This window comes from Panicum virgatum, chromosome 3N, assembly GCF_016808335.1.
Source record: "Panicum virgatum strain AP13 chromosome 3N, P.virgatum_v5, whole genome shotgun sequence".
NCBI classification, from domain to species: domain Eukaryota; kingdom Viridiplantae; phylum Streptophyta; class Magnoliopsida; order Poales; family Poaceae; genus Panicum; species Panicum virgatum.
The window spans coordinates 60917219-60988733 of NC_053147.1; the positions used below are offsets into that span (position 1 = coordinate 60917219).

Consider the following 71515-nt stretch of genomic DNA (forward strand, 5'->3'; position numbering starts at 1 on the left):
TTTATGAGCGGTTCAAGAATAAGGATCTGATGAATTTGTTCAAGCGATTGTGCACTCAGAATCAGCAGAGGAAGTTTGATGCTTTGTGGGGTATAATTGATGACATGAGTGCTGAATTGCTTAAGAGCCAGGCCTCATCATCCAGTAGGAGACGTTCTACAGATTCATTAGTTGGACATGCTAAGCCATTTTCACAGTGGATTGATGGTGCGCCTAAAGAGAAGTGATCACTTCTGTATGACACAGATGGGAGACGTTATGGGATCGAGACGACCAACCATGCTGAATGTTACAATATGGTAGTGCGTCGTGTTCGTGGATTTCCTCTTGTTGGCATTGTTAAGTTCATCATGTATGGATGCATAAGGTATTTTCGGGAGTGATACGCATCAGCCGCTCCCTTACTTAGTGATCCAGGAGTGCATTTTTGCAGAAGGGTCAATGAGTACATGGAGAAAAAAATTGAAAAGGCTCGATTTCACTCAGTCATATCGATGGGCACAAAGGAGCAAAGATTTGAGGTATCATGCAGGGACAGGACCGGACAGGGTGTCCGCAGACAAAGGGTAATTCAAGAAGTTTTGATAACCATTGACGGGAGGGTGTTCTGCCGATGTCAGAAGCCAAAGGTGCATCACTTACCATGCTCCCATGTCATCGCGGCTTGTTCTGTATCTGGGTTAGATGCTGCGTCATATGTTTCTCAATATTTCACAAAAGAAGCCGCAGCACAGACTTGGTGTCATGAGATATACGGCATCGGTATTCTAGGCCTATTCACTCAAAAAAATCCCCATCCAATTCTCATCCCTGATGCAGCTACGAAGCGGGGCATAGGCCGACGGCAGACACGTCGTATCCGGAACGAAATGGACGAGTCCGAGGCTGGAAAGAAGAAAAAACATTGCAACTTGTGTGGAGCGGACGGTCACACTTATAAGAAGTGCCCACAACTTTCAGTACCTAATGCTGCTGCCGAGGCTGGACCTTCCGGGAATCCGACGGATGGATCGGCTCCACCTACAAGAATTCGCCGCATCTAGTTGTGCATTTATTTGTGTGTACGAAATTAAGTATATTGTGTATGTACTATGCCTAAATGTCTTGTTTAACTAGTTGGAAGTGCGTATTTCTATAGAATTTGGTTGTAATGAACGTAACCTTTAATGTAATATCTTATGTGGTATCTTGTTTAACGTTATATTTATATTTCGTTCATTGTATCAAATTGGTTAGCCCCAAATGCTTGGACACATGGTTTATCGCCACCTATAGCACAAGCCACCACATAATGTGACACATAGAAGGAAGCTAAATGAGTACACATCCATGATACTGAAGAATCCAAATTATTTCAGTACAATTTACTTCACAATCTAGACCGATGAACAATATATGTTACACATTATTTCATGAAATCATCTAGGTAGTCACGCACAGGGGGAGGAACATCATCTGTTGGAGGCCATGGTTTGGGGGGCATGAAGTCATCTAAGTCGTCATCCCAGTTAACAGAACTTGGTGCTGGAGGTGGTGCAGTTTGACTTGGCGAACCTCTTGACTTTCCCTTTCTCTCTTTTATGGTTCTACTTTCATGTACAGGGGGAGGAACATCAGGTGTTCGAGGCCATGATTTGGGGGGCATGAAGTCATCCATATCGTCATCCCAGTTAACACAACTAGGTGCTCGAGGTGGTGCAGCACGACTTGACGAACCTCCGGTCACGTGTTCTTGCGGAGGCCGAGAACTATGACCCGAAGATCTTTTCCACCTCCTTCGTCTAGTTTGCGGCATAACTCCACCAAAGATACATACCAACTTTATTCTCACGGGCATATTTGGCAGCCAATATCATCCCTGAGATTCCACGATCTCCAAATCCTCCAGGTATTAGAACGCATGCTGAATCCTGATGTTTTCAGCATTCACGAATATTAACTTTTAAAATTGAGTTTATAAAAAATTAAAATAGGAAAGAGATACAATGGGCATACTCACTTTAAGAGTTTCCCAGGCTTTTGCATGGGCATCTGGTGCCTATAAAAAAAAACTGTCATCATGTGATACAACATACAAACAAAGAATGAACAGAAAATATAATAGGAGGAAATGTGTAGCTACAAATGTGAAACCAAAAGTGCAACAACCATGAATCCATGATACAGAAACTTTGACAGGCCAGCAAAGATACAAATGCGATGTTGTACTGAGATACTTATCAGCATGCAAAAAAATGAATCACTGATTCATCATGTGCTAAGTACCTGCCCTAATCTTACTGAACACATGGTTAGAAGCTTACATCTATTGCAGTTGCATCTTCAAGATCTGAAGCTGCAATCCACTGGATAGATGGCTTCAATGAACAGGCAACACTGGCATGTAGGAGAGCCTGGAACAAATTTAGACATGCAAAAACGAATTAGAAATGACATTTTCATAATAGTAAGCTAAATTGAATCAACAGTAAAACACAATAATGTGGCAGCTAAAAACCTCAGTTGTTTAACTATTAGAGACAATTCCCTCAGTTGTTTAACTATTAGAGAACAATTGTCTCTACTCCAGGAAATCATGGAAACAACGGTAACTATAATAATTATTGCACCACATAAAATATAAGTAAAAGCTTGTGTTTGCGGACATTTCACCATTGGCAAGCTACTTTTTTTTTAAAAAAAAGTAGAACTTTTCATATTATAATAATATCAAGCTACAGTTGTGTGTATATATGGACCAACCTTCACCACTGATAGATAAGAATCTGTCAAGTTAGTATACTTCCCAACCAAAGCAATTTTAACCTGCATAAAATTGAAATTCATTCAGACTTATTCTGCATCAATAAAAGAGCCAATCGACAATCAAATACTGTGTGACAATACTAACAGAGTTCTTAAGGTTGTCATATGACTCAACCATCTCTGTCCAATCTCGTAACTCAAGTGGTCCAGCAGACCTATGAAATAAAAGCCAAGATGATATACCTCCCAGACATACTAACCATAACATCATACACAAAAATTAGTAATGCCATTACAGTAAATATGATGTAACCATATCAAGTCAACCACCACATATGCCTGAGTAAGCCTTTCCACATTAATTAACGATGACCTCAAATATAGGTCCAATATTGGAAGTTAAGCCAATAATCGATCAATAGTGGTAATATACAATTCCTCAACAGTACGAGTCACTGGCTCACTGCCACCTAGCACCATCTAAGTGGGTGCCTAGGTGCTAGGTACAAGCCTCCCATCCAGTGGCGGAGCCAGGAATTTGCGGCTGGGTATGCCAAACATAAAAAAACATTTGAAGCTAATACGCAATATAATGGACAATTAAGTTATCATGGCCATAACAAATCCATAATAATAACCAGTGGGCAGCCTCCTTCATGCTGGAGCTGAGGCGCTGGCGCTGGGGCGGCGAGGTGCCTGCGCTCTGCCACTGCCGGAGTTGCCGTTGCCGAGATGGGGAGGTCGGGAGGAGGGAGCCGAACTGTCGAACGCCAGTTTGGGGGACAGGCAGAGGGCCGAGAGCCGAGGGCCGGAGGCGCACTAGAGTGGACGCGGAGCCGGGGCTTGGGGCGAGCCACAAGAAGAGAGACAGAGAGAGCAATTCTTTTGTATTTTGGGCTTTCTTACTAGGTTTTGTTGAATTGGGACCATAAGTTGTATATGTTACTCTCTCTGTCCTAAAATAAGTGTAGTTTTTGGCTTTCAAATTTTGTCCCACAAAGAGTATAGTTTTAGTTTGTTATGAGATCCATTTAATTAAGCAATACCAAGTACCAAGAAAGTATTGCATAGGAAAACGTATAGAGCCAATCAAATATTCAGTAGATATTACTTTTCTAGTTCCAATGTGTATGTATTCATTGAGGATCCAGAAAACCAAATAAATAATACGATTTTCAATCACAATTGGTAGAAGTAATTAGGGGTAACAAAATTATTTCTTCGAATGAGCAATGTGTCTGAAATTTTCTAAAACTACACTCTTTGCAGTATGAAAGGAGTAGTATACATATATAAATATGTATTAGTATTTTTCTCCAAATCTTGGGTATGCCTAGGCATACAGGGGCATACCCCTGGCGCCGCCACTGCTCCCATCTAACACCTATTTGCCATTTATGACTGTCTAGGCACAGCCTCCTTAATATGCATTGATTAGCACTCATTTCAAGTAATTGTCTGACTCACCCTGCAAGGTTTAGCTGTTTGATTATAGCTTCATGAGCCTTTTGATTCTGCAAAATAACACTCGTCAAAATTTGTGTTGCGAGCAACACTAAATGCAAACAATACATACTTAATATATTTATAGCAAAGGTCAAGGCTCCAGTGAAAATTACTCACTCTAAGAATAAGCGGGACATGCCATAAATTTGGAACATCATGGATGTTAAGTATGTTCTCAACCTACAGGAATGAAGGCAGAGTGTAAATCAGAAAACAATGTGGATAAATGGCATTTTTCCAGACTTAACAATGAAACATACCGGGACATGGCAGAATTGTGAAAGCTTCTCTTTAACAGATCCTACTAGTGGCTGAAAAAGCAGACCAATAAAGCTCAGATCGGAAAGGAACACTTAAAATCCAATTGGACAATAGAAGAAAATGGTTGCACCGCTAAAGACATGAACACGAAAGGTATACACACAAAGCCAAGGAAGATTAGGATGACCTAATAGTTGCTTAAACAAAATTCATTATGAGGAAACAAAATACTCGACTCCGTCTTGACCTGGCGTAAAAACACCGGTATCAGTGGTTCTTCGATTGGGTCGACTCTGCTCGTATGTCATTGTGTGGAAGCGATATCCGTTCACGTCATAAACGTTAAACGACTTAACCCTGTAGCTAAAACCATCGGCAATCTGTCTCAACTCGGCACTCATGGACGAATCAGTTTGGCCCTGCAAGCGTATGCAGGATAGTTTGTCATATAGTTCGAGGACAATGAAATGGAATAGAACTATGAATTCAAGACTACCTTCTATTGAAACCAATAAATGAAATCGGGTTGTGAATTTCCCGCGCCATTTTTAAGAAGGCTCTCCATTTCCATCGGGGTTGGAGCTCTTGAGCGACGCCAAAATAGTTGTTGAAATTCCCTATATCAAAAATGACAAAAGGGGTTGGATGCTAAGTAGTGGAAACTTGTGAAACGGAAACTCGTGAATTGGGCACAATGTTGAGTACTTACACAATATACGGCTCCACCTCGGAAAGGTTGGTCAACACGTATAGCATGATACGGCGCCACTCTTCATGGTTCAAGGTCTTGTACCTCGCATTACTTGCACATCCAAGTTGTCCTCGGAAGATGCTGAGACTCGATTCATTATCGCCAGCATTGTAACGAGGTGGTGGATTATGCACGCTGGGAAGATTGTCACCATAGTATTTGGTTGTGAAGTTTGACACCTCCTACAAAATATATGACTCTGCAATAGAAGCTTCAATTTTACATTTATTTTCGCATTTCGTTCGAAGGACCTTCTGACATCTCTCAATTGGATAGCACCAACGGTACTGCACAGGCCCCCCATCCGTGCCTCGTACGGAAGATGTAGAAGCAAATGCTGCATCGGATTGAAGAAGGCAGGTGGAAAGATCTTCTCCAGCTTACATAACAAGACAGGGCCCACTTTTTCCATGTCCGAAATGACGACCCGAGATAACTCCTTAGCACACAGCTGGCGGAAGAAATTGCTCAACTCTGCCAACACTCGCCATATATTATCAGGGAGATAGCCTCGAACCATCACAGGAAGAAGCCGCTCAATCCATATGTGGTAGTCATGACTCTTCAGCCCATTGATTCGCATCGTAGTCAAATTAACTCCCCTCCTCAGATTCGCTGCATACCCATCAGGAAATTGTAACTTTTGGATCCACTCGAGTGCTTCCTTTTTTTGGGGCCTCGTTAGGACGAAATCCGCCGGAGTCTTCCTCCATTGTCTCCCTGGTCTCGGAGTCTTCATTTTGTATCTTGGTCTATCGCACAACGTTGCCAGATCCACTCGAGCCTTGACGTTGTCTTTCGTCTTATCAAGAATGTCCATGACACTTCCAAAAAGAGCCTCGCCCTAATTCTTTTCAGTGTGCATGGCATCAATATTATGTGGAAGGAGGAGATCATTAATATAGGGAAGCCTCCACAAGCCAGAGACCTGAGTCCAGGAATGTTCTTCGCCATATCCCACAAAACCACCTGCATCATTGACCTGGAGAGCATCTATCTGAGCATGAAGCACAGCACCCGTCAGCATCTGCGGTGTAGATTGTGTAACTACGACACCTTTCGTGAAGTTCTTAATGTCTCTTCTAAATGGATGGTCAGCAGGAAAGAATTGTCGATGTTTGTCAAACAACGAATACTTGCCCCCCTTTCTCAACCAAATAAACTGCAGAGTTGCCTTGCATGTTGGGCATGGGAACTTTCCATGAGTACACCACCCGCAGAAAATGCCATACGCTGGGAGGTCATGCAGAGAGTAGTGGTACCACACATACATTCTGAAGTTTGTCTTTGTCGCTCGGTCGTACGTCAACACCCCCTCCTCCCATGCTTTGATCAACTCATCGATTAGAGGCTCCATGTAAACACTCATTTTATTTCCTGGGTGCTCAGGAATAATCAACGACACAAATATGGTTTGTCGTTGAAAGAGAACGCCGTGGGGGGGATTCAAGGGAATAACGAACACGGGCCAACATGAGTACGATGCGGCCATCATACCATAAGGATTGAACCCATCGGTTGCCAGCGCAACACGTACATTACGAGCTTCTTTAGCTTTCTCATGATGAATCTCATCAAAATGAGTCCATGACTCACCGTCAGAGGGATGCACCATCTTATCTGGGTTGTATCGAACACCTTTTTTGTGCCATGTCATCTGTTTCGCGGTTTCCTCGGTCATATAGAGTCTTTGGATCCTCTGAATGAATGGAAGGTAACGTACGATTTTCACAGGAATCATGAGCTGCGTCTTAGGCTGACCGTCACCAGCATCCACCTCTAGGAATCTTGAGGCTTTGCATTTTGGACAGTAAGTTTCAGCGTCGTGCTCATTCCTAAATAAGATGCACCCATTAGGACAAGAATGTATCTGCTCATATGGCATCTTCAGTGCACTAAGGATTTTCGTCGCCTGATACATTGTCTTGGGCAGAATGTGATCTTCCGGAAGCATGCTCCCAAAAACGGTCAACATACTATCAAAGGCGTCTCGGCTCAGGCCAAACTGGGACTTTATGGCCATAAGGCGTCTAATGCCGTCAAGCTGAGAAACATTTGTTTGGCCGTGAAGAGGTTTCTGTGCCGCCTCCAACATCTCGTAAAACGCCTTTGTACTTGCCTCTGGATCCTCCTCCTGCGGTCCTTCACCGAAATGTGCCTCCTCATAGTCGTCTAACATGTCTCCAATCCCACCAGCAGCATCACATTCATCGATGCATTGCCTCACGACCTCGTCCCTCATACGATGGGCTTCACCGTGAAAGATCCACCGGGTATAATCTGGCGTAAATCCATAATTGACAAGATGTTCGCCCATGACCTTCTTTGTCTTTCGTTTCTGGTTTCCACAACTCTTGCAGGGACACCACATGAATCTCGACCCTTCAGCTTGCGCCCATGCCCCTTCCAAGAACTCGTTAGTCTTCTCAATCCATTCATTGGTCATGCTAGCTCGAGTTACCCGGCCGGTGTACATCCACTCACGGTCATCCATCTTCCAAGATATCAGCGACTACTATCAAATTTAAATGCATTTAGAAGTTCGGCTTAGACTCTAGTAGGTAAAGATAGGTCCTAATCCCACCCGACCATACGTACATTTAGAAGTTCGGCTTAGACTCTAGTAGGTAAAGATAGGTCCTAATCCCACCCGACCATATGTAGATGAGATCAGTTTCCATGATCCCCTCCAATCCGAGACAGAATTTCGGCAGCACCTCCCCGCTGTTCTCGAGATACACGTCCCGGAAGGGAGATTGTGTATCCGGAGAACAATGGAGAGATGTTGCCAAGATTCTGTCTCGGATGGGAGCGGACCATGGAAACTAACCCCATCTACGCATCATCGGGCTGTCCAAATAACATGGACAATTCGAAACAGATACGGCCATAGATATGTAAAAATCTGCATATTTCGAACCGTATCTGTTTCGAACGGGAGACGCCTAACCGGGTTACGTGAACTACGAACAGAATATGAAAACAAAGTCTTGTACACGTGCTCACCTACGGGCTCGACGGTCGGTGCTGCTCGACGACGGCTTGCGGCCAAGTGAACGAGTCGACGACGGTGAATCAACCTCCCTTGTCAACAAAAGAAAAAAGGGTGTCAGTGTATTTGATAAGCATGAAACTGGTCAATTTCAGAAGCATGTATGCTGTGCATCAGTTTAAAGAAAAATAATCAACATTTAAAAGGCTAGGCGCAGTGTATGTTGTTAGAATAGTAAACCGTGCATTCTTCTTTAAACCAACATTTAAAAGAAGTTTATTCACATAAAGACAGCGAAGGCAACAGTTAAACTAGAATAGAGATTTAGATTGGCTAGGTTAACCTGGTATTTAGAAGAAAAAAAAGCTCTGATTATAATTTTTCCATTTTCTTGTTGGCTCTGGAAATGCTAGCTTGATGAAAATAAAGGAAAAGGTGTTGCACACTTGCACATATCCACTGCAGAGAGTCATCACTTATATGCTTTTTCTATAATAACATAATAAATAAATATTTGTTGCAGTTGCAAAATATGATGAATAGATTCAAGAGACATGTTTGGTTAAAATGGGTCCAGTATTGAGCACCCATATATAATCCATGACGGCATGGCGTCATCTTATAATTAATGTAGTTGCTGATACCACTTAGGGACGAGTCAAAATGATGCTTTATGGTTTACTATTCAGCACGAAAGTCCTTGCACTATGCAACAATTTGTTACCATCGAATTGTTTCAAAGTCGAACCAATCATCGTTTCTAAATAGGATGTGTATAGTATAGATGCTGCTGTAACAACACTTAACCACTTCTGCACTTAACCACGAGCTTCTTCAGTTGGGTGGAGTACCTGATCGTCGACGGGCGGCCGGTCGAGAAGGGGTGCTCATTCGCCGGCCATGGCGAGCGCCGGTCGAGAAGGGGTGCTCATTCGCCGGCCATGGCGAGCGCCGGCGCAGGCTGCGTGGACCGGGGCCGCCGGCGTGGAGCGTCGAGGGGGATGGTTATGCGCCGACCAAGGTGAGCGGCGGCGCAGGCTGCGTGGAGCGGGCGGCCGGAGGAGTGGAGGTGGCGGGCAGCCGGACAGGCGGCGGCGGCGACGCGGGCTGAAGGGCGATGGCGGCCGGGGGCACAGGCAGACGGGCGGCGGCGGTGCGGGCGTACGGGCAGCGGCGGCGCGAGCGGACGGGCGATGGCGGCGGGGGGCGCGCGGGGACAGGCATCTGCAGCGCGGGCGGATAGGCGGCGGCGGCGCGGGCGGGCGACGGTGGACGGGCGGCGCGTGCGTGTGTGCCTGTGTGGTGTGTGTGCGTGTGCGGTGTGTGAGTCAGGGAATCGCCGATTTTGATAAGTCTAGGGTTTGCGGTGTGTGAGGATTTGCCGAGTGCCGGATCAGGTTTGCCGAGTGCTGGCTCAGAGGGCACTCGGCAAAACCATCCTTTGCCGAGTGCCAGGCAAGGGGGCACACGTCAAAGAACTTTTTTTAAATCATTTTTTGACTCCCTCTCTTTCTCGTTTCAGCATATTTTCAAAATTTGCTGCAACATACTTTGGAAATATCTTGTCAAATTTACTCCACAATGCATATTCCAAAAATTAACCATTATTTCATGTAGTTTTAGCTCAAGTTCCATTTATATAAGTGCAGAAAAAATAATTATTATCAAACGGATTAAAAAAAATTACCAAATTTTGACATGATGTGATCATGGATGTCTATTGGCTATACAAAAATTTTCAGAGGCAAACCACAAATTGACTGTCACTTTCACTTCAAATCATACCGCACCATTCTCAACAATTTTGAAACTTCTTCAGAAATGTTCCAGGTTGTGAGCAACGTACGTGACAACTTGTGCGAAACGTTGTCAATTTTTTACCATAGCCTCCACATAGGATATCTTGACATCTTGTCAAATTTCATGATTTTCGGACTTCGTTTGCTTTTTATAGAACTTAAAATCCGCTCGGGCACGCGATCGAGGCCGTGTTTCCTTAACAACATGTTTGAAATTTCTTTTGATTTCATAAATAAATCCTCAATGTCGGTTGAATAGTATGAATATCAATTTTCTACTCATTTTTTCATATATTTGAATCACTTGCGGTTCAAATTTGATTTTTTTCAAAAAATTGATAAAAATACAATTAATTCATAAAATATATAAAATACATTCAAAAATACACCAAATTTGAACATGGAGTACCACATGTTGTATGTATTGGGTACAAAAAAAATTGAGGTCTACAATGGAAAAAATTTAAATATTTGCTGAGTGCCAGCGAAATGCACTCGGTAAAACAAACTTTGCCAAGTGCCTGCAAAAAACACTCGGTGAAGAGTCGGGTTTGCTGAGTGCCTGACGACCGGCACTCGGTGAAGAGTTGGGTTTGCTGAGTGCCTGACGACCGGCACTCGGCAAACAGTAACGGCCGTCAGCCGGTTTGACGGCTGGCGCACGCGGCGGCCACGTGCGCAAATTTTGCCGAGTGCCTGCCCCGCGGCACTCAGCAAAGGTATTGTATGCCGAGTGTTGTACTCAAAAATGAAATGTACCTTGTGCGGAAGCTTTGCCTAGTGTCTGGGGCTCGGCACTCGGCAAAGAGGTTGTTTGCCGAGTGCCCGTGGTTTGGCACTCGGCAAAGCAGCGAGCACTCGGCATATATGCCGTTTCCGGTAGTGACAGGAGGTTCCTGAAAAGGCGCTATTTTTGGAGGAGCTCGCTGCTGTACGTGACGCTTGCGAGGGCCCTTGGGCGATGATAGGCGACTTCAACTTAATACTCAACGCGGCCGATAAAAATAACGACAGGATCAACCGGGCGTCCATGCGGCGGTTCCGTCGCTGCGTGGCTGAGCTGGAGCTGCTGGACCTGCAGTTGCACGGCAGGACTTTCACGTGGAGCAACGAACGCGAGCTGCCGACGTTAGTCAGGCTCGATAGGGCATTAGTGTCCTTGGATTGGGAGGAGTTGTTCCCCAACTCGTTCCTACAGGCCCTGTCCTCGGACGCCTCCGATCACTCCCCGCTCCTTCTGCAGACTTGCTCCGGATTCCCGCGAAAGCCATGGTTCCATTTTGAGAACTTCTGGCCTAAGCTAGACGGATTCATGGATGCGGTTGCTAGGGGGTGGAGGTGCGATGATGCGGTACGCGGCTCATACCAGAGGCTAGACGCCAAGTACCGCAACCTCATCAAAGAACTGCAGGGCTGGTCAACCACCAAGGTGGGCTTGATCAAGCAGCAGTTTGCAGCGGCTAGGGAGATCATCCTGAAACTTGATCGTGCCCAAGCGTCCAGGCATCTTTCTGCGGAGGAATCGGAGTTCCGCGCCTCCCTCAAGCACCTATGCCTAGGTCTATCTTCCATGGAACGGACTATGGCGAGACAGCGTGCGCGAGTGCGCCACATAAGCGAGGGAGATGCGAACACGCGGTACTTCCACATTCTTGCCCGTGGCAAGAAAAAACGCAGTTTCATTCCAAGGCTCAATCTTGACGGAACACTGCTGGTGGATCACGAAGCAATGGAGCATGCTGTATTCAATCACTTCCAGGATGTGTTTGGAACCTCCGTGCACCGGCCGTATGGCCTTTGTCTAGATGTGCTGGGGTATCAAGCTGCGGATCTCGCCGCCTTGGACTCGCCTTTCACGGTGGAGGAAGTCTAGGCGGTGATCAAAGAACTGCCCAATGACCGTGCTCCGGGGCCGGATGGTTTTTCGGGCTTGTTCTACAAAACAGCATGGCCCATCATTCAGTCCGACATCATGTCCGCCCTAGAAGCCTTCCATAATGGCAACAGTGGTGGATTTAAGGCATTGAACAATGGTCTGATCGTGTTACTGCCTAAGAGGCTGGACGCAACTGCCCCTTCGGACTTCAGACCAATCGCGATGGTGCATAGCTTCGGCAAGTTAGTATCCAAGCTGCTCGCAACTAGGCTGGCCCCGGTTCTTTCTCGCCTTGTTACGTGCAATCAGACTGCCTTTCTGCGGGGCCGCTCCTTGCACGACAGCTACAAGTTTGTGCAGGCGGCGGCAGTACATTTTAGAAAGAAGAAGATTCCAGTGGCAGTGCTAAAGATAGACATTTCAAAGGCGTTCGACACAATCTCATGGAAGTTTTTGTTGGATGTCCTACATGCCCTGGGGTTCAGTACACGATGGTGTGACTGAGTTTCCATCGCCGTGCATTCTACTCCATGGACGACCGGGGCCAAAGATCGTGCACCATCGCAGAGTGCGTCAAGGAGACTCTTTATCCCCCATGTTGTTCATCATAGCTATGGACGCGCTGAACAGGCTGGTAGCTACAGCAGGACGACGGGGAGTCCTATCCAGACCGGGCTACCCGAACGTGAAATTCCAGTGCAGCTTGTACGCAGACGATGCCATTCTTTTCTTCTCAGCGACATCAGTGGAAGCCATGCGCGTCATGAGGTTGATGGAGGTTTTCGGCAGTGCCTCCGGGCTGGTAGCTAACCTGGCCAAGTGCTCCCTCACCATGATCGCCTCTAGTGACGAAGTGACTGCTGAGATTGCAACGATCATGGGGTGTCGTGTTGTCCAATTTCCGGTGATCTACCTGGGGCTGCCATTAAGCTCCAGAACTCTGCCTAAGGCTAGTCTGCACGGGTTGGTCGAGAAGGTCGCTAGTAAGCTCCCAGTTTGTCACGGCCCCCTGATGTCCTGGAGTGGGAGGCTTGTTTGGATCAAGTCGGTGCTTAGGGCAATACCGGTGTTCGCAATGATGGCCAACAAATTGCCAGCCTGGGTTAAAGCGGAGATCGATGCGATCTGTAGGAAGTTCCTCTGGGCGGGCAGCGACCACTCAGTTCGCGGGAGGAGTCTGGTCGCTTGGCAGGTGGTTACCAAACCATTCGAGCTGGGGGGGGGGGGCCTTTTAGTTCCAGACCTCACACTCTCCAATATCGCCCTACAGACTAGATGGCTTTGGTTGCAGCGCCCAGATGAGAACCGAGTTTGGTCCGGTCTACCGATCTGTGTGGCCGCCGAGGTGAGGGCTTTTTCTTCGAAGCGTCAATTTTCGTTGAAATTGGCAACGGAAGATGCACCCTTTTTTGGCGCGATAGATGGGTGGACGGCGTGACCATGGCCGAGCTAGCGCCAGCACTCACGGCCGCTATCCCAAAGAGAACAGCCAGATCGCTGACAGTAGCAGAGGGCCTGGCTAACCGGCTCTAGACAAGAGGCATCGTAGGAGGATTGACTGTCACCGTTATCGCTGAATACCTGCAGGTCTGGCAGAGGCTTCAAGATATGCAGTTACGAGACGGAGTTGAAGATCGGGTGATCTGGAAGTGGTCAGCGAATGGTCGTTATTGCGCCAGATCCGCATACAGAGCACTACACTTGGGGTCGCTCCACTTCCCGGGTAGCAAGCTGATTTGGGGATCCTGGATGCCTTTGAGGGTCAAGATCTTCCTTTGGCTAGCATTCAGGCGGAGGCACTGGACAGCGGACCGTCGATGTCGGCACGGGCTTGAATCACGCGACAGCTGCTGGCTATGCGACCGGGAGCTAGAGTCCTGCGACCATCTACTTTTCCGGTGCCAGTTTACTAGAGAAGTTTGGCGTCGCGTGCTGTTCTTGGTCGGCCGACAACTCCCGTTGGCTGATGCTTGCTTGGGCCTGCTCGATTGGTGGTTGAGGATTAGAGGGAGGTGGTCGGGACCCCTGATCAAGGGAGCAGATACTTTGTTCGGTTTGGTTTGTTGCTCAGTCCGGAAACATCGCAACGCCTGTTGTTTCAGAGGGGAGCGTGCTAGCTTAGAGAGTGTGTTGGTGTCCATTCGTGAGACCGCAGAGTTGTGGATCCTATGTGGGGCCAAGGGTCTCGACGTCATCGGCTTGATCGAATGATCGCCAGGCGGTCCGGTCCAGGTGGGTTGGGTTGCGAGACATAGATCTTGTTCACGCCATGCGGTGGCCATCTAACACCGCTTTGTTTTCCTTCTTAATACAAAGATACGCAGTATTCACCAAAAAAAATATGCTGCCTCGGTACGGTGGAGGGATCAAGGGTATGCTGCTTTACTCACCAAGACAGTCGGCTAGAGGCATCTCCCCTCCGGATCTTCGTCGTCGTCGTCGTCGATCCGTTTGCTCATCAGTCACCAGCTGTGCCGCGATCTTTGCCACCTATCGTGTCACGATCTTTGCTCATCAGGTAGCTTATCCTTACGTTTTTTTAAAAAAAATTGGTACTAATTTCATATTTTTTCCAATTTAAAATGGATTACTTATTAATTTTCTAGTTTAAATTTGAATATTTTTAATTTTTACAAAATAAAAAGCCACTTTGAAACCACCCTAAATACTAAACTTGTCCAGTTTTGATAGTTGGATGGCCTACGTTATCCGATTTTGTACCTGAATGTTGAAAATCGAACTTTTTTTTTGCTAGTTTGAGGGTGTAAACCGGACATTTTTCCCTCTTTCTATTGCAATACATATCTTTTCCCTCTTTCTATTGCTATACATATTGGCACTGTCAACATCTAGCACTATTTTCAGGCAAGGCTCATATAGTATATGGTGATATCATTGTACCGGACCATGATATAAATACACATGTATCAGAGACTTAATTTAGTACAAGTACATTATTATCAATTATCATTATATTCGACTAGCTATGACTGGTGGTGACTGGTGCTGATTTGCTGTGAGAGAAAAGTACTGCTAGGTGGCTGGTAGCTAATGGCTGATGCTGATTTGGTGTAAGAGAAAAGTACTGTTGCTGGTTGCCAACACAACAGAGTGTATATATCATGGACTAGTTCGCCTGGCATGCTAGCTGCCTTTCATCCACCTCCTGAATCCATTCCACGATCGAGCTCTGAAGCTTCCGAGGAGCATGCGCAACCCACAGTTTCAGGAAGTCTTTGACAAGCTGCACCCATTTCTTTAGCTTGGGGTCACGGCGTCGCTGGATCATGAGCCTCCTGTCCCGGACCCCTGTGATGTGTCTCGGCGGCATCTTCGTCAGGCCTGTCTTCTCGACCAGAAGGAACGCCACGCCGTGCCTGGACTTCCAGGACACCTGGTACGCCGTCGCCTCGGCCTTCCTGCGGAGGCAGTCGATCGCCTTGGGCAGCATGAACTCGTCCAGCTGCTCGAGGCCGATGTTGGTGTGCGCACCACCCTGCTCCGCGCCGTCGATCACCTCGGTCGCCGAGCTCTCCGCGGAGGGGAGCAGACCTTCGGAGGAGCCATGGGGGGCGAGGAGGAGCTCGATCTTCAGATGCGGCACGTTCTTGAGGCAACTGGTCTCGCCTTCGGCAGCTTTGCTCCTGTCCTCGTTGTACTCGGACAGTGGGATGAGGCGCTGCAGGGCCACTTCGATGACTGGTTCTAGATCAGCCACATCTGACAGTTGCATACTGCTGCTGCTGGAGGAGGGCCTCAGCTTCAGCTCATGCTGCAGCTTGCAGCACAGTGGGTTTGGGCGAAACCACTGGGTCATGCTGCTGTGGATGCTGTTCCAGTGCTTCTTGTGGCTGGAGTGGCTGGAGTCAACATACGGTACCCACCAGAAGTCCTGCGTCGGCAGCTTGGCGAGCTCCTTGCTGACAGACTCAGCTGCGGGCTTGAAATGAGGAGCCACCACCAGCAGGTCCAGGAACTTGACGATGGTGCCAACTATGTCCGTGCTCTCGGAGAGCCGCAGTATGGAGCCCAGGCACAGGTTCTTCTCCGGCGCCTCGTCGTCCTCGTACAAGAAGAGGAGCTTGGCCTCCATCCCACGGTCCTCCCCCAGGCGAACCGGGCGCACGCAGAACAGATGGTACTGGCCTCTCCGTACGAGTCTGTACCGGAGCTCCTGGCCGGCGAGGAGGTGCCCGATGAGCGGGTCGGCGAACATGTACCGGCGCGGCGTGCCGCCGAGCTCCGCGAACCTCAGGAACTCGCCGGCGCCGTCGGCGAGCCTCTCGAACCTTCGAACAGCCGAGGAGCTGCTGTCACGGCTGAAGAAAGCCGTGACGAGTGACTTGGTGGCATGAGCCCAGCGCCTGGGGAAGGAGGAGCCCCTCGCCTCTTGCTCTCTGGCTTCGTCTTCGGCGGCACGCTGCCTGAAGCCGCGCAGCGTGTCGTCGCACTCCCGAGCTGCGCGCTTGAGCTTCTTGCGCCAGCGTAGCAGCGACGCGTCCTTGATCTGCCATCTGCAAGATGTCTCGATCGCGGTCTCCAGCTTGAGCTGCGCCATCTCCAGCCTCTCCATGTGATGCTCCTGCTCATCTCTTCCCTCTTGGTGCTGCTGCTTGCCAATCAGACCAGAAAAGACCTGCTTCAGTATCTCCTCCGCAGCCGCAGAACCGACCATCTCCGCCATGGCTAAGGAGATCGATTCGAGGAAACTGCGACCACAAGCAAGAGTAACTATAATAGAAAGATTTCGTAGTTGGATTGTTGTTACCCTGCCTAACTGAGTAACTAATAAAACCGAAGGCAGAATGGTGAGCTGCTTCGTCCTCGTTAATATGCAAGAGTCGGCACATATATAGTTGGTACGCGATGCAACTACAATGCTCAGTAGGTCTACTGATCGGTCCCAAAAGTAATTAAGACAGTAATCACTGCCGGAATTCGCTAATTCGCTGTGTGCCTAAAGTTTCGCCGTGTGCAATTTCACGGGCACACGGTGAAAACCACATTTGCCGTGCGCAGCACCAAAACCACACGGCGAAAAAGGAACACACGTCGGCAGCTTACTTCGCCGTATGCCGCCCACAAGACACACGGCGAACCCATACTTCGCCGTGTGCCCTCTTTGGCACACGGCGAACCTCCATCCACGTGCACTGCCAACTAACGGTCGTTGGCTGCCGTACGACGCCGTCTGTCTTCACCGTGTGCCTCAGGGCAGCACACGGCGAAGATATAGCCACGTGTGCCCGAGCCTAACGGGTGTTGGACGACGTCGTCTTTGCCCAGCAAATTGTGCCCCCGTTAAACACAAGGCAAAATTAATTAAACCGGCCGCTTCATTGTGCGCAGCACATGAATACAAACATTATGAGTAATCGTTTATAAATTATATAAAATCGAAATGTGGTCGAAAAATTATGAAATTTGTCGTGAACTCACGTTATCATATATGGACTCTGTGGTATAAATTTGGTTCCATTATTAACTAGTTTCACAAACACTGCTTACAAACCCGTGATTCTCCGAAAAAGATCCGTATACTTTTAAAGATTTAAGTTACGTCTGAATGCGTAATGATTTGCAAATAATAATTTGGGTTTCAAACTTTTTCAATAGGCAATACACCACATAAAAGTAGTTCATGTTGAATCACGACAATTTTCTGAATTTTTTGGCCATTTTATGAATTTTTTAGTACTATTATAATTGAAGTGGTAATATTTAAATTGACATAAACATGCATAAAAAATACAAAATTTTCAAAGAAGCACTTCATATGATATGTTTAGTTAATTGGGTAATAATTTACAATTTACATTCCATTAAATTTAGTGAAACATGATTGGAAAACAAATTAATTTAGAAAAAAATAGGTTTGCCGTGTGCCAAATATTTGGGGCACACGGTAAAGTATTGTTTTCGGTAAAAGAAAATTTTGAATCGAAATTAATAAAATGTTTGCCGTGTGTCCATCAAGTGGCACACGACGAAGTGTTTAACACTTAGCCATTTTGGACGCGGTCTCTCACTCTCTCTTCTCTCTCACTGCTGTTGCGCCGCCGCCCCCCCGGCCGTCGCGCTGCCGGCCCGGCCCGCCCAGCCCCGCTCGTCGCACCACAGAGGCCCGGCCCCGACGCGCCGACGCGGCCCGCCCCGCCCTGCCCGTCGTGCCGCCGCGGCCCAGCCCCGTCCCGTCCCGTCCGTCGCCGCGCGCCCCGCCCCGTCCCGTCCGTCGCCGCCCGCCGGCCGGCCCCAACGCGCCCGGCCCCGATGCCGTCCGGCCCCGACGCGCCGCGCCCCGAGCTCCGGCCCCGACGCCTCCCCGCCCGGCCCCGACGCGCCCGGCCCCAAGCTCCGGCCCCGACGCGCCGCGCCGCCCCGAGCTCCTCCCAGCCCGGCCCCGACGCGCCACGCCGCCGCGGCCCCTGCCAAGCTCCGCCCCTGCTAGGTCAGATTTTCTGCTTGATCTTTTTGGTGTCAGAGTTAATTAGGAAGATAGAAGAAAATCGCTACATGCATGGTGATACTTGCCGACTGCGAATTCGAAATTGTAGGCCACATTGCATTTGTAGTACACGCGTACTACGTACTGGATAGTAACGAAGTTAGAAGTACCCGTACTCATCATATGTGGGAGATGAGACTTTTTCTGCTTTACCATGCATGAGCTAGCAGGCTCCGTCATTGCTCAGTGTCTCTCATATACTTATTAGGCTCCCTAGATCATGGAAGATTTATTTGCTGATAATTATCTATCGATTCCCTTTGGTTAATTAGTAAAATCCAGTCTCCAATGCCTTGTCAGAAAGAAATGCAGTATATGAAACAAATATAGCTCTTTAAAGATTTAGTACTCTAGTAAACATGGGATCAAGATCATACTTTAATATAGTAATCAGAGACTCGCTACTGTGCTCCATCATTTTGCATTGCTAAGCTTAAGCAGACTGTTTATCCTTCAGTTTCTTTTGGGAGATGCTTTTGATTTTTCAGGAGTCAAGATTTATGACAAATGCATGCTGGTTTTTGAACTTGAAACTTCCAGTACCTTTTAATGTAATTATGGCTCTTCTGGTTCTCACATTACTTTATAGTAAAGGGAAAGAACAATGTTATTATTAGCAGGGTGATTATTTATTTATATTCATGAGTTTCAAATCATCTAAGTAACATTAAATAGGTAGATATGGAGCTGTAAGTTTGACTTATACATAGCTAGAATTTTAGTATGTGTAGTCTGATAATACTTTGGACACCACTGCATTTGTTAACAAAATATAACGATACTTGGCTGTTTACTTCCATGGCTCAAACTTTGATCAACAAAAATACCTTTTGTTAATTAGATTGGGACAAGGAGGAGAGAGAGGAGGACGACGAGGAGGAGGCCATGCCGCGCACGCCGTCGGGCCCATAGGTGAGCGGCATAAGCAACCCTTGCTTTTAGTATTATGTTCGTAGCTGACGTAACTTTGGCGTCTCCCGTTCGAAAGAGATACCGAAGGAAATATGCAAATTTTTGCATATCTATATCCGTATCTGTTTTGAATTGTCCACATCATTTGGATAGCCCAAGGGTGCGTAGATATGGTTAGTTTTCATGGTCAACTCCGATCCGTACCAGAGTTTCGGCATCACCTCCTTGTTGTTCTCTAGATACACAATCTCCTTGACAGGACGTGTATTTGGAGAGCAGCGGGGAGGTGCTGCCGAAATTCTGTCTCGGCTAGGAGTGGATCATGGAAACCAACCATATCTACGCATCCTCGGGTGGGATTAGGACATATCTTCACCTATTAGAGTTTGTTAGATATCGTGTATATGAAATCGATTTTTAAATTTCTCGCTCGTATGTTAAAGGATGGATGATCGTGAGTGGATGTACAAGGGCTGGCAGAGCGAACAAGAGTATATTGAGTTTGCTCTAAAGGTCAATGACTTTTTGGAAAAGGCATTTGATAGAGGACAGAGAAGAATGCCGTGTCCATACACCAAGTTTCAAAATAGGATACATCAATCACAACTCAATATGGGTAAACATATTATCACAAATGGGTTTGTGGAAAACTATACCTGGTGGATCTGCCATGGTGAAGCCCATCGTGCGTGAGAAGAGGTAGTCAGACAACACATCGATGATTATGATGCTGATGCCGGTTGCGCAGACATGTTAGCTGACTTTCATGAAGCACACTTCGAAGGACCTAGAGAGGAACCGCCAGAGCCTATGGCAAAGCAGTATTACGACATGTTGTCTGCGGCACAGAAACCACTTCACCAGCATACTAATGTTTCTCAGTTCGATGCTATTGCACGCGTACTGGCCCTAAAGTCTGAGTGTGGCATTAATCGAGATGGCTTCGACAAAATGTTGACGGTTTTTGGTAGTCTGCTTCCGGAAGGACACATTCTTCCAAAGAGCATGTACGAGGCACAAAAACTTCTTCGTAGTCTTAAGATGCCATATGAGAAGATACATGCTTGTCCGAAGGGATGCATGTTGTTTAGGAAAAAACATATAGACACAAATTACTGTACAAAATGTAAATCATCTCGGTGGCTGGAGGTAGATTCTGGTGATGGTCAAAAGAAACAGCTCAAAATCCTCGTGAAAATCGTACGGTACCTTCCATTCATACCTAGAATCCAACATCTGTTCATGACCGAGGATTCAGCACAACAGATGAGATGGCACAAAAACGGCAAACGCTACCATCCTGAGAATATGATACATCCATCCGATGGTGAAGCATGGAAACATTTTGACAGGCGTCACACAATGAAAGCTCTGGAGGCTCGAAATGTACGTGTTGCATTGGCAACAGATGGATTCAATCCTTATGGAATGACGGCTGCCCCGTATAGTTGTTGGCCCGTGTTTGGTATCCCCCTCAACCTCCCCCCTGGAGTTATCTTTCAACGGCAGAACATATTCTTGTCGTTGATAATTCCTGGATATCCGGGGGATAATATGAGTGTGTATATGGAGCCTCTAATTGATTATTTGCTCCATGCTTGGGAGGAAGGTGTATGGACATATGACCGAGCTACAAAGACAAACTTCAAAATGCGAGTGTGGTACATGTACTCCCTGCATGACTTGCCAGCGTATGCGATATTCTGCGGCTGGTGTGTGCACGGAAAGTTCCCTTGCCCAGTATGCAAGGCAGCTATGAGGTTCATCTAGTTGGCGAAGGGTGGCAAGTATTCTTCGTTCGACAAGCACCGACAATTCCTCCCTATTGACCATCCATTCCGACGTGACATCAAGAACTTTACGAAAGGTGTCGTGGTTGATGAACCTCCACCGCAGATGATGTCAGGTGTCGCGGTCCGTGAGTGGTTACAGTCGCTCAGGGTTAAAGAAGGTAGTGGTTTTGTGGGTTATGGCGAAGAACATGCCTAGACTCAGAAGTCGGGCTTGTGGAGGCTCCCCTACATGGATGATCTTCTTCTTCCTCATAACATTGATATGATGTACTCGGAAAAAAATATTGCTGAGGCACTCTAGGGTACAATCATGGACATTCTTGATAAAACAAAGGACAATGCTAAGGCCCGAGTGGATCAAGCTAGTTTATGCGATAGACCAAAATTGAATATTCTGCCACCCAAAGATGGTAAGAAATGAAAAAGCCTGCAGCTGAATTCGTCCTGAAGAAGCACCAAAGGAAAGAAGTACTAGAATGGTTCCCGACTTTAATGTTCCCCGATGGGTATACAGCAAATCTAAGGAGAGGGGTGAACTTATCTACTATGCGAATCAATGGGCTGAAGAGTCATGATTACCACATATGGATTGAGTGGCTTCTTCCGGTGATGGTTCGAGGCTATCTCCCTAACCATGTCTGGCAAGTGCTGGCGGAGTTAAGCAATTTCTTCCGCCAGCTATGTGCTAAGGAGTTGTCTCGGGCTGTGGTTGAACAAATGGAAAAATTGGCCCCTGTGTTGCTTTGTAAGTTGGAGAAAATCTTTCCACCCGGCTTCTTCAATCCGATGCAGCATATGATTTTACACCTCCCGTATGAGGCACGGATGGATAGGCCTGTTCAGGGATGTTGGTGCTACTCGATTGAGAGACAACAAAAGATCCTTCGAACCAAATACAAAAATAAATGCAAAATAGAAGCTTCCATTGCAAAAGCATACATTCTGGATGAGGTCTCCAACTACACAACAAAATATTATAGTGAAACCCTTCCAAGCGTGCACAATCCACCCACTCGTTACAATGAAGCCGAAAATGAAACGAACCTCAGCCTATTCAAAGGGCAACTTGGAAGTGCAAGTGGTGCGACTCCTAAGACCTTGCTCAATGAAGAGTTGCGCACTATCATGATGTATGTGTTGACCAACCTAGTGGAAGTCGAGCCGTACATACAGTAAGTTCTCAACAAACTATTTCCTCGAGTATTAACTATTCTGCATCCAACCCCCTTTACCTCTCTTTTATATAGGGAATTTACTCAACAATTCTGGCGTCGCCGAAGAGTTCCAACCCCGTACAAAGTTGACACCATTCTTAAGTCCGGTGCGGGACAAAGAGCCCCCGATTTCATTTCTTGGTTCAAGCACAAGGTATAACAAATCCTCATACTTGTTAGACATTTGAAGTTTCTTGTCTGTGCGAATAGTATAACAAACCATCATGCTTCTACCTGCAGGCCCAAAATGATGCGTCTATGTGTCCCGAGTTGAGACAAGTTGCCAATGGTTGTGCCTATAGGGTCTTGTCATACTCCGGTTATGATGTCAATGGATATCGCTTTCACACAAAAAGCCACGAGCAGAGTCGGCCCAATCGAAGAACCACAAATTCCGGAGTTTGTACGACAACCCTTGATGGGTTCGAGTATTATGGCATAATTGAATAAATCTATGAACTCACATTTCATGGTTGCAAACCTCTTAAGCCTGTCATATTCAAATGCCATTGGTATATCCTCCGTCCTGCGACGGACTCCTCATCTCAGCCTAGTCGAAATTCGCCAGTCATCAGTGTATCCAGGAGATGATGTCTATATTGTGGCTCAACAAGCCACACAAGTTTATTATCTCTCATATCCGTGCAAAACCGACGATCGCCTTACGGGTTGGGACGTGGTGTACAAGGTATCACCACACGGTAAAGTACATATTCCAAATAATGAGGATTACAACATAGACCCAAACACATATGACGGGGAGTTCTTTCAAGAAGATGGCTTGAAGGGCATTTTGAGATAGACTTAACCGGAGTGATCGAAATGGAAGTACACCATGATGAAATGGTTGATGACGAGGACGCTGATGAGGAGGTTCGTAATGCGAAGGACCTAGAATTACTTGAGCGATTACAATTAGGCGATGACAATGAGAATGAAATTCCACCTTTAGAGCACGGGCTTGAACTTCTCGACTTGCGTGATAGTGATGATGAGACATATGATCCAGCTAATCCCGATGAAGATGATTATTTCTAATACATGTATGATCAATACTAATTGATTTATTAATGTTACTTTTTAATTATGTCGCATTTTTCCTTTCTCTTTATAAGATCGTTTTGTATATATGTGCTGATTGGTTTACTATTTTTAATTGCAGGTGATTGAAGAAAGATGCCGGGCGGTGGACTTCAACGATCGGTCGCCTCACTGTACAGAAGAATGATGCCACACTCGGATGCTGGTGAGGGCTCCGATAGGAGTTCCGGGTTGGGGCGAGGCAAGGGTCGAGGGAAGGGTGGACCCAAGAGGGGTCGATGGAAGGGTGGAGGCAGGAGGCGTCGGGAGCCTTCGCCTGTCCCACCATCTAAGGAGGAGGAGGAGGAGGAGGAGGAGGAGGAGGAGGAGGAGGAGCAGGAGCGGGAGGAGGAGGAGTGGCAGGCGGACGCGCAGGAGGAGGGGGGGAGTCGTCTAGTGCTGAGGAGGAGGACACGGCCGAGGTTACCTCTACGCTGGCTGTCTGGTTTCGAGGTCCCTCGCGACTCCCAGATAGGTCGATACCTGTTGCCTTGCGCCCGCTGATTCGACCGTGCGAGGATATGTAAGTAATTTGACATGTTATTACTACCTTTTTCATTACCTAACTCGAAAATTACAGTACAAACTAATATTTTCTCTTAATCAATGGTTGCAGGAGTTGGGCTGTCCTCAGTGGCGGTGCTCACAAATGCAAGGTCAATGGCATCCTGAGTCTTTTGTGCAGGGAGCACTTCCCAAGCCTGGTACACTATCAAGGACGATACGAGCCGGCCTGGACATCGGACCACTACATCGTGGCCAACAACGATCAGTTGGATCGGAGCGGCAAAGCCTTTCAGAACAAGGCGGAGCGGGTAAAGGGCAAGCTCTGGGTAAGTTTTTTCCACCAAAAAATGGTGAATACATCACATTCATTCAACATTTTTTCAATGATGACATGATCCATCGTCTTTATATGCAGGATTTTTACAGGTGTGATGAGGGATACAAGGAGCGGGCGGCGACTGTGGCAGACAATCGATGCATTAAACTCGTCAAGGACATGCATTATGAGGCGCAAGTCCAGTGCGTCATCAACTTTTGTGCACTTTTCCTAAAGCAGAAGATCGGGAAGCCTGAGGCGAGAAAGTTGAAGCTGACCCGAGAGCAATACTTACAGGTAAGTTTAAATTTATTATAAGACTAAAAACATCGTTAAATGTCTCTCTTCTTACTTATCATGCATTTGATCACGTGTAGGTTCCTGCGTGGTGGTATCGTAATGATACCGTGTGCTGGGAGCGCATAGTGGACAAGTGGTTCGACTTGGAGTGGCAGCAGAAGCACGACGCTGGCCATCAACGGCGATTGCTGATGCCAGGTCCAGCGCACCATCAAGGCAGCCTCAACAACGACGAGTACAGGGCTAGATGGGTACACACTACGCAGACTCATTTCTCTAATCTAATGTTGAATTCAGCATAATTGGTAATCAACTTCTTCCTTTTTCGCAGTCGTCCTCACATCAAGGCTAGGAGTGCACCCCATTCGTGGGATGGGCTCTGGCCCGCAAGGGCAAGGCGACATCCAACGTCACCTACAACCCTGACGACCCGCCCTCGGCGTACAGCAACCCGTCCGTCCAACGTCACCTACAACCCTGACGACCCGCCCTCGGCGTACAGCAACCCGTCCGTCCACAGTCGTATCCAGGCGTACACAGAGATGGGAAGACAGGTCCATGGGCCAGACTGGGATCCGAGGACCCAGCCCCTTGATGGAGAAGTCGTTATGATGGCAGGAGGAGGCAAGAAACATGGGCGCTACTATATTGGCGACGGCCTTGTAGACACGGCCAGCACTCCCACCCTCTCCCAGATTCGAGCGAGGAGCACGGCCAATAGCCCGGCCATACGCCCACGGCTGTCCGCGTCGCAGCTCCAAGTGCAGGAAATTCAGGTTATTTCTTATTTATTCATAGTTCGTTCGTTTTGTACATATATTTGATTTGCATTATAACATTGTCATGAAATATTGTAGAACCAAATGCTAGCGCAAAAGGCGGCATACGAGGCGGCGTTGGCCGAAGAGAGGAGATTACGACAAGAGAACGAGCAGAAGCAGGCGGCCAAGATGGCCCAGATGTACAACTACATTCAAAGTCTTTCTGTCCAAATGGGTAATCCCATCCCAGCCTTCCCTGTGGTTCCTGCTCCTATTACTCCTCCGACGAGTATCTTGAAAACCCTTTAGTTTCTTTTGAAGTATTAGATACTTAGAGAACTTTAGACTTAGATATTGTGACTTATATTACTCACTTAACGATTTAGGGGACCTACATATTTAGACTTGCTTAGATTATAACTTGAGAACTTGGTTTTTGTCTCACCTATAATTTACTGTCTTATATTTTTTGCAGAATCTATCGGCGGCATCGAATACGCCAGACTTGTCGCCAAGCAGCTCACCGACGCTCCCACAGCATTTGTTCCCACCTCAATTTGACGACCCACCCCAGCCATAAACTAGTTTATTTCAATATTTATGTATTTGTGAACTTCTGGATATGTATTTGTGAACTTCTGGACTTTGCATTGGACTTCTGGATGTGTCTGAAGTTATTTGTGGCTAGTTGTGATATATATATATATATATTGTGATATATAGTGCGTGTGACGTTTATTGTGATATATATATTGTGATATGGGGTCCTTTATATGTGAAAAATAAAAAAAATAGGATTTGTTTGGTCACTTTGCCGTGTGCCAGGGACTAGGCACACGGCAAAGTGACCATTTGACCTGCACTGGAAACCTAGTTCCCCGTGTGCCTAGACCGTGCACACGGCGAACTGACCATAGTTCGCCGTGTGCCAGGAACAAGGCACACAGCGAACCTTACTTCTTTGCCGTGTGCCGAAACCAGGGGCACACGGCGAATTCTGGAATTTCACCTGTGTCCACGGTGCAAGCACATGGCGAATAGCCGCCGACGCCGTCAGCTGGCCGGGACGACATCTGCTCGCTTTTTTTTTGCCGTGCGCCTATATATACACACGGCGAAAAGGTTCGCCGTGTGCCCGACTTTTGACACACGACAAACAAGGGCTTCGCCTTCCCTGTAGCTATCGTCAGCACTTTGTCGTCGGCCACCATCGGCGAAGTCTTTGCCGTGTGCCTACGGGTCTTCGCCGTGTGCCTCGGGCACACGGCGAACTCCTGGTCTCCGGTAGTGAATATGGTTAAAGAGTCCAGATGTATATATCTTGTCTCTTCCGCTTTGCAGTGCTTTCATGTAGAGCAGCCATTTCTATTGCCATCACAATCGGAAAACCAAAACTTTCCTGGCATTATTAGATTCGTGAGGGTTAATGCATGCGACAGTTGGCTGCCACGAAACATTTTTGTGGTGGGAATCATGTAGTTTTCGTGATGGTTTTTCACTCTGACAAAATTTTCGCTTTCTGGTAGTGCATGTCGATGCCTTTATATATCAAGGTAATGAGTTGAAAAGTCCTCATTCATTTCAAAATAATGTGTAATCCCAGTAAATTGTATCATCTTCACTCTTTTGAAAAGCAGACATGTCATGCAAATATATACAGCTCAATCAACGGATACTGGATAGTATCATGACATTGTTTCTTAGAAACCCGAAGTAACTTGGTAGAACAAATGATTCTTTAAGTATAGCGCGGACCATATCACATCCCATAATAGTTGCATTTGTTTGAGCCCTGGTACCACTACCAACTCATGCACTTGCGCTTGCCATCTACAGAAAAACTTACTAATGATAATAAAATAATTATAGAGAATTGATACAGAGCATATATATACATGGACACAACCGAATGGGATTGAAGGATAGCATGATCTTGCCAAATGGAATTGATGGAAACAATAGTCTAATAACAAATTGTGGATCGAAATCAGGTTTAATTTCAACCCTATATAAACAGGAATGAACAAATTAAACAAGAAAACTGATGAAACAAATTGCATAGAATTGGTAGATATGTGAATTGAAAAACACACACAAATTATGGAGATGGAAGGGAGAAATAATGACTCTCATCTACCCCGTCTAAATCGTAGAGTCAGTCAACACTTTGTCTTCACTTAGTTTCAATATTGGTGACTCACATGCAGTCATGCAGAAGAGTTCACTAGTGCAAGTGCCACACACTTCTTCGTGGTTCCAAAGAACGCTACTGTGTTGATCAAAAAAAAAGAACGCTACTGTGCGTGTATATATGGGGCATCCACCAGTACTTTCTACCAAACTTCTCTTCGACCTTTCCTTTAAGCGTATCCATATGTGACCGTGCACTCTTGGATATTCGATCGCCTCCCTTTGTTGTCGATCCACTGACTCATTCCTCATCGATGGGCTTGATGATGACACATCGAAGACTTGGTGATTGACTTCCGTTCCTCACTTCCCTCGGTCAGTGTTCACTAGTTATTATTGATCAGTGTAGTGAAAAATTGGAAATTCAAGCAAAAATGGGACGCGAATGCTGCAATTTTCTCTGATCAGGAATCCTGATAGTAATTAATGACGGAGATGGTCGGTTCTCAAGGATCAGAATATGGGCGATCAGAGGGGGAAGTGAATGTGAGCCTTTAAAAATTTATTGCTGATAAAAATAAGGTCTATGTCTCGAATTCAATCCGACACGTATCTCTTCTAACTACCAAGGTGACATAAAGCAACTCATGACGAGCACCCTAGGAGTAGTTAGGAAAAGCTCGATGCTAGGAGGAAGCAAAGATTAATCAAGCCACTCAAAGCTCGACAAAAAGCGGAAGCAAACGTGTGACAGTCCCCGTTATAAATATAAACCTAAGTCGGGAAAAAACAATTTAAAATGCAAACCTCAATTCAAACCCAGGTGAAACTTCCCGAACATACCCCAAATTGATGGCACAACTAAGTCATAACAAAAGAGTGGAGACAAGGTGAATTTATGCACATGAAATGACAAGTTAAACCCCCAAATTTTCAAATACTTAAAAGCCAAAAATCCGTTTAAATAGACCGAAAAGTAAACTCTCACACCTTAGCTCAAATGAACTTTTGCCCAAAACAAAAGTTGTAAAGTTTTACAAGACAAACAACTTTCGTATTCAAAGTTTTTCAAGTTACAACATGAAATTTGGAGAAAAACCCGAAAAACAGTAGGTTTAGGGGGTTTTCATTTAAACTTGAATTCGAATTTTTAACTTTCAAACCGAGCCTCAAATGGGAAAACGTCTGAAACCAAAGTTGTAGATTTTGACACGAGGAACAACTTTGGTATTCAAAACTTTTCAAGTTTAGTTCAAAAATTTTGAGTTTTCCTCGGTCAAACCTCGCCCTCTCTCTCTCTCTCTTTCTTTCCCTCTCTCCTCTCTCCCCGCACTCAAGCGCTGAGCAGAGCAGTGCTCGCTGCGCCACCGCTGACACCGCCACTCGCTGCGCACGCACGCCTGCTCGCTGCCCGGCCATGATGCTCCGTCGAGCCTGCGTCGCTGTTGCCACCACCGCCTGCAACGCCGCTGCGCTCTGCTCCATCGAGCACCCTGCGTCACGACGGCCGAGCGCCGCGGCCGCTGCCCGAGCTACTCGGCCTCCCTGCCCACGCCCATCCCTTCCTCCTTCACCATGCCGCCTATAAAAGCCAAGGCAAGCCTCTGCTCGCGCGCCCGCGAGCCACAGCAGCCGCCATTGCCGCCGTCGAGCACCCCTCCACCCGCGCTCCCCCTGCAGAACCCATCCGCTCCCCATTTGCATCGCGAGGAAGCGCCCTCACCTTCCCTCTCCACTCTCCTCTCCTCCTCAAGCTCGACCGCCGCTCCCCTGCCCAGAACGCCGCTCGCCGCCCGCCATTGCCGCCGCCGAATGCCACCCCGCCGTGGAGACCCCTCCTCCGCCCTCCCTCGGCTCCAACCGACCTCGGGAACGGCTTCACCTCGCCCCAATGGAGCTCCCAAGCCCAGCCACCTCCGCCCATGGCCACCGGAGCGCCATCGCCGCCGGCCAGACCTGCCACCGCCCCTTGCTTCACGCCAGCGAGCCCCGTCCGGCCATCCCCGTGGGTCCCGAGACCACCCACCGGTGCGCCTCGACGTCCTCTTCCTTTTCCCCCACCTACCCCACGCCGCCGGCGAGCGAGCTCACCGGATTTCGGCCGCCCGACGTCTCCCCTGCTCCCCGGCCAGGGACCTATTTGTAATCGCCCAAATCTTTCCAGGGGCCTAGATGCAAGATCTCATTTTCTTTTCTTTTTGTTTTCAAAAACAGAAAACTTGTAAAATCGATATGAATTCATAGAAAAATCGGAAAAATGCAAACTCAATTGATCTGAGTTCCATGTTACTAGATCTACAACTTTTATTACATGCACTTTTTCATTTGCTCACTGGTTTTTGTTCTAGATTAAATACAATTTTATTAGTCCTTTATTTAGATCTCAAGTTCTAGGCAAGATCTGTAGGTGATTTTTGTAAATATTGTTGTAGACTGCAGGTGTAGGACACTGTAAAAATTTGAGGTCCATTTGACACTCCTAACTATAGGTTTTATTTAGGACTTGGTGTATGCCTAGGATAAATAATTTTATTTATCCACATTGTTATGATATGATTCATGGGTTAAAACATTTACAGTACCTTTAGTTTGGTTCCCAGCTTCTTCAGAAAAAGTTTGAGAATTTTTAGTTAAACTCAACTGGACCAAATGATTTTTTGGTAAGGAGAAATACATTAAATCAAGGAAAATAGTTCCTATGCCTGGAAAAACATGATATTTTGACCATAGGTCTATTATGTTCATCTAATAACTCTGCAAAAAAATTGAGGCTCAGTATCTCAGTATAATGGTCTGTATAAATTAATCTTGATCTATGCCACTATATATTGCTTTATTTTTCATGCCTTGTATGTTTATCTTTTAAAGCTGAAAAATTTATAGTAGGTTCATCATCAGATCCTCAACAATTAGTTAAAGTTTCATTACTAGTACTTGCATGGTTTCGCCTGTACAATTTAATCTTGGTTCTAGTAGTAGCAGCTTACGCTTTTTTTTGTGATTAATCTGCTTGACGAAAATGTCTGAAATTTTTGACAGTAGGTTTGTGTTTCAGCAAAGTACTCTGCATAAAAATCTCAGCACTGGAAACTATCTTTAACAACAGTTAGAAATAATTCGTGTTTGTTCGTGAAAATAACTTTTATAAAAAGGCAAAACCCTCACTTACTTAATGTGAAATAGTTAATCTAGATAATACTCTATAAATGATTGCCCAAGTAGATGTGAATGAAATATTTTACAACTTTACAGTGAAGTAAATAAAAAGTTGTTACGGTCACACAACTCATGCATGCGCATTTCATATAGATACGCCTACTCTCGCCGACGGTACGTACGAGCTGGTGCCGGAGTCCGAGAGTGAGCAGCGTGAAGCTCAAGTTAATCTAACTGAAATTGCTGAAGACCAGAACCAAAGTTCAGAAGAGCCCAAGGCTAGCTCCGCTCAGAAAGGCAAGCCCCGGAGCATGTCCTATCTATTTTAAATCTGTGCAACTGCTTATATTCCTATCTACTTGTGCATTTAAGTTTATTTGTAGAAATTATTTGGAACCTTAGTTGCATGATGCTAGATACATATGCTTGAACACTAGTATGCGTAGGTCGCTAGTGGGCTAGGATAATGGTTCGGTAGAAGTCGAGTGATTTTCTGTCACTCGCGAGAATTATAGGAGTTGAATGTTTACTACATACTGCAACTATAAAGCTCACGGGCGGGGGTGTGGTACTTGTGATACCCCGTCTGTTTAGTGAAAATGGATAAGGTCGCAGTGTGTGGTAGTGGTGGTTAAGCTTTTGAACGTACTAACCACATGCTGAGAATATGGTAATCGGTTTGTTTAAGTACCTGATGGAACCGACCGCGGAACATACTCCCCACTGTCTGATCTTTGGTCACGCACGGGTGCAGGGCACCCTAGGGCGGTGGGCCTGTTCCATGCCCGGTGAAAAAGGGGAAAAGTCGCGTGGGTGATTTCATTCCCCATGCGTGTGTTTAGATCTGCCTGGCCAGGTTAACAAATTCGATTCGAATCGTCCATTTCTCGCGGATATTGAGACTGCTTAACCCTTTTGCCACATAGAGTAAGAAGTGGAACAATGATGATGAGAAATATGGTTGAATGATGAAAAATAATTGTTTTCCACCATATATGCTTTTGGATAGAGGCTCACTTAGAATGGTCAATTGAACTAGAATCTTGAAGCTAAAATTTTAAATTAAGGATTTACTCTTAGTTGCTTTTCGGCGAAACAAACCCCTCCAGCCAAAAGCCTTGCATGTCTAGGTAGTGGGCTAAGTATACCCATAGTCGGGTAAGCCTTACTGAGTATTAGTATACTCAGCTTTGCTTGTGGCTCAACTTTATTTTCAGGTGATATGTTTGAAGATCAGGTAGCTAGCTTGACTTGGCCGTGTACTTTACCTCCTGGTTGGTCGGTGGAGTGGGATACGACTCCGACCAACGATGACAATGCCGAGTGATGTCATGTACGGGCTTCATCATGACATCTTGTATCGTCATTTAGAACTCGCTTTATTTCCGCTGCAGTTGAACTCTGAACTACTTTCAATTTGAACTTCAGGTATCTTTCTGAGATTCGAACTTGGTTTGTAATAATTAAGTTAAGACTCTGCAATGTAATGTATTGGTGAAATGTTGTACTCTCTGGACTCACCTTCGTGTGGGTTGCATGTAAGCTTTGGGTTCGATCGACGCTCAGGTGGATTCTTCGGAACTTTACCCGACAGCTCTGCCGGATTACTCCGTTTGAAGTGTGTGTTAGCCGGGATTACCTTTAGGGTGATGGTTAGCGCACTTGAGCCGGATTAATTTGGGCGGTGCCGCAAACAACTCGAGCAAACACTACCACAAAAGCTTCACTTAACCAAGCAAGCTATGTTTCAACAATAATAAGCAAATCTCTAATTTAAACGGAAGCAAAGTTTATCCAAAAAACCAATCAAGAGTCTCATAAAAAAACTAGAACTAATCTCTATAAAAGAGTTCTCTTAATTAAGCATATAAAGAGTAGCAATAAGAACTAATCAACATAAGTTAAACAAGCATGCGTAGCACAAACAGTGATTAGGCAAACAATGGTAAAGTACTAGACTAAAGAGGGGTAAATAGTGATTAGAAAAATAGGATGTGCAGAAATTAATTTACAAAACAAACCTGCTGCTGGGCTGCTCCCTGTCCGTGGACTGCTGCTGCAGAGCTTAGCCTTGGGCCGCGTGCAGCTGATAGCCTGCTACTACTCGGCTGCACCTCCACGAGCCCCTCCTGGGCTGGGCTGGGCTGCCACGCGCGGCCCCCGCACGGGCCTGCTGGCGGTCGCCACATTGGGCGGCCTAGCCACACGGGCTTTTTTCTTTTTTATATTTAAAGAAAATCAAAATTTCAAAAATATATGTCTATTTTGAAATATTTCAAAAATACCCCCGGTCGCTCTATTGGGGGGCGACAGGGGTCCTGTCGCCCAAGCCACGGGCGACAGGACCTAATGTAATTTTTTTTTGGAATTTCCAAAGAGGTCCCTGGCCCGGGGTAGGGGGTCTGTCGCCCCCCCTCCAACGGGCGACAGGGTTCTCCCCCTATATAAGTTTTGGCCGCTATTCCCTTCTCATTTGAGCCTAAAAATTCAAAAAAAAAGAAGAGTGAGGAGAAAAAAAGCGGCGAAACTCTGCCGAATTCCACACTTGTGATCTACCGGTAAGTTCCGTATGAATCCGTTGATATTGTATAACAATTTAATTTAATTAGCGGATTAATTGAATTAGATTTGGTGCTTTAGAACACTCGTTTAGTATTATAATTTCAGTATTATTACAGACTTGTTTTTAAATTAATTATGAATTAGAATAGAATTATAACAGTACCTTATTGATATTGCAGCATAAGACAATAGAATTATGACAATATCCACCCAACGAGTGCCTAACATGCCTTAGGTAATAAAAAAAATACAACAAACACAACGATGCAGCATGTCACTAGCACTAGGGTAGTTCTAGTAGCCGTACCCCAACGTAGCAAACTGCGTTGAGTCTTCTCCGCAGTATCCACCCATTGCAGGTGGTGCAGGCGGTGGTGCCGGAGGCGCCGGGCCCTTCTTCTTGTGACAAGAGCAGTTGCAATAAGGAATCGTGCATAGTTCATCCTGTGAACCGGCAGCATTGCTAGTATCATCATCTTCGTCGTCTTTGTTACCCTCGCTCACTTCCTTATAATGATTCACCTTGCATTCCAGATCATAGATCTTTATCTGGAGGTACTCGATGAACTTCTGAACAGAATCAATTGGTGCAGGATCGACCCACCTAGTAAAACCACAGTTTTCTGGAGCATCGGAAGACTGCAAAACAAATTTCATGTAAGGTGTCTCATTGAAGATAAAGAAATGAAACAACCGAGTATTACCCATGCGTGTGGACATTTAAAGAAACGCCGACCGCCATCCATCCCGTCGGTGCACATCTGCACTAAGCAGTCCTCACCATGTCTGCATTTTGGCCACGATTCTCTACGGTTATCGTATTGTCGAAAAGAAGTTTCATTGGTAAATTCACTCTTGTGTTGTGGCGGAAACTCAAATACTGGTTCCGGAAAGGAATCAGGTCCAAGAGGCCCCTCCCATATTATGGGGTCTCCCTTTCTTCCCCTTTTCCTTTCCCAAAACCGTAGTAATTCTTCCCGCTAAACCCACCTCCAGACATTGGGTATACAATGAGCTTGGGTATTTGAGTGCTGCTGGGAGTTCACAAACTTTGGAGTATTTATAGGCGCACAAAGGTCTGATACCCGGAGTGTGGAGTGTAAATGCACCTAAAAAGCCTATATGACAACACAGTGAAGAGGCTAGCTGACCTAACACTGAAAAGCCTGTGGTTTTTATTTTGAGCTATTCGAGCGTGTCACGAAGTTTACACTGTATGCGGTAGTCGTCATCATCGTCGTATACAAGTTCACATCAATAGTATCTATAGAAACAAATGACAAGTAAACTACCACAATCATAAACATCGGATACAAATAAGCGGTCCACAACTATCTCATTACAAATAAACATCAAAGATACAAACATCAGATATATCTAACCACCCCTAGGGCGTCGGACCCTCTTAGCCCTCTGCTGGGCACGGACATGGCCCTCAGAGTAGGTGTGACATTCCGGAGACCTCACCTGTCGCTCAGGACGCAAAAGGGGCTGCGGTGTCTGCTGCTGAGAGATCCCAAGTGGTGCTCCTCCTAACTGTGAATACCCCAAGACATCGGGGTCACCGTGCGCGCCAGGTGAGTCTGGAGTCAGGCTGTTGAGTTCGTCTAAGGTAAAACTCTCGTTATCTGGAACGAACGTACTCGAAACAAACCCTACGTAACATATAAACGTAAACCAACATATGTTGCGTGGTAAATTAGTGAGTGCATTGAGAGAGTGTTATGTACCAGGTCGAAAGGAGGAAGAAGAAGGTCCGGCGCCCGCATCGGGGTAGAATCCTACGCATAAAATGCGGATGTTAGCGTACGCTCGTGTCTTTCGTCATGACATGTAGAAACCGAAATACGAAACATAAACTAACCTGTGTAGGCTGCTATCTGTGGCACCAGTACCATCCCTGGATACGGTCCGCCAACTGGTGTTGTCCCTCTAAACATTCCAGTATGGCCGAACGCAGTAGCTGGATTGTATCCTGTTTGTGATATTAGTAAATATGTAGGAACACTTGATCTAATTTCCAAGAGATATCTACGTTACCTGCACTTGTTAAGAACTGCGACGTCGGCCCGTGCACGGTCGACGGACACGGGAACGACGACGAGGCCTAAGACGACCCGTGGCTGTCTTCGTACTGCACACGGCTTCCCAAGTTGTGCACTACCTAACGCAACTGGTCACGCTGCCTCGACCATGCCTCTGTCTGCTCAAACTGGGTCATTGGGGATCCGGCACGTATCCTCGTCAGGTAAGTCGAGCAGTAAAGGAACTGTTAGAAACACATGAATTATCTTATGAATATTAATATATATATATATATATGTAAATATGATCAAGAGACTCACCGCGTCAGCTAGTGCCTCCACGTGGTGCCGGACATAGCCATCCCGAGGCCTTGCCTGGTGTGGCTGCGGGTGAGTGTCAACATAAACCAGACGAGCCCGAGTTCGGGGTAAATACCAGACGAGCCCACAAGATAAGATCAAGATACTTCGGGGCTAAACAAAGCAAAAAGATATTTAAGGAAGGATTTTCCATCCTATCCTTTTCCTCGAAGAAATCTCGAAGATAACGACGTCTAATGGGGACTTGGGGAGAAAGATGAACACGAGACGGCAAAGGAAAGAGCCAGGCCGGCCGGCCCAGCCCTTTTTTAGGTCGATTCGACCTCACCTTTGACCTAAGGTTTCCTGAGGCTATTTAAAGACCCCTCCCCAAAGTTCACGCAGAGAGCAATTCGGGAGACGACGCCAAGGAGCAGAGAAGATAGAGGGACACCTCTCGGAGAGCCGAGGGTCGTGCTAGTTGTCTAGAGTTCGCCCTAGCCGACGTGGGAACCTTCCAAGGATGACCACGTCGGAGTTCTGGAGCTAGGATCATCAAGATCAAGGTAGGGCCCCGGTTGTGATCTTGTGATGTACAATCATTCATGGTGAAATTATCTGTGATTCCGAATGTTTAGCGACCATGTTCTCTCTTTCGATTTCATTTTTTTCTTTAGGTTTGCTTCATCCTAGATCTATTATCGAGATAGATCGCTTAGCATGATCTTGTAGTTATGGTGGCTAGAGGTTCATGGCGGAACTACCAAAGAGGGTTCGACTTACTTCATGGTATTTCGTTTAAAAAGGGGGCGTCGTGACAGGCCGTCTCCACAGAATAGGCAGAGTATCGAGGGATCGGATTGGAGATTTTGGTTTTAAAGAGGCTTTTCATTGAGATTCACATCTACCTTACTTCACTTCATCTAGCTGAAATTACAACATATGCATGATCTAGGTGATTTAGATTGGTTATCTTTAACTTTCTCTTGCTACCTTCTCACCATCTCACACAAAGGAATTACTATGCTAATAAATTGTTTCTTGTCTCTTTGGTTTGTGTATTGATAAACCTTGGGGGATACTCTAAGGGAAAAGCTACACGAAACTGTGTGCTTGCGGTATATAAATCAGGGGCACTAAGGAGCGTCAACAAACTTTTCTGGCGCCGTTGCCGGGGAACCATCGATTTAAGATCCAATCTTACTTGCATTCGTAAATATTTCTTGATTTTTCTTTTTGACCTTTTTAGATCTCTTATTTTTCTGAGCTAACTAAAAAAACAGATTTATTCCACGAAAATCAATCAAATCTTGAGTATTCTTTATTTTGCTTTATTTTTCTTTTATGTTTTAGATCTTGTATATTCATCTTTTTAGATCTCATATATATTTTTTCTTTTTCACTAACCCCTAACAGGAGATGGACGGGAGCCTCTCCAACAAACCCGGAAATTTTATTGATGATCTAGAAAAAATTTACAGGCAAAGAAAACGAGAAGCACGATCAAGGAAGCCGCAACTAGTAGAGCCAAAAGTTGAAGCCGACGATTCATCGTCTTCACCTCAAGCAACTCCACCAACAAGTCCAAAGGAGACGCCACTTGACCAAGATGAGCAATTCAACAAATTTGTTGACATGGTACACAGGTTGAGCATCAATATGCCGCTCTTGGACGCTCTACAAGTTCCGACGTATTCTCTCTACTTCAAAGACATCATGGGGAACAAGCGCGAGATACCGCCAAGCACCGTCAAGCTAACCAAAATTAATATAGTCGGGAAATATTTTTCGACTTACAAATGTAAAGATGTTTCAATTCCCATCTAATTATTCATTTAAACTCATTGCATGCTTTGAGTCAATTCTGAAATTTCGAAGTTAGAGGGGAATTAAACATCTAAACATGATTTGGAAAGGGTTTATGTGCTTGATTAACATCCATTGATCAAAATGAGTTCACGGGAAAGAGTTGTGCTCTCTACCTACCACCACATGCAAATAATTCAAAAGAGGGAGCAGCCATGCATGGAAGGACATGTGATTTTCAGCAAAGATGGCACCATGTGATGAATGATTAAGCATGGGACAAGGTGAATGACACAAAGTGGAGAAATAATGTTGCAAGTGGACATCAAATGCAAAAAAGGAGTGGTTCACGGGATTTGGACGGTGCAAAGAATACATGATGTACTGGACAAAAGCGAATAATTGCACCAGAAAGCCACCAAAGAAAATTGAAGTGGAGGTGAGCTAAAAACACCCTAGGCCGGCCGGCCCCAAGGCCCTAGGCCGGCCGGCCTGGCCTCTTTTTAAGAGCTATGGTGCTCCCCTTTGACAGGTGCACTCCTCATTCAATTCCTTGTTTATGTTCTTCAAGTTCTTCGCCCAGAAACATCAGTTAGAGCTCTGAAAATTCGTCCACCAAAATCTACTCCAAAAATCTCAAAAAATTCACCACAATTTCTAGTATGTGCAGCAAGGAGTCACCATGAGTGGCCTCATGAAGTTCATCGCCGGGAGGAGAACGACGCGTTCATCAACATCCGACGCATCGGCAAGTTCTTCGCGGAGGCACTCGGTCTCCGAGTCTCCGCGGAGCATGGAGGAAGACAACCCCACACCGAGGAGCGACATGCTGCTTCTTGGTGGGATGAGAGACCCGAAAAGCTCCTCCATGCGATTCACAGAAGGGATGCCACCTCCTTCACGACGTTCGACAAGGTCATCTGCACCACCGCCATACAAGCCCAAGAATTCAGAATATGGATTTATTATCTTGTCGAAGGAAGAAGAAGAAAGGCTCAAGTTCATGAAGGAAAGACTGCGAGCAAATTATGATTTTGATGATGAAGCATTGGAGAAACTGGGATTTCATCATGACATCTATGAGCTCTTGGAGAACATCGGTTGGAAGTTATTTTTCGACGGTGTCACGGTTGATATGCAAGAAGAAGTTCTATGTCTGAAATTTCGGCTCAAGAATGAAGAGAAAGTAATCACCTATGGAGAAATAGGAAGCTTGCTCGGATTCAAAAGTAATGCATATGAAATGGTGCAAGTTGAAGATGGAGAGCTTGATGAATTTTAGACAAAAATAGCAAAAGATGTCAACCGCCAAAGGAAAAATATAAGTAATGTGACCCTCCAAATATTTCACTTTTGGTTGAGCAAGAGAATTCTCGAGAGGATGAGAGAATCGAAGGTCACCGACCAAGAATTAAATTGGATGTATGCTGCATTGGTGAAGAAGCAAGTAATTGATCCCACCTATATCATGGTTGAAAGGTGGATTTGTGAAGCATCATCCGGCACGGGAGAAGTTGGTTCAGGGTGTTATCTCACAATGATAGCCCGAGCCATGAATCCGAGGTTACGAGTGATCCAAAAAATTTATGTCCCAGAAAGAGATATTGGGATTGAACATTTGAGGCAAGGCCATTATATCAGAGGGGGTGAAAAGAATGGATTCACTATTTCTGAGATGGATATTTCCCTCCCCGATCAAAGGTTGAAATTATTTGCAAGAGAAAGGACTGATTGGCAAGTTGAAAATATTGGAAAAAAAATGAAGAAATCAAAAAGAGAAAGGTTAATTGAAGGAACATCGGCATCGGCACAACAAGAATACCCGCAAGGATGGAATGAATTTCAAAGTGCATCAAGTGGACAAGGATACCCGCAAGGATGGACGAGTCAATGGGAAGGAAGCCAAGAACAAGCATGGGGGCATGCTGCGGCAGCGCCCCCACTATTTAGCAACTACGGCTGCCCACTCTCGTCATATCAAGGAGAGATGTCCGACCCGTCAATTGGAGCATAATATTTTGACCTCCCTCAACCGGAACAAGGAATGAGAATCATGGGTGCCTATGCAAAAAGAAACATGGAAGATATATACGCCATCCGGAGGCACACAACCCAACCAGAAGATGGAACCACGGGAATCGCATATCAAATGGGACTTCTAGGCCTGGCGCCACCGGAACAATTTAATGAAGGAGCATTTCAGCAGTATTATGACTAAGGATACAACGCAAGAGCCAATCAAGAAGAGTGATCGACGACAAGACCATGAATAAAATGCTCGTACGTGTGGTTTGGATTTTTCTATTTATTTTCATTTATTTTCAGCATGTGTGCAAACTTGTGTGTGCGTAGTAATTTTCTGTTTTATTTATTTTTCAGCATATGTGCAAATTGTTTTCTTACTTTCATCACCATGATAAATAAATGCATCACCTACGCTTCAATGTTATGGTTAGTAATGATGATAGAAAGTTTGTGCCATGTTAAAATATGATGATCGTTGACGCTTTGTCTACTTTCTTTTGCTTGGTTTATGCATGATTAAACTAATGCTCTCTCTAACATGATCTGAGAATTAATTAAATGCCGGCTAATTCAATTGTGGAGGTTATGATAAATTAAGACCCGTATTTTTTATTCTTGCTCTCTTACTTAAGCTTGTCAAGGAAAATTTAATTTGGATTTAATTCTGAGCTAACCTTGTCAATGATACCTTTTGCAATTGCTCTACCCTTCTACAAGCCTAAATGATATATCATAACAAACCATAGAGCAAGAATTATTTTCAGATGAATTAATTCAGGAATTATCTTCTTTGGTACGAGACTAAGAAACTGACCATTCCGTATTTTTGCGTACCTCTCTTTTGCTAGCCATTCTATCCATGCATTGTGAGTTTCTAGCAATTCTCGCCGATGGTCATTTAAACGTAGGAGGTGCTCCATCTCTGCGATTTCCGGAAGGACCGACGTCAGCAGCATCGTGAAGTGCATTCTGAGGACACTTCTTATAGTTGTGACCCAATACTCCACATTGGCTGCAACGCTTTTGTGCCTTGCTTGCTTCGGACTCGTCCATACCATTCCGAATACGACGTGTCTGACGGCGGCCTTTGCCTTTCTTAGTGGCTGGATCAGGAATAAACATCTTATTCTCATTATCCTGAATGAAAGACCCCACTATTCCAATCCCGTATACCTCATGTCCCTAGGTGGATACAGCTGCTTCCTTGCTGAAGTAAGGTGAAACAAATACTCCTGGCTGTAACCCAGACTCTGCACATGCCGCAATGAGATGTGAGCATGGCAAATGCAATAACTTAGGCTTCATGTAGGAGCAGAAGGCTTTGCCATCTACTGTAATCAAACTCTCCTGTACCACCCTATCTCTACGGATACCACGACCAGTTATATCCTTGCATAGAACGTCAAATCTATGCTCCATTGTACCTGTCGATATGACGCGGTGCAGTTTGGCCTTTTCAATCTTCTCTTGCATATATTGTGTCACTCTTGTGCAAAACTGAATTTGGGAGTTGCTGATGTTTATGCTTACAGCCATGTAACTCTCTCTGAAATACTTCATGCATCCATACATGATGAACTCAACAATTCCCACAAGAGGAAAGGCACAACAAGAACGCATAACCATATTGAAACACTCTGCATGGTTCGTTGTCTGAATACCATACCATATTCCGTTGGTATCATAAAGAAATGACCATTTCTCCTAAGGTGCACCTCGAATCCAGTGTGAAAATGGCTTCTCAATTAAATCCCTAGCCTCTGCAGCCTGACTCGTGCCTGTTCCTGATGCCCTTACCTTCACTAGCTCTGCAGTCAACTGATCAAGCATCTGCTATAATGTATTGGATTTTCTCTGTTGATTTTGGGTGCACAACCTCTTAAACATGTTAGATCCTTGTTCTTAAAGTGATCATAAAAATTTACACCCATATGCCTAATGCACCACCTGTTTTGGACATTGGGCCATAATGGAGGCGTTGTCGTAGTTCCACGTTGCAATTTCAGTATTGATTGCAGCAAACCTGCATGCCTATCACTAATAAGGCACACACCTGGACGTGCAGCAACAACATGAACCTTCACTCGTTCAAGGAACCAATACCAACTGTCTAAGTTCTCATTCTCAACAAATACAAATGCGAGCGGAACTATTTGGTTGTTGCAATCTACCCCGATTGCGGTGAGTATCTGACATTTATACCTTCCAATTAGAAATGTGCCATCAATGCAGATCACCGGAATACAACACTGAAATGCTCTAACACAAGCACCTATGCAAAAGAAGGCTCGTTGCAGAATTCTTTGCCCCCTAGTCACGGCTAGTACGAGGTATGTGTTATAAAAGCTTCTAGGATTTCTAGCAGCAACCTGGGATAACATACGAGGTAGATTATCATATGATGCCTCGTATGTGCCGAACCGCATCTCGAACACCCTTTGTTTAGCCTGCCATGTCTTCAAATAAGTAATGGTGTACTGGTAAGTCTGCTCAATGTGTCGAACAATCATTTTTGGCTCATAATTTAGGTTGTCCATAATCAACCCATATATTTGCTTTGCAACAAAGTCGCATGATATATTGCGATGCGAGGGAAAAACTTCTGACAGCAAACAAGTGTGCTCTGTCACAATGGAACATTTCCAGTTCGACTTCCATTTTCCCTTGAATGCATGTACTCGCCATGGATATCCATCATTCACACACTTCACCTCATATTCTTTACTGGCAGACTTTACAACTCTAAATTCTCGTTTCAATGATATTGCCCATAGTCTCACAGCATCTTTTACGACTTCAATGTTTGGATATGTTGCACCTTGCACTACCTCATTCTCTTTGTACTCCCACTCCTGATTTCGTACGTCTTCTGCGACATGACTGCCAAAACCATGTTCCTTCCACTCTTGTGGCAATGAGTACTGCTCGTCATCAGATAAGCCCTCATATTCTTCCATCTCTATTGCGGTTTGGTCTTCTGCCTCCATCTCGTCCACAATGTTATGTATCCTCTCCCTCATCAGCAAGGCCCTGTGGTCCCATGTTTTGGTTCTCTATCTCTTCTGACTCATCTTGCTCAACATAGTTGGTCTCTCTTCGAATACTCGGAGTTGCTTGATTTGCATCATATTGTATTTCATTTTGTGTCTTCTCCCGAATTTGAACAAGAATGGCTAGAGGGCACCCACGCTCTAGAGCTGCTTGCATGTACTTCTGCCAGTCATCAGTGATGTGTATCATCATCAATTCCCATAAATCACTTTCTACCTCCCAATTAACAAGAGACTGGACGGTCATCACATGTGTCAACGGATCAACACGGAACCCACGCTGCAGCCACTTACATATAGAACCAAAACTACTTTCCAGAGATTTATCTATGGCGCTAGATGTGCACTTAAAGGCAGAAAGGTCTACTCCATTTGGCACATACAAAACATTGTAGTCACCATAAAATACTTGAAACTGCATTTTGCACATATCTATATATCACAGAATACTTATCGAGTTATACTCTTTACTTCACTACCTTATTCAATAATCCGTAAAAGAGCTACATTTGTGTATACATAGACCAACCTTCACCACCGATAGATAAGAATCTGTCAAGTTAGTATACTTCCCAACTAAAGCAATTTTAACCTGCATAAAATTGATATTCACTCAGACTTATTCTGCACCAATAAAAGAGCCAATCAACAACCAAATACTGTGTGACAATACTAACAGAGTTCTTAAGGTTGTCATATGACTCAGCCATCTCTGTCCAATCTCGTAACTCAGGTGGTCCAGCAGACCTATGAAATAAAAGCCAAGATGATATACCTCTATGTGCAGAAATACACAAATACTATAAATGCATTGATGACCAATCATTTTAAGTAATTGCCTGACTCACCCTGCAAGATTTAGCTGTTTAATTATAGCTTCATGAGCCTTTTGATTCTGCAAAATAATACTCAAAATTGTGCTGCAAGCAACACTAAATGCAATCAATACAGACTTAATATATTTCTAGCAAAGGTCAACATTAAGGTTCCGGTGAAAGTTACTCACTCTCAGAATAAGTGGGACGTGCCATAAATTTGGAACATCATGGATGTTAAGTATGTTCTCAACCTACAGGAATGCAGGCAGAATATAAATCAGAAAACAATGTGGATGAATGGCATGACATAATAATGAAACATACCGGGACATGGCAGAATTGTGAAAGCTTCTCTTTAACAGATCCTATTAGTGGCTGAAAAGCAAATAAAATATAGCTCAGATTGGAATGGAACACTTAAATCTAATTGGACAATAGAAGAAAATGATTACAGCGCTAAGACATGAACATGAAAGGTATACATACTAAGCAAAGAAAGATTAGGATGGCCTAATGACTGCTTGAACAAAAATCATTATCAGAAAACAAGATACAAACTGAACAGAATATGAGCCATCACAAGCATCCAATGCATGGGGAAAGGATCAGAAATCTCTATAATGACTTAAAATATGGCATTTTAAAAGCATCTACTATTATCTATTCATATTTTCTTTATTTTTTGATTTACCTGCGCTGACCGGCATGCTAGAAGATCAGGAGTCAGACCCAAGGCCCTCAGTTCCCGTACACTGTGTTGCGTTGGCTTAGTTTTCTACAAAAAGAAAAAAAAAGAACAATTTTAGATTCCCAGTACCAGTAACTATTTGTCATGATAGAAGGACTGGAAAACTGTGATGTGTTTTACCCCTCATTTTCAAAAAAAAGATGCAATAAGCAGAATTCATCATTGCCGTTAGAGAAAGAAATACTTACCTGCTCACCAACTACACCCAATACCGGAACAAGGCTAACATGTATTAGGCAGAAATTCTCCTTGCCTAGAATATATATATATATAAGTGTATGTGCCACATTCATGATATCCACTAAAAAAGAAAGATGTTTTAGTTTCCGAAGAAAAATGGAAGGCATATGAATGGCACATTAGCACCAAAAAATGGCAGCACAGAAAGTGTACCCTAATCTATGGTTCCACCATTCTCAAAGAAATAGAAGGAAAAAAAAAGACCATGAGAGACGACACAAGTCTTAGAAAGTTGTAACACCAAAACACAACACAGCAGCCATAAAATGTGGTAACTAAAAAAACCGACGGAAATGCCAGCTATACCAAGAGAGAAGGACAATTGGCGCAAAGCTTCAATGAATGGCATTGACTCAATATCACCTGAAACAAGAAGAAAATCAATTTCTCTGCTACATTAATAATTACAAAATGACAGATCATGAGATATCATAAAACCCTACCTACAGTGCCTCCCAGCTCAATAACACAAACATCAGCTGGACGAGTCTGCCCATCCACAGGAACAGAGGACACTGACTGTATCCACTGTTTTATTTCATCGGTTACATGAGGGACAACCTGGATATTTAAACTGTAAGCATTTCATATTCTGCCATATAGGCATACCATACTATGCAATTCAAGCAACACATGCCACAAGGGAATTACCTGGACTGTCTTTCCAAGATAATCGCCCTTTCTCTCCTTCTCAATGACAGACTGAAAGAACAGAAACTATCTGTTTACAATCTAAAGTGAGAAAATACAAGCACTTCCGTTGGGCATAAACTCACCTGATATATCTTTCCAGTGGTGATATTGTTGTCCCTAGTCAGAGTAACATCTATGAAACGCTCATAGTTTCCTAAATCCAAATCAACCTACAAATGCAACATGTTATTCATAACTCAGCACCTAGATTGCAAGATTAAGCATTGTTTATTGATGAAAGCATGAAGTGGGACTGTACCTCTCCACCATCATCAAGGACAAACACCTCACCATGCTCGAAGGGGGACATAGTACCAGCATCTGTGTTCAAGTATGGATCTACAAAACCAGGAGATGCACAATAGTTAAGGCAAGTGAGAGACCAAAGTTGAGGAAAATCCAAACTAGTTAACTCTACACAAGGAGAACATGTGGATTTCTTTTTTTTTTTTGAAAACGAACATGTGGATTTCTTGAAACCACATGAAAAAAGAACTTGCTGATATAACCTGTTTACAAATCACATGAAAAAAAGAACTTGCTAATGTATCCTGTTCGCAAATCACATCCTAAAAGGTGGCCATCTTTAGACTTAAGTCATGTAAAAGCCAATCACAAAAGGCCATCGAGAGGACGAAAAGCTTGAACGCAGTGTACCAGCCACCAATAAGACGAAAATCAAAGGACACATGTTTATCCCTAAACGGCCCAACACCAAACTTCACAATGGAACCAAAAGCTTACCTAAAACACGCCACAGGTTCCACCTCCAAAAGCAACTAAAAGCAGCAGCAACAAACTGTACAGTGAGACAGCGACAAGCCCTCAAAACCTAACATCGATCGCAGACGGGCTCATGAATTCATGAGGTACCGCTAAATCTCACCAGAGAGAAGGTAGACGAAGTAACTGGAACCCCCAATTTCCACCAAGAAGCAGTAAAGAATTGCCACCGGCCACCGCGAGTCCACGCGGAAACCAACAAACTACCGCTTTCCACACCCAATTACCTAATCAAGAAAAGGTTAAATCCTGGTAGGATCACGGAAGCGAGTCGCATTCACTCCAACAACAGTAGCACGCCCCAAGCTTTCCCCGCCCAAGAAACCGCAAAATTTCCTAGGGTTTAAGTGGTGGGGGTGGGGGGGGGCACCAGCAAAGAACGCCTCGCGACGGCGCGGAGGGGAGGGGGGTGTATCCAGGAGAAGCAGCGAGGGTGAGGGGAAGAGCAGGGCGGCGCACCGATCTTGATGCAGGTGACGCGGAGGCCGCAGGCCTTGAGGACGACGCCGACGCTGCTGGCGGTGACGCCCTTGCCGAGCCCGCTGACGACGCCGCCCGTGATCAGCACGTACTTGGTGGCCGCGGCCGTCGGCTGCTCTCCCGGCGGCGAGGACATGAGGCAGGAGGAGGGGGAGAGGGAGCTTCGATTCCGTGGGGAAAAAAGCGCACGCTCGCCCCGTGTGCTAAACTTTATTTGTTTGGGAGCGGCCCGGATTTGTCCGGGCCTGGGTTTTCGATCTGCTGGGCCTGGATCTGGGCTCTGGGCCTGCATCTATGTCTTGACCGGGCGGGGGCCATAGAATAGAAAGACACTTAGCCTGAGCAAAATAGTGTCTCGTTGAAGTAGCTTAGTTTGGTGGTCAAAATAGTTAGACTAATTTGTGCTGGATCTGAAATTTAAAATTTTTTGAATTTAATTGAGAGGAAGTTAAAGCCAGGTGAGTTTCGAACTAAAACGAACTGAGTTTTTTTGTCGGCCGGATCTAAACCGTGCTCGCTCGGGTATTACCAACCTGCTAGGCTGCTACTACCGCTCAAAATATTCAAACTTATTTTTGAAGGGAAAAAATCCTTCCCGCAAACTAAATAATGACTTTTATGAGGTCCATGCACGAACATATTCATTCCGCTTGATTTTTATTTGAGAAACTTGGTTCAGCTAAATTTGTACAGATAGAAAATGCTAGATTTTCATGAGGGGACGCGTGGGAAATTCAACGGAGCCGTGCTTTTCCACCGGGTAGGGATTTTCAGTTGGACTCGCGTAGAGAGAGAGATTTTCGTGACGCCGAGCTGAAAACGCCGGTCATGTGTCATGTGAAAAATACGTCTACCTGAGACGTAGACGGCAGGGAGGGCCCACAGGTGATTAAAAACAAGCCACGTGGGGCCACGCCAAATCCTAATCGTCTCGGAAGAGCAGCCGTGACGTCGACCTACGGAACGGACGGCGCCGCGGATCGGCCGTACGATCGCGCACGGACGGCTTTGCGCCAGGTTAACAATTTCGGCGAAATTTCGCCTAAATTTCGGAAAATTTTCCATTTCCGTTAGGTACCGGGAAAAGAAATTTCGGTATATTTCGGTATTTTCCGTTTTGAGTTTGAAAATTTTAAAAAAATTTGTAAAAAATTGGAAAAAAATATGATAAAAAACTAGGTGTTTTTCTAAGCAAATATGACTAGAACAAACTCAAATCTAAGATCATTTGCTATGCTAAAATTAATATTTGAAACCGTAATTTGAATGACTCGTCATTTCATGTGCAAAAATTTGTTTTCTTCCCTCGACTTCAACTAGACTTTGGTTTATCATGATGTTAATGAGGTACCTATTCAATTTTATATGCATACCTACATCGGTTTAAAAGTTATTTAACACCTTTGGATTGTTGTGGATGCTATGTGGACATACTTATATGGTTTTGTGTTGGATATATTGTGTGTGAAACATATAATATGCACTCTGAACTGTGATATGCGTAACATGTCTAAATTTTACTCCTCACCAATTCACTTTATCCGCTTAACCTCCCGGGTAAAATTTAGGCTCAAATTACTCCCCTGAAAATTTCAATTAGTCCAATCTACCCTCTAATATTATTTCTCCTTTTTTTCTCAGCATACAAAATTTATCACAGAGATGCAATTCTAAATGAAAAATATTAGATTCAATTTAGTCCAATCTTACATGTGCTCCTAGGCCCCGGAAGAATAGAAATAAGAGCAATTATTTTTGAAAAGAAAGAATAGAATGGCAAGTATTACTCGTCTACTCCAATGATGAACATGGGTGCTGTGTGCAGTGAGTCCACAGAATGCTTTAACAATTATCTATATAAATTGAATCCAAAAAATATTTCAAACACTGTCATATGAATTGATAACCAATTCAAATCATGTTTGTCCTGGATTTAAAACAACTTTCAATTGGATCAACCAATGTCCCTGAAAATTTATAGACATATCCGCAATAACAAGAATAATAAAAGTCCAGTTGAGGCCTAAGAGAGAAAATGGAAGTTGTCACATGAAATGACAAGACTTTAAATTGGTAGTTTTTGAAATAATTAAATAACTTTCAAACCATTGCTCAAATGAAAAAGTTCCTGAAACAAAAGTTGTAGATCTCGAAAAACTGAACAAAGTTGGTATTCAAAAGTTTTTCATTTGACCTCCGAAACAGTAGAAAAATCACAATTGACATCATTTTCCGTGGAAAATCACCGAATTTCGGTCGAAATCACCGAAATTTCGGTCGGAATTCACCGAAATTTCGTTTTTTGAATTTGAATTCTCTTTCCGTTCGGAATTAGCGAAATTTGGCGAAATTTCGGCCGAAATTTCGTTTCCGGCAGTTGGCGGGATTCGATAAAAAAACGAAAAGGTGAACCCTGCTTTGCGCTCGCCCTCTCCCCGCTGGCCGTGCCAGTCCCAGTAGATATTTAAAAGTCCCACCAGTACACCTTTTCAGCTATACTCCTAAAAATCATGATCCTAATACCTAGACCCTGTTAGTTCCCACCCCGTAAACGCAAAAAAGTCGTAAATGCAAAATTTTATAAAAGAATCTTGCTAATTTGAAGTACTAAATGAAGTCTATTTATAAAACTTTTTACATGGATGGGCTGTAAATCACGAGACGAATCTAATGAACCTACTTAATCCATGATTTGCAACAGTGATGCTACAGTAACCATCCGCTAATTATTGCTTAATCATGGATTAATTAGCACCATTAGATTCGTCTCGCGATTTACAACCCATCTGTGCAAAAAGTTTTGTAAATAGACTTTATTTAGTACTTCAAATTGGTAAGATTCATTCGAAAAAAAATTTGCGTTTACATATAAAGAGAACTAAACAGGCCCTAGTATTTATTTGCAGGACGAATATGTCAAACGAGAGAGCATGGAAAATGCCCGGGCGTGCATCCATGTTAATAATGTACCCGATCATGATAGGCCAGGCTTATAACATGTTTTTTTTTCTTTTTGATTGAAGAACACGCCTTTGCCTTTGCGGAGGGTCGTGTGGCATGCATGCTTTATGGCAGACAACTGAATTAACTAACAAACCGAGGAGGATTTTAAGCTAAAAAAAGATCGGCTACGGGTCTCCAAGTTTTTGAGATCGAGGTAAGAGAAAGTATTATGATCGGCGAGGTCTTACGTGGAGAACGAAAATAGTAGAGAGAGTGAAACGACCGACTCACGAGACGCCGGCGGAAAGTGGGCGAAGAGCCTTATGCCGCATCGTTCTCAATTTGATTGGTTGCATGTTGTTGTCTGCCTCAGTGCCATGCCGCATTAGTTATTTTCCATGCTGGACGTTGTTCTGCCGCAACCACTAGCCCTGCTTCTACTCCATAGGTTTGTTCTCATTTAAACTAAACACTTTATTGGCTTAATTAATAATATAGGCTCTATTTATTCGCAAAAAGGAAACGAGTTTCAGCTGCAAATTCTATCTATAATAACTTATTACTAGTGCCATTTTTAGAACTTACCCGCAAGAAAATAGTAATAAGTTTTAGTCGTCAAAAGTGTTTTCGAATTTGAATCAAGTAGTCTAAATTTTGTGGAACATAATTCATAATTTCATGTACATTGGCCTAATTACTTGTTAGTGCACAGCAGAATCCGGTCCAACCCGGTATACCCACAAGTCGACGCCCTACTGTTCTCAGGTCCACCTGAGCGGACCCAACTCTTCCATCACACCTATGTGATTTCCCGGAAGACGTTCTCCAGGAGTCCAACTCTTCGGCCACACACAACTCGTGTGACCTTCGAGACGTTTACAACCTCCCCCGTCACAAATGTGACCCTGAAGATATTCCATATTTGCAGGTCTAATACCATTTATTAGAGTGTGCAGTGGAATCCGACCCGACCCATGAGCTGGCGTCCTACTAGATCAAGCTCCACGGGAGCCCAACCAGCAAAAGCCTCGGATCTAACTTAACCAGGCCACTAGTTTAAACCAAACACACGCTACAAGTGAGTGAAGGGAGCACACCACATAAGAGTTTGGTAAAAAAGAATATTTTGATGGCCCAACAGCGGGATGTTTCTTGCTGAAGCATTAATTTGAGTGTGTCAATATCTGGGTTTATATTTTTGGGTGAGTAAAATATACCAGAGGTCCACCAACTTGTAAAGGTGTGCCATTTAAGTCCACGAACTTCAAAAGTGCATTTTAGGTCTATCAACTTGTAATTCGTGTTATTTAGGTCCATAAACTATGAAAGTGCATTTTCAGGTCCATAAACTTATAATTTGTGCCACTTAGATCCATAAACTCCGAAAGTGCATTTTTAGGTTCATGAACTTCATTCATGAGCAATCGTGTGGCTACAGATCCTTAAAGGTCGCTCCGATATGGCTGTCCATAAATATCTTTCAACCTCTCACCGAGAACCACTTTGGGTAGACCCAAGTCTAACATCGTCACAAGATTTTTCGCCACAGCAACTTGCACCACCATATCCGGCCACCCACGCCACAGAGGATATAATATCTCCTACCATGATACAAATGTTGTTGAGTCTCTCTATAACCTACTCCATCTTTCCAAAGCAATCACCCCTACACTCCACCCATATTACGGGGTTATATCCGGATATAAGCTTCATAATTCACCAATGGCAATTCGGAAGCCCCCTTTGAATCCCAATACATGTCAATAACCTCCAAAATAAGTCTTTCATCCCCCCTCTCTCTCCCTATGCAATTGATTTGAAATTGGGGCTCAAATTTCACCGTGTATATTCATATTGGTGCGGTATCAATGCATGAAAGTTAGGTGGAGGGGTATAGACCTAGGTGACACAAATTACAAGCTTACGAATCTAGGAATGAACTTTTAGAGTTCTTGCGGACCTAAGTGACACAAATTATAAATTTATGAACCAAAAAATATAATTTTAAAGTTGATGGACCTAAGTGACACCCTCCTACAATTTGATGGACCTCTGGTGGATTTTATCTTTTTTTTTTGTGATGCATGACATCATATCCCATGTTTTTGTTCTAAAAAACATACTTCGATAACTTTATATATTTAGGGGGTAAACATAGTGAATAATCTGCAGAAAGTATTTATATTATCTATGATGGATGTAGTAGTTCAAAACACTAATCAAAACTAATTAAGCATCAAACCAGTCTAGTCATCGGATCCTTCACTTCTCCTTACTTGTGCGATCATTTCCGTTACTTATTTATGCATTTCCCTCCAAGCTTCCTTGCGAGAGGTTTAATGACTTTAGCCATCGAGCTGAAGCGATCACTATCGAAGTATTAGTTGTAGGGCATAATTTACGGCGCGTTTAGTTTGAAAACTTTTACACCACTAATTAGGATTATTAAACATAGATTAAAACTAATTACATGAAATCGCGAGACAAATCTATTAAATCTAATTAATCCATCATTAGAGGTCGTTTACTATAGCACGATATTGTCTAATTATTACATAATTAGGTTCATTAGATTCGTCTCTTGATTTTGCCCGGGGTTATGGAATGGGTTTTGTCAGTTATTTAGATTTAATATTCCTAAGTAGTGATCAAACGTTCAAAATTACTGTAGCATGTGAAAAATTTTAGGAACTAAACAGAGTCTTAGGCAACATAAGAAAGCACAAGAATATTGTGGCTTATGAAAAATAGTTTGATAATGAGACATCTACAGTGACTTTAACAATATTAAAATGTATGTGTTTGAAGAAAAGAAGAATATTGTCTTCTAAATACCAATTATTTCCGGAGTAATCTTTTTTAAGAAAAACTACAACTATTCTGACATGTGTTGTAAAACAAACAACAACTACGGTGTCTATTGAACAAACCTGCAACTGTTTTAAAAAAATATTGTCACCGTGGACCCACGCACAGTCCCTATAATATGTAACAGGTCGTGAAAGTTGTAGGTTTTTCAACGTTATATGTCAAAAACTCAAAATAGTTATAGATTTCTTCAAGGTATATGTGAAAAATAGTAGCATTATTCTAAAAGATAGTATAATAGGTTTAAATTTACTCAAAGCTTTTCTTTCCCTCGAAAAAAAATACTCAAAGCTTGAAGAAGGGATTGATGTTCAGGACGTACATGAATTCTAGTTTTCCAGGGGGCCAAATCAGAAAACATCCCGCATCCAAGAAACTCCTCGCGAGCGCTTTAAATCCTCTTTACTTCCGCGTCTCGCCATCCCCACCGGCCACCACCACCACCTTGCCGGCCCAATGGCCGCCAGCTCCGGCGACAACTGTGCCAGTGGAAGCGGCGGTGGGGATGAAAGCGCGTGCTCCACCCCCTTCGTCAGTGCGCCGTCCAGCCCCGCCCGCGACCCGTCGTTCTCCGCCGCCGGCTGCTTCTACAGCGCGCCGGCGAGCCCCGCGCGCGGCGGACCCGGCACCGACCATGAGTATGGCTGCGAGCTGGGGATCGACTTCAATTTCGACTTCTCGTCGCGCTGCCCGTCGCCAGCGGCGGCCGCGATGTCCTCCGCCGACGAGCTCTTCCACAACGGCCAGATCCGGCCAATGCGGCTCGCGTCCTTCCTCCTCCGCCCGCAGGCGCTGCCGCCGCTCAACGGAGACGTCCCCGAAGGCCATCCGGCGCCGCCGCCGCCGCAAGCGGAGGTGAAAGCGGCACCGGCGGACGAGCGCGGCCGTTTCCGGAGCCGGTCAGTTCACCGCCGTTCCCGCTCCCTCTCCCCGTTTCGCACCCACTGGCTTTCGCCGTCGTCATCGCCTGCTCCGGCGTCGAGCTCCGAAGAACCAGCGGCTGGGGAGGTGGCCCCGTCGGCCTCTCGGTCGTCGTCGTCCTCCTCAACTGCGTCCTCCGCGTCGTCCTCCTCTTCAAGAAGCTACCGCAGGTGGGGGTTCTTGAAGGACCTCCTCCACCGGAGCAAGTCCGACAGCGGCAAGCACCCACCTTTACCTTCCAATCTGTCGCCTCCGCCGCCGGCGCACAAGAGGAACCCCTCCCCGGCGGCGTCGCGAGGCCGCGGGAGGGCGAGGACGTCGGCGCACGCGCGCCTGTACGAGGCCCGGCACGCGGAAGCCGAGGAGATGCGGCGGCGCACGTTCCTGCCGTACCGGCAGGGCCTCCTCGGCTGCCTGGGGCTCGGTTCCCCGGGCTACGGCGCCATGCACGGCCTCGCCGCCGCGGCAGCGGCCGGCAAGTCAAGACCGTGACGCACGCCGTCACCACCTCCACCTCCATGAACGCCTCTACTTCTCTTCCTCGGGCTGCCGTTCTTGGAGCTCAACTGTTCATGGCTTAGCGCCTTAGCTTAGTGTTTATTGTAATGTAAATTAAGTGAGTAGCTGGGGAAAAAGGGGTTGACTTTTTTGTTGTACAGAAAAGGGATCAGTGGGCTGTGTGATCTCTGTTTGTAGTAATCTTATGGTGATGTAATTTAAGTGTGGACTGCTGGAAAAGTTGGTCTTTTGATGTTGATTCTTGTTCTTGTTGCCTGTTGGAGTTCTTTGGTTGAGTGGTCATCGTGAGCAGAGATTGAGTTTGAAATTGCCCTTTTTTTTCTATCAGTTTTGTTTTGGTATTTTTAGTGCGTTTCATTGTGATTTTTATATAAAGTAGGAGCTAATTTTGTTTCCAAGGTTGTTAATCAATCCCATGCCATTTTTCCCCAATGTAGAAGCAGATGTTCAGCTTTCGTACTTTTCTTGGTTTGGAAAGATTTTCTCTTACTCATTGACCCTAAATTGGTCAGTGGCTCCCAAAAAAAATAATAAATTGGTCGGTGGCAACAATTTAAATGTGCAAGTGTTGTTAAATCTGGTGTAAGATCATGGATACAATTAGTAAAAGGAGGAAGATCAACAGTAAGGAACCAACAAGAATCTGGTGTTAAGATACTCTGTTTCCTCCTGTCATTGCGTTCTTCTGTTCATTGCAGCTGCTTCACGCAGCTGAGGTGATGAACGAGCCACATCTGCTGGTAGGTGAGCTGAGCCTCTCCAAACATCTTCCAGCCTAATTACAAGCAGTGCACTAATGTTGCCGCTAAGAACTCCTGCATTGGGAGGACGAGGCCAGCTGACACGACAGTTCTTTTTGATCCTGCTGCTCCTTGGGTTCGGTAACTTCCAAGACACAATCATAGCACCATGTTATATCTCTGTTTACTCTACGGAAACAGTTTCTTTTGTTGTTTGGAGTAATAACTGTTTCAGAGAAAGTAATGACGAGCTCCTTCTCCTGATCTCCTCACTTCAGCTCTGGTTGGTGAAGGTTGTTTTGCAGTTGCAGCTGGGGCTGGATCACTGTATGGCTTGTGTAGCTGAATTGTTGGATCTTCAGAAACCACTAGTGAAGAATCTGGTAAAAGCCTGCAAGAGCTTTTTGGAGTAATGTAGCCGGGCAAGGGCATGGAGAAACAGCCTGTTCGGTTGAACTGAATGGTTGGGCTGGACTACTGTTCCAGCTGATTTTGTGAGGGAACAAGTACTGTAGCGACTTGTTATTATATATGATTAGCAGCCAACGGGAAACATACTATCGGGCTGGTGTTAGCTACAGTACTCCAGACCAGACCATCAAGTGCAACCGAACGAACAGGACAAAAGTTGGTGAAAGTGATGAATGATCATCACGGATATAAAGAGCCGATAGAAAGAGCAAAAAATGATTCTGTGCAGTGCGCAGACTTGTGCACTGCAAAATGTGGTACTGGTAGATCTCTTTTTCTTTTTCTCCTTGTGATTTGCTCCAGTTTTTTCAGCATGGAAAATTTTGGCCGGACTTTGCATGAGAGCTGACTACTGTGCAGTGACAAGAGGAACAGTCGTGCTACTCTGAACACGAAATGTAGGGGTGTGGATCTGTTTTTTTTTATCACTAGTATATCTTTTTCAATGTTCCAGTCTGATTCTTGTGCCTTGTGGGGGCAACCCGGGCACCCGGCAAGGCATGCCACTCCATGTCCTGAGTTCTGACTGAAACAACAATGCAGAGGATGAGAGGATGCCGGATCAGATGAAGCCACAATGCTGCATGTGACTTGTGAGTACTTGCTACAGTGGTGCCACTTCATTGAAGCTATAAAAAAATGGCGTCCAAGAAATTTCTGAAATGGATATATTTCAAAGAAATTCCCAAGTTCCACACCACCCACGCCAGATGTCTCATTGCTTTTCATTTAACATGTCACTTCAGGAAGGAATTCGTAAATTATGGGCACTGAACATGGTCTCAGTGAACAAAGAACACTCCCGTTTTGCATTCAGAATCACAGGGATCGGAGTGATTAGATGCAAGATGGCCCAACAAAATGATGGTGCCTAGCTAGATGATTAGTCCATCCAATGGCCAGATGATGATGCCTGTCTAGGTGTGTTTTACCTGAAGACCGGTGCCCTCTTTTTGACTGGGAAAGAAGCTGCCTGTCATCCAATTGCATGCTTTCTATCATGACGATGAGGAGCGTCTGATAGGAAGCTTAACTGTGCTCGCCCAGATATTTGGTCGCTTCAACTTTTTTCTATCTCAGATTCTTAATCTATTTTCCAAATCATGACAGAGTAATTGCATAATGTTTAGATGAATGCAATTGTTTAGCAGGAATTTTTTTTTGAACGAACGTGCACAGACTGTGCACCGTTTCTATTAATATAGAAGGAGTCAAAAAGACCTATGGCGAAAAAAAGACTGTACACCGAGAAAAGGATCACAAAGGGTCCAACAGGGCTGCAAGATGCTTAGCCCCCGCTAAACCCCACGAGCGTGCCTCCTCCTTAATCTTTTGAAACAAAACCAATGGGGGGATCTCTTTCCTTGCAAAAGTTCTTGCGTTCCGCTCCTTCCAGACTTCCCAATTTACTAGCAGCAATAGAGACCGTATACCCTTTTTTTTGGGACCCCGTTCAAGGTGGCCATCAGGCGCCACCAGTCCTCCGCCGACTCAGTTGCAGGCCATTGAGCCGGGCTCAGCTGGGGCCACACAATCCATGCCGCAATGAGTGTCCAAACATGCTTGGTGTATCTGCAGCCCCCAAAAAGGTGATGGGCCGTTTCAGGGTCCCGTCTGCAGAGCGGGCAAACTTCATTTCTTGGCCATCCTCTAGTAGCTAAGCGATCAGAGGTCCACACTCTGTTCTTTATCACCAACCAGGCGAAGAATTTTCACTTCTGAGGTGCCCAGGGTTTCCAAATTAACGGCTTTAGTTCTGACTTCACACTGCCAAAGTACTGCGCTCGGTATGCCGATGAGGTAGAGTACTCACCACTTGCAGTCCAACGCCAAATAATCTTATCTAGAGCGCACTCGTCAAGCTGCACATTTTGGGCAAATTCCCAGACAGTGACAAATTGTTCCAGGAGACGTACCGTCACATGTCCTTGCAGGTTGAGGTCTCTGATCCACATATGTCCATTCAGGGCCTCCTTCAAGCTTCTATTCTTAGGCTTGGAAATGACAAAAACATCTGGGGCAAGATCACGTGGTCGGCAGCCTCCCGCCCAAGCTGAGTTCCAGAAAGAGATCTTCGTACCATCTCCAATGACAAGTGTTGTGGAAGCTGCAAAAAGGAGCTTATCTGTCTCATTGCACGGCGTCCCCATCCCGACCCATGGCTTATCTGGTGTCGCCCACTCCTGCCACAACCTTCTCAGTCTGAGGGCCCTTGCAAACTTCTCCAAGTCAAGCACACCAGCACCCCCAAGGTTGAGGGGGTGATTGACCGTTTGCCAGTTCACTTTACATTTGCCTCCCGTAAGGACATCATCTCCAGCCCACAGGAATTTTTTCCTTAGTTTGTCAACGGACTGCAGCACCTTCTTCGTGGTGCTCAAGGCTGTGAGCAGATAGACCGGTTGTGAGGAGAGGACAGACTTAGTTAAGGTGACCCTTCCCGCCTGTGTGAGATGGCGCCCCCGCCACCCCGACAGCTTGGCCGCCGCCTTGTCGGCCAAAGGCTGAAAGTCCACTTTTCGAAGGCGTTGAGCGGACAGGGGCAGGCCAAGGTACTTAATTGGGAACCGGGCCCGGACAGCGGGGAAGTCCGCCAAGATGTCATCCAGGTCGAGGCGCTCACACCGTATCGGCACAATTGATGATTTTTGCACATTAGTTTTCAGTCCTGTTACTTCCCCAAACAACTGAAGTAGGTGATTAAGGGCCATGACCTCTTCTTTGACCGGCTTTAAGAAAATGACGGCATCATCCGCATACATGGAGACACGCAACCTAGTGCGGTCCCTTGAAATCCTGGAGAGAATTCCGGCCTCGGTGGCCAGGTGAAGCAGGCGCTGAAGCGGATCAATGGCGAGGATGAAAAGCAGGGGTGAGAGAGGATCACCCTGACGTAGTCCGCGGCCATGGGTGATTGGGGGGCTCGGAATACCGTTAAGCAGAACTTGCGACGAGGCAGAGGCGAACATTGCCGTAAGCCAATCTCTCCAACGTGATGGGAAGCCCATGTGTCTCAGAAGAGCGAGTAAGTAGTCCCATCTCACAGAATCGAAAGCTTTGGAGATATCAAGTTTGATGAGTAGCGTGGGACATTTGTTCCGATGAAATTTTCTTGTCAAGTTGTGCACGAACATAAAGTTATCATGTATACTGTGGCCTCGGATAAACGCGCTTTGGCTTTTGGAAATGATTTGTTGCATGGCCGGCGCCAATCTGAGCACAAGAATCTTGGAGAACAGCTTTGCCACACTGTGGATTAGGCTAATCGGCCTAAAGTCTGTGACCTTCTCTTCTCCTTCTTTTTTGGGAATCAGGATGATGTTAGCTGAGTTGAACAGGTCCAAGTTCAAACATCTTAGGTCATTGAGGAATGTTGAGTACTCTATCCTGCTTGTGATGAGTGAATTGTCAACCATGCGGTGTGATCGTGCGCTTGGTCTTTGGATTGCAGGTACACGGGCGTCGAGTGTCGACGGGGAGCTGCCGTGGAGGTGCTGTGGCCGATGGACCGTGCGGTGGACGGCGGTGAAGGGCAGCCGGGACCGGAGCTCGGACCGGGCGGCAGCTGTGGCGTCCACTCCTGGATCGAGGGCGCAAGCGGCGACGGAAGGCGGGTTTCTTGGTTTGCGCCACAAAACCAAGGAGGCGGACGGCGGTTGAAGACACCAAGTCGTGGAGGCACGGGCGTCGGTCTCGGGACTGACGGAGGCGACGGGCATCGACGGCGTCTTGGGCCTCGCTGCGGGCGAGGAGGTGACGGGCGTCGGGCGGCATCTAGGGCCGTCAGAAGGCCGAGGCGGGAACGGCGTCTAGGGCCACGGCGCGGAGGCGGGAATCTTCCCGCGCGTGAGGTTTTGGCGGTTTTCTCAAAACCGGCCACCTACCCGGGTTTCGCGGACTCTCCAAAACCGTGGACTGGATCTTCATCAAGACGGCGGCATCGCAGAGAAGACTTCATTTCGAAGAAAGAACCTCGGCCGTCGGATGAGATCGTTGTACAGGGGGTGCTGCAGGCCAACCGGTCTGACTGGTCCCTGGCACCGGTCTGACCGGTCCCGTGGGTATAAATACCCCTTCAATTGTGTTAGGTTAATTGCGGCTTTTGTAATCTGTTCGTGGACTCTCTGTTTCTCCAGGCCGCCGCCCCTGTGTTCCTCTCCCCCTGTTCCTCTCTTTAGAGTAGATTTGTCCATGGATTTGTGAGACTTTGTATTGGATGTGATTGGGAAAGGAGGCCCCATCCTCCTTGTGCCCTCCGGGCTTTTGAATCAATCCAATTCTGTCTCTCTTGTGCTTTTTGTGATGGATTTTCGTTTCGATTTTGATGAACTTGATTGCGACATTTCGTAGAGCTCTTTGGAGTGATTCCTGTGCTACTAGCTGCGTGCCAAATCTTCTGGAATGACGGGCTCATCAGAATTGAAGTTCTTGATTATTTGAGAAAACCCCAATCCCTTTTGATCTCCCCCACAATTCTCAAGATTCGTTGATATTTAGGCCGAGATCTTTTGGGGATATGTTCACGGGGTAGGGGCGAAGCAATCCCCCAAATTTCACTGCTTTTCGTGGTCGTTTGCTCAAGATTCACCGTTTGAATCTATTTTCTCGGGGGTTTTCGGCGACCATGGCGAGTCTTGGTAAGATCCCGGTGTTTTCCGGCGAAGACTATGCCTACTGGAAGGTTCGCATGAGAGCCTTCCTTCAGAGCATGGGAGCCGATGTCTGGGAGATTACCAAGAACCAACTTTACGAGGTGCTGGCTGTTCGAGTCACGCCTCTTCAGGTGACCCAGCACGAGGCTAACGCCAAGGCCGTCAATGCCTTGTTCGCTGGCGTTTCTCGTGCGGAGTTCTCACGCGTCCAGGGTTTTCAGGAAGCTCACAAGATTTGGACGTGCCTTGAGAACTACCACGAGGGTACACCTCAGGTGAAGGCCAGACTGTTCGAGACTCACCGGCGTGAGTACGAGAACTTCACACAGGAGCCGGGTGAGAGCATTGACCTGATGTTCAGTCGTTTTCAGTCGATTGTGAACAAGGTCAATGCGAACAGATCTGCTGGTGCCCTTGAGTACACAGAGCATGAGAAGGCCCTTAAGTTGCTGTACGCACTTGATCGCTCTGTGTGGGATCTCAAGGTGAACACCATCATTGAGTCTGCTGGCTATGAGACTCTCACGGTGAACGAGCTTTTCAGCAAGCTCAAGGCCACGGAGGTGGATAACCAGACACGAGCCAAGCTCAATGGTGCCCCTCCTTCCAAGAGCGTCGCTCTTGTGACTGGCCCAGGTGATGGATCGGGCTCTAACGCTAACTCTGCTCTTGGCTTTTCTCTTGCCTCTTTGCCTTCTGTTTCAGATGAGCAGCTGGAGACGCTGGGCGACGACGACTTGTGCCTCCTCATCAGTAAGTTCCAGCGCGTCTACCACAACAGGCAGAGGAAGAAGAACCCCGGGTGCTACAACTGCGGCGATCTGAACCACTTCATCGCCGATTGCCCCAAGAAGTCCGGCGGTGGCCAGAACAACTCCTTCGACTACTACCGCCACCGTGACCGCGACGAGGGAGGCTCCAACAAGGAGTGTCGGCGCCACAAGCACCGCAGTCGTGACCGGGGAGGACGCTTCGACAAGGAGTCGCTCAAGAAGCGCTTTCAGTACAAGGCCAAGAAGCGGGAGAAGGCCTTCCTGGCGCAGCTCAGCGACCTCGACAAGAGCTCCGACACCGACCGCTCTTCTTCACCGACCTCCGACGACGATGACAAGAAGAAGAAGAAGCGGGACAAGGAAGCCACCGGCTTCATCGGCCTTTGCTTGGCGGCCGGTCGGCGCAAGAGCTTCTACACCATGGCGGGCGAAGCTGATGGTGCTCGTGCGTCTTCAGGTGGACACGCTACACCGACGCACTCCGGCTCTTCTCCTGGATACGAGAGCGATTCAGAGGTAAACTCCACGATCGACCTGCTTGATACAGAGGTTAGGGAGTTGTACGCCGCTCTCAACAACCAGAAGAGGCTGCTTAAGGAAGCAGCTAGAGAGCGTAGAAAGCTTAGGGCTGAGCTGGCTTGTGCTAGGGAGAAGTCTAGTGAGGATGAGTGCGCTGGCTGCATATCTCACATGAACGATCTTGTTGCTCTCCGTGCCAAGCATGATGAGAACGTCGCGAACCTAGATGTTGCTAAGACTTCGCTTTCTGACGTGTCTCACGAGCTAGCCAAGGCCAAGCATGAGCTTGAACTTGTCAAGGACGCTCCCATTGTTAGTGATGTGCTTGAATGCGATGAGTGTCCTATTTTCAAGTCTGATCTAGCTTCTTTGCAGTCCAAGTTTGCTACTGTTGTTTGTGAACTAGAGGAGCTTAGATCTAGGCCTGTTTTGCTCGGCGCTTGTAAGCTTTGTCCCACGCTTAGGTCGGAGCTAGAGGAGAAGAACGCTTTGATCAAGTCTTTTGGAAAGACTAAGGTCGTAGAGTCTAGCCCACCTATTGACTGCTCTGTTTGCCCTGGTTTGATTGCTGATTTAGATAGTTTTGCGGTAGAGAAAGCCAACTTAGAGAATGAGAATACCTATCTTAGGGCGATTCTGAGTTGGGTCTCTAGCAGTGAGCCGCAGTTGGGCATGATGATTAAGCAGTTCAAGCGTGGTGATGGGTTTGTGGTCGGTTACACATACACGAAGTCAGATTTTGACAGGTTGTATGGTAAGATTGGCAAGGCTGCTGGAAACACTGCTAGCACGAGTACGCAGGCTTCGCTTGTTGACCCCGCAGATGGTGTGCTTAAAGAACCACCGAAAGCACCTCCGCAGAAGCAGGTTTGGGTTCCAAAGCCCAATGAGTTGAGGAACTCCCTCGACACGCTCCCTGCTGCCACAGCCCAGGTTGCCCAGAAGAAGAGGGCTGCTCCTCCCCGTCCGCAGGCTAGGCCTCCTCCTCCCAAGCGTGAGGTGAGGTACCACTGCGAGTTCTGTGACAGGGAAGGTCACCTGGAGGAGTTTTGCTTCAGGAGGAAGCGGGCTGTGAGGAGAAAGCAGGAGAGACTGAACGCAGACATGTACTCTGCTCGGGTGCATGATCCTTCTCGGCGTGGTGATAGGCGAGATGCTAGGGCGCGCCATGTAGGTGGAGGTCAGGGAGACGGTGGTGGTTACCGTGCTCCAGCAGGTGGTCGCTTTGCCGGTCGTGCTCCTGGTCGTTTTCAGTACGGCTATGGACCACGAGACCGAGGCTTTGGAGGAGGTTTTGAGGCTCCACGCTTTCCTCGCGGTGGTGATCGTCAGCCTCGCGGTAGACGGGACAGGGGATACGCTTTGCCTGACCTTGCTTACCCTTCTGTAGAGCAGATGGCTCATCACTGGTTTGCTTCTCACTTTTCTAACCCCAGTGTCGAGACGTTTGCTCCCCCTATGTCTCTTTGGTGATGCAGGTTGGTGGCTTGGAGAACAAGTGCTCCATGGATCTTGGTCTTATGCAGGTTTGATCAAGACTTGATGGTTCTCCAAGGCTGATGGATAGCCCGTGGTGGTTTGTGTATCATATGTACATTTGAGTTTGCTCTTTGAGTTCTTTGTACATTTTCTGCATGTGCCATGTTGTAGATTCTACATTTCTACTTGTTTTGCTTGCTAGGTCTGTGATTGTGCTTTGGTGGACTAGCCACTCTGTATGCTAGTTTTTGTGATTTTCTTTTTATCTTGTCTCTTGCTAGCTCAGGGTGTGTGCTTTGTCCAGTCCCCTCATACTTGTGTAGCTTATGCTCCTTAGGTCTGGTTGCTAGCTCAAGTATCTTCTTCATATAGTCTTGCTGCCTTGGCTCATGTTGTTGAGTGCCTTAAGACTTTTCTAGGAATATCTTTTGTCTTGATATGTTCTAGAGTGTCTTTTGGTATACCCTTGCTTGTGGCTTGACTAACACCTAACCATTTCCTTGAGTTTTGCTCTGGATCTTTGGTGTTTGCTATCTTCTTGTGTCCTAGCTTCTCATGTGCTAGGTATCACTTGTTGAGGGGGAGCTCTACCTCAGGTGCCGATGATGATCCGGAGTTACTGCGCCAGCTGCAGGCTTCGGCCCCTTCTGTTTCGACTACCTCAGCTCAGGAGGACGATCCAGTACCACTACTTCCACTTCGATCGTTCACCTCTACAAGAACCTGTTCGAGCAGAAGGTGGATCCGCTTAGCACGCAGGGGAGGTGACCTCGAGCTTGCTGTGCTCTAGGTCCAGCGGGATCTTCATCGAGGTATGTGAGCGTTCGGCTTGTTCGTTTTCCTCTCAGGATGGACTTGTGGTTTTCTGATTGTTGCCTTTTCCATGGTACTCAGTTGGATCCATTTGGTCTAGTCCTGTGTGCCTTTGAGCCGTTGTATTTGCTGGCTTTTCTTTGGTTAGCTTTGTAGATTTTATTTGCTTCTCTTGGTTTTCTAGGTTTGGTAGTTGCATAGTGCATATGCATTGTACATGTTTGCATTTTGCATTGTCTCACTTGCACTAGCATTCTTGAATACATTGCTATGATCTTCTAGTGCCTGCTAGTGTGAGTTGATAAACTTGATCATGTATAGCTTGCTCCATTGTGTATATGACATCATCTGAGTTAAGCTATTTTGATTTGAAAAATCTGAAAACATGATCACCCTGTTTTGGCTACTAGCATGTTAGGGCGTGTTGATGTGCTTTGCTATCTTATTCATGCTAGTGTGCCTTTTCGTTCGGCAATTTATACTTGAAATGATCTAAATCTGATAAAATTGCTTGAACTGTTCTCGAAATGGATTGAAAAGATCCAGGTGGGATTGCTTGTCGCACTGATCGAGCTTTCGGGACGGCTCACACTGCACTTGTGAGAACCCGGGCAAGGCTGTGCATGACTGAAACGAGTGCTTTAAGCTTCTGATTGTCTTTTGGCATAGGCTTGGCCTCGTTGCTAAGTAAAGCATGACAAGTTTTCAACCCCTAGCATTAAGAATTACTTGATACAAATTTAATTGAAAAATGAATGTTCGCAACTTGTTCTTGGCTGAGTTTGGATCACCTGTATGAGTATGATTAGCACTGCTTTCCATTCCCTACTTGTTAGTGCTAGATCATGGGTGATGCTTTTATTTCTCCTAAACTGAACTTGCCTAGCTCTAGACTGATTTGATATACCCTGTTGAGCTAGATGCAGGTCTTGTTTATGGATGCACACATGCTTGAGACTAGATGTTGCTCATATCTTTGTATCCCTGAATGCTTTCACTTACACCTCCTGCATTGCATTCATTGCATAGCATCTGTTCAGGGGGAGTCTCAGCTTCAGGGGGAGCTCTAGGTCTTTGTAGCCTTGATGTGTGCATGTGCCAACAAGGGGGAGAATTTTGAGAGAAGTGATCGAACAAGGGGGAGACTTGTTTGATTTTTGAAAAACTTGTTGTGCACAGGGCTTTGAGAGTGCATCATTTTGGGAGAGTTGCACTTGTGAGAGGGAAAAACTTTGCTTGGTGAGTTTCTGCTTTGGTTTTGGCTCCTGTTTTTCTCGCTTTCCCTCTGCTGCTTGCATGACTGCGTCGAGCGTTACCTCTGTCTTTGAGGAGTCATGTTTTGCCTTTTGATCGATTGCGTCGAGCCGTTGCCCTTGTCTTAGGGGATCGATCTGTGCTTGAGTAAGTGACTGTTCTTGTCTTTCTGAGCTTTGTGTCACTTGCTTGAGTTCTTCACTTTCTTGCTTCTCTTTTTATCACTTCTCTGGTTTCAGGTGGTGTGTTGACAATGCACTCATCAAGCGGGAGATTGAGGAATGTTGAGTACTCTATCCTGCTTGTGATGAGTGAATTGTCAACCGTGCGGTGTGATCGTGCGCTTGGTCTTTGGATTGCAGGTACACGGGCGTCGAGTGTCGACGGGGAGCTGCCGTGGAGGTGCTGTGGCCGATGGACCGTGCGGTGGACGGCGGTGAAGGGCAGCCGGGACCGGAGCTCGGACCGGGCGGCAGCTGTGGCGTCCACTCCTGGATCGAGGGCGCAAGCGGCGACGGAAGGCGGGTTTCTTGGTTTGCGCCACAAAACCAAGGAGGCGGACGGCGGTTGAAGACGCCAAGTCGTGGAGGCACGGGCGTCGGTCTCGGGACTGACGGAGGCGACGGGCGTCGACGGCGTCTAGGGCCTCGCTGCGGGCGAGGAGGTGACGGGCGTCGGGCGGCGTCTAGGGCCGTCAGAAGGCCGAGGCGGGAATGGCGTCTAGGGCCACGGCGCGGAGGCGGGAATCTTCCCGCGCGTGAGGTTTTGGCGGTTTTCTCAAAACCGGCCACCTACCTGGGTTTCGCGGACCCTCCAAAACCGCGGACTGGATCTTCATCAAGACGGCGGCATCACGGAGAAGACTTCGTTTCGAAGAAAGAACCTCGCCGTCGGATGAGATCGTTGTACAGGGGGTGCTGCAGGCCAACCGGTCTGACCGGTCCCTGGCACCGGTCTGACCGGTCTAACCAACCGGTCTGACCGGTCCAGCGTACCGGTCTGACCGGTCCAGCGTACCGGTCTGACCGGTCCCGCGGGTATAAATACCCCTTCACTTGTGTTAGGTTAATTGTGGCTTTTGTAATTTGTTCGTGGACTCTCTGTTTCTCCAGGCCGCCGCCCCTGTGTTCCTCTCCCCTGTTCCTCTCTTTAGAGTAGATTTGTCCATGGATTTGTGAGACTTTGTATTGGATGTGATTGGGAAAGGAGGCCCCATCCTCCTTGTGCCCTCTGGGCTTTTGAATCAATCCAATTCTGTCTCTCTTGTGCTTTTTGTGATGGATTTTCGTTTCGATTTTGATGCACTTGATTGCGACGTTTCGTAGAGCTCTTTGGAGTGATTCCCGTGCTACTAGCTGCGTGCCAAATCTTCTGGAATCACGGGCTCATCAGAATTGAAGTTCTTGATTATTTGAGAAAACCCCAATCCCTTTTGATCTCCCCCACAATTCTCAAGATTCGTTGATATTTAGGCCGAGATCTTTTGGGGATATGTTCACGGGGTAGGGGCGAAGCAATCCCCCAAATTTCACTGCTTTTCGTGGTCGTTTGCTCAAGATTCACCGTTTGAATCTATTTTCTCGGGGGTTTTCTGGGTGCTACCGGTCAGACCGGTAGGACAAACCGGTCAGACCGGTCTGCTCATTTTTTAACAGACACGACCGGTCAGACCGGTCCATCGCACCGGTCAGACCGGTCCATCGCACCGGTCAGACCGGTCCTGGCTGTTCAGATCAGCTGTTTTCCCGAATCTCTTCCGAATTACTTTGGGATTTCACTCGTTCGTTCGAGGCCTTTTGTGTTGGTTTAGCTTTTCAATAGCTATCCCAAACTTTGGCCAGAACGCTTGAGGGCTTGGGTGATTTTCGGGATATAGGCCGACGGTTTGAATTTCGAAAGAAATTTTGATCGGCTCCCATTCACCCCCCTCTGGTCGCCGGCTTCGGTCCCACAGTCATGCAGGGTATTCATCGCTATCACGAGATCGCCTTTGATGATCCCCCAACAGTGTTTAAAGAAAATCCTGGTAAAGCCATCCGGTCCAGGAGCCTTTTTACTAGGCAATTGTAAAATGGCTCGCCTCACTTCTTCCTCAGAAAAACTTTCTTCCAAGTGGTTAAGTTTGTAGCGTGGGATGTTAAGCAAATCCCAATTGAAGTCCAACGTCGCCTCTGGTGGGGTTGACATAACCTCAGTGAAATGATCATTTATCAGGATTGCCTTTTCCTCATGTGTGATGGCCCAGCCACCATTGACCTGGAGACGTTGAATATGGTTTTTCCTCCGCCGCGCATTAGCCTTCAGATGAAAAAATCTCGTGTTTGCATCGCCTTCTTTTAGGTTTGTAATTATCGACGCCTGTCTTTTCCTTGATCTCTCCACAACCGCGTAGCCCAGTACACGAAGTTTGAGTCCTTTCCTCAGCAGCAGCTCAGCATCAGTCAGGGACTCAGGGGCCTGCTCTCTTGGGCTATATCAAGGCGATGGATCACCTCCAGGGCCATATGCAATTTGAGTTTGTTTTCAAACATCAAAGACCGGCCCCATTTGCGTAGGTGCCTAGCTGTTTCAGCAAGCTTGTGATGAAGGATGCGGAGGGGCTGGGTGTGTGGCGTCGGCTTGCACCACACTCGACGAACCTCATCAAGAAAACCCGGCAGTTTGGTCCAGAAATTCTCAAAATGGAACGGTCTTGGCCGGCGCGGGGAGGTCGTATTCGAGAGAAGTAGCGGGCAGTGGTCAGAGATTGAGGTGCTTAAAGCCTGCAGACCATGTTGCTCGAAGGCTAGATCCCAAAGCTCATTGCAAAAAACTCTGTCTAGTCTCACCAGGGTGGGTTGTCGTCTTTCATTACTCCAAGTGAATTTTCTGTTTTGGAGATGAATCTCACGCAGTTCACAGCGCGATAGTGTCGATCTAAATTGTCTCATACGCCTTAGATTAAGGTTTGAATTATTCTTGTCCCTTGCTCGGTAAATGAGATTAAAGTCACCTAGAACCAGCCATTTCTCGCCCACCTCTGGCTTGCATCTGCGTAATTCACGAAGGAAGGCTGGCTTATGCACATCTCTCGCTGGCCCGTAAACTGCAGTGACAAAGAAGGAGGTGGAACACTCCCTGAGCGTGACTACGGCTGTGATCGAGAAGCGCCTGATGTGTATGTCGGCCAGTTCGAGGTAGCTGTCGTTCCAGAGGAGCAGGATTCCTCCTCTTGTGGCAGCAGCCGCTTTGAAGACGAAGTTGTTGTGCTTATAGCCTCCCAGGTACGCTGCTAACGGGCCACACACTGCAGCCAACTTTGTTTCTTGGAAGCACGCCATGTGGCAGGAGGTTTGGGACATCATCTCATGCACGGTGATACATCGGGCTGGAGTGTTCAGCCCTCTCACATTCCAACAAATTAAATCTAGGTTGGGACAATCCATTGCAACAAAAGCAGGCACTCCATCATCACGGCAATGGCGCTACCAGGAAGGCAGTGCAACCAAACGACCAAGCAGACCTGGCCAGTGACGAACGACATAACCCGGCCATGCTGCCAAGGTGCTCCTGGCCGACGCACCTCGCGCTCATGAGACGGCTCATGTGCGAGTCGTGGCGACCCGCAGGGCCGTCATCATCATCGCGGTCGACCCTCCACCGGCGCTCCCAAGTGCGGTCCGGGTGGTCATTGTTGTACCGTGGTTGGCGGCGGCGCTCGCCGCCATTTGCCTCGCGGTTCTTGTCGTGCTGTCCGCCCTTGAAGCTTCGGCGGGCGATGTCGTCCCTGTCCTAGCGCACTGTCCAGACAGGGGGAGGCACGTTGAAGGGCGGGAACGCAGCGGGCGCGGCGGGCGCGCCGTCAACCACCCCCTGTTCCCACGGCAGCTCGCGCTTCTCCGGCTCCGGAATCGCCTGGGCGCCGCCGTAGGGCTCAGAGGAGGCGTTGGTGTAGTCGTAGATCTACTCCAGGTGTAGCAGCACCCCATACTTGGTGCCCCTCTGCCATCGCTCGGGTGGGAAGGCAGAGACGAAGAAGGAGGGCCCCCCAGCGGAGCGATTGGTGAAGATCAGCCACATCCGCTTCGGGATCCTGCTCGGGTTGGGGGTCCAAGCACACAAGTCGATGGTCCTGGTGTCGTCCGGATGCAGCAGGTTGGTGTCGATGTACTCCAGGGCGCAGTTCCGCCCAATCAGCTTCCCGACGATGTCTGGCGACCAGGCATGCATCGGCACCCCTTCCTGACGGAGGCGCACCCTGAAGAACATTGCCGCGCCCAGCGCCGCCGACAGACTGCGCCACGGACGGACGTTGAGGATGACTCCATGGTGACGGATGCACTTCATCCTGGCGGCTTCCTCGGCGCGGCGGTGGTCGGAGAACTTCAGCAGGAAGGGCTCTGGCTGGTGCCTAGACACCACGACCTCCCCGCGATGCAGGCACATCTCATCGAGGACGACCGCCTCGACCTCCCGCACACCTGTGGAAGCCGGCGCGCTCATGGCCATGACGACCAGAGCGGTGCCCTCCCACTCTTCGACCTCCTTTTCCAAATCAACGGAGGACGGCACGAAGAGGAAGTCGTCGTCAGGCCTGGTGCAGGGATCCCCTAGACGAGCCATCCCAGCGCGCGCAGTGACCGGCGGAGGCGGGGGGAGAGGTGTGGCGGCGCGGCTCCCCGGCGGTTGGCGAGCAGCAGGGCGACGCAGAGGCGGGGGTGGAGGAGGCTCGGCGGTGCGTCGTGCGGAGGTCTGGTGCGGGCGCAGGCGCACCTTACTTGGCCAGGTGGAGCGGCGGTTTGGGCAGCGTGCAGCCCGGTGCCCTGAGCGGCGACAGCTGAAGCACCGTACGGGATCACGACAGTGAGCTGCACGGTGGTCAGAAGCCAAGCAAATGAAGCACCTCCCCTCCGTCTTCCTCTTGAATTCGCGAAGGGCAGCAGAGGGGCCATGCCGCTGGCCGCTGCCCGGAGCCCCCCGTCACCAAGAATGCTGCACAGCTGACCACGGGCGCGGATAGGCAGGCCAAGAATGGCCTTCTTGTCTCCCAACAGCGGACCGCCCAAGGTGACTTGAATTCTCCTTCCTCCTGGCTTTTCTACTCTGGACACGGGTCCAGCCTGGCTCCGGTGACTGGCGGGGGTGACGGGACGGCGGAGGCGTGGCAGCCCGAGCAGCGCGGTGGGGGGGCCTCCACGCGCCCGGGAAGTCCCCCGGTCGCCCGCTTGGCTCCTGGGGAGGCGGCCGCGGCGCGGTAGATGGGGATGACCGGCCGCCATGAATGCGGGGGGGGGGGCGATGGACGACCTCCGCGTAGGAGGCTCACGTGGCCTGACGTGGCTCGGAGAGCGCCGTGGACGGGACGAAATCCACCTCATCGATGACGGGGCGGCCAGATCTGGGCGGCGGCGGTGGCGTGTCGAGGAACTCCCCCAGATCTCCCCGCGCCGGGGGTGGGGAGGGCCGAGCTTGGCGCAAGTGCGGGATCCAGGTGCGGCGAAGGAGCTTAGGCGCCACAGACGGGGTCGCCCGCAGCGGTGGTGCGGGATGGAGCGGGGGGGGGGGGGGGGGGGGGGGGGGGGGGGGGGGGGGGCGGGGGCGGGCGCATCCTTACCTACTAACCAAATAGTTTATAGAGAATGATACTACTATGTACTAGAAGAGATGATTGTAAGAAAAATAAATCAAACCGCCCCTGTGTTTGGGAGATGATTTGAAAATCTTAAAGAAATAAATCAAACCGCCACTGTGTTTGTGTGATGGTTACTGCTAATCATACGGATTTTTGAGGACCCCAGATGCACAAAAGAAGAGTCAGGAATTGAGGCACACCAAATGTGCTTGTAAACAAGAGTATCTGAAAGCCATAATTGAGTTTGACGACGGCATAGGAAGGGATCAGCAGTCTCTTTTTATCTGTCGTACTGGGCCATTAGTAGGACATTCATGCAGGAATGCTTAGTAATAAATAAAAAACAAGCATGTGCATGCCGATATGCGCACAGCGCACCTTGTGTGTGTTTCTTTTGGATCACCAAAAGTTAACAACCCAAGCCTGCCTTCCCCTGCCTCCTTTGTTGGGCAGGATCGGCCGGAGTTCAAAGATGGAGAATTCCATCTCAAGCGTGTCAAGCACCGCCGGTATGTGATCCGTCGCCACTTGTGGTTGGCTGCTTGCACGAAGAGAAGACGAAGGCCATGATCTTGTCCATCGGGGACGTAGCGGGGCGCCATTCTCAAGTTGTCGCGGTGCAGGAAGATCTTCGGGGAGGACCAGCTGCGCCGCCGCCGTTGAGGCCGAGGACATGGCGCCGTTGTCGCGGGTGGCGGCAGCGGAGAACTGCATACGGTGGAGTGAACTTGGATTAATTTTAGGTGAGTTAATTGGTGATCCTTATATGCATTTCCAACTCTTTTTAGTTCAAAGTTTTATATTAATTTTTCAAGTAAAAAAATTTAAACTAAAAAAGTTGTAGGCACACCTAAGCGTCGCCAATTAACGTCCCTAGCAAATCACGCTCAGCTTAAACGGGCTCGGTTGTACTGTGCTAAGGCATTCGAACGGTGACTCAGGCTATTTTGACAGGGCCCAGGGCAAACGGTGACCCAGGCTATTTATCTCGACGTCCTCGACAACTTTGCTTTCGAGATCTATCTGCTCTAATAACCTTGCCACCTTGGTTATCTTTTTCTACGCCGATGAAGAATATTTTTGGGTTGCGATTTTTGTTGGCGGGGAACAGATGGAGGACTTGGTTATTTATATCACAAAATGACTTTAGCTAAGATCGAGATATTCGCTCTACGAATTTAGCGCAATAAATCGGCAGCTGCGGGAAAATTTCGTTAGCATTCATTCCGGAAAATCTGCTGCGGAAATTCCGTTATCCCGGAGCCCCGGACTTGCCGTGGGCATGTGGCCCATCACTCGGGCCAATCCGGTACCCGAAACAGAAGTTAGGGTCTGAGATGAAGAACCGAGGGCTCTTCTTCTCGGTGATCAACGCTAGGAGGAAGATGGGGCGGCTTGCCATCCTCGATGCCGATGAAGAATATTTTTATGTTGCGATTTTTGTTGGTGGGGAACAGATGGAGGACCTGGTTATTTATATCACAAAATGATTTTGTCTGAGATCGAGAAATTCGCTCCACGAATTTAGCGAAACAAATCGGCGGCTGCGGGAAAATTCCATTAGCATTCTTCGTTCCGAAAAATCGGCTGCGGAAATTCTGTTATCCCAGAGCCCAGCACCCGCTGTGGGCATGTGGCCCATCACTCGGGCCCATCCGGTACCCAAAACAGAAGTTAGGGTCTGAGATGAAGAACCAAGGGCTCATCTTCTTGGTGATCAATGCTAGGAGGAAGATGGGGCGGCTGGCCATCCTCGATGCCGATGAAGAATATTTTAGCGTTCCGATTTTGGTTGGCGGGGAACAGATGGAGGACCTGG

At 46.8% G+C, this 71515-nt stretch overlaps 3 protein-coding genes and 1 long non-coding RNA gene across 5 annotated transcripts; 1 reads left to right on the forward strand and 3 right to left on the reverse strand.

Moving 5' to 3' along the window:
- Positions 1 to 1828: 1828 nt before the first annotated feature.
- LOC120666458 (CTP synthase-like) lies at positions 1829 to 46326 on the reverse strand. Of its 2 annotated transcripts, XM_039946308.1 has the most exons (16): positions 46113 to 46323; positions 45130 to 45209; positions 44954 to 45040; positions 44829 to 44879; positions 44621 to 44738; positions 44484 to 44540; positions 44126 to 44190; positions 43881 to 43964; positions 4512 to 4562; positions 4369 to 4431; positions 4213 to 4259; positions 2891 to 2960; positions 2743 to 2805; positions 2305 to 2393; positions 2000 to 2051; positions 1829 to 1910 (listed from the first exon to the last, which is right to left on the reverse strand). In XM_039946308.1, the coding sequence occupies exons 1-15, from the start codon at positions 46267 to 46269 to the stop codon at positions 2039 to 2041; spliced, it is 1095 nt and encodes a 364-aa protein (XP_039802242.1). In that variant the 5' UTR covers positions 46270 to 46323; the 3' UTR covers positions 1829 to 1910; positions 2000 to 2038. The 2 variants fall into 2 exon arrangements, with proteins under 2 accessions (XP_039802242.1, XP_039802243.1); XM_039946309.1 differs by lacking the exons at positions 1829 to 1910; positions 2000 to 2051; positions 2305 to 2393; ... (3 more) ...; positions 4369 to 4431; positions 4512 to 4562 and adding exons at positions 42720 to 42803; positions 42901 to 42963; positions 43049 to 43118; ... (1 more) ...; positions 43378 to 43440; positions 43514 to 43564 and having other exon boundaries at positions 46113 to 46326.
- On the reverse strand, positions 7463 to 9169 carry LOC120666460. Its single transcript, XR_005671745.1, has 3 exons — positions 9107 to 9169; positions 8270 to 8347; positions 7463 to 7778 (listed from the first exon to the last, which is right to left on the reverse strand). It is a non-coding gene; the product is annotated as an uncharacterized LOC120666460 (long non-coding RNA).
- LOC120666457 lies at positions 14806 to 16898 on the reverse strand. The gene has a single exon (XM_039946307.1). The coding sequence runs from the start codon at positions 16612 to 16614 to the stop codon at positions 15058 to 15060; it is 1557 nt and encodes a 518-aa protein (XP_039802241.1). The 5' UTR covers positions 16615 to 16898; the 3' UTR covers positions 14806 to 15057.
- A 6003-nt stretch (positions 46327 to 52329) lies between the features above and the next one.
- LOC120666461 (serine/arginine repetitive matrix protein 1-like) lies at positions 52330 to 53639 on the forward strand. Its single transcript, XM_039946310.1, has one exon. The coding sequence runs from the start codon at positions 52401 to 52403 to the stop codon at positions 53355 to 53357; it is 957 nt and encodes a 318-aa protein (XP_039802244.1). The 5' UTR covers positions 52330 to 52400; the 3' UTR covers positions 53358 to 53639.
- The last annotated feature ends 17876 nt before the right edge of the window (positions 53640 to 71515 follow it).

What these genes read in the sequence shown, in the direction of transcription:
- LOC120666458 (XM_039946308.1), bottom strand. Translation starts at nt 46,269, where the DNA reads ATGTCCTCGCCGCCGGGAGAGCAGCCGACGGCCGCGGCCACCAAGTAC. An exon ending in ATCTTGGAAAGACAGTCCAG is followed by an intron (nt 44,739 to 44,828) that starts GTAATTCCCTTG and finishes TTAAATATCCAG; the next exon opens with GTTGTCCCTCATGTAACCGA. An exon ending in ATGACAACCTTAAGAACTCT is followed by an intron (nt 2,806 to 2,890) that starts GTTAGTATTGTC and finishes AATTTTATGCAG; the next exon opens with GTTAAAATTGCTTTGGTTGG.
- LOC120666457 (XM_039946307.1), bottom strand. Translation starts at nt 16,614, where the DNA reads ATGGCGGAGATGGTCGGTTCTGCGGCTGCGGAGGAGATACTGAAGCAG.
- LOC120666461 (XM_039946310.1), top strand. Translation starts at nt 52,401, where the DNA reads ATGGCCGCCAGCTCCGGCGACAACTGTGCCAGTGGAAGCGGCGGTGGG.